The following is a 70,782-nucleotide window of genomic DNA, read 5'->3' on the forward strand; positions in this document are numbered from 1 at the left end:
TGAACAGTGAAACCATGTTTGCGGCAATTGATTTACTTATTTTAAATAGCTTGTTGGTACCAAAACATGTATGTTCATTCTATCATTGTACAAATCCTTTACCAACAATTGTAAAGATATTACAAAGTGTATGTTAACGTGTATATATATATATATATATTAAAGCGTTCACGGTTTGTTTCCATATGAGTTTGTTCTATAGTACTTTGTGTTTGAATTGATTTGTGTTCCCTTTCAGGCTAAAAGCTTCTTTCCTTATTCACTTTCCAAAAGACATCTCGGTGTCGACCCCCAGAAAATTCAAATTTCTGAGTTCTTAACCAATTGAAGTTATATGTTGTAAGACAGAAAATTAATTAAAATTAACCTTTACAAAGAATTTAAAATTAATCTCTTAATCAATCTCTTAATCATGCAAATTAATCTTTACAAAGAATTTAAAATTAATCTCTTAATCATGCAAATTAATCTTTATAAAAAAATTAAAATTAATCTCTTAATCATGCAAATTTAAGAGGGTTTAAAATTTAAAGAAAATTTTGAACATCAAATGCATTTAGTTAGTAATATGAAATTGGAGTCCACAACAATAGATTCAATAAAAGAAAGGGAAAAAAACCAATAAAGCTGTACTTTATGTTTTTAGTATTTTCAACATACATGATAGGTTGGGAAAGTTGTTGAAGATATGTATTTGTAATATATTTATAAACCATTTTTTTAAAAAATATATTTCATGCAATCTTGGATGCAAACTCACTCAATTCTCTAATTACAATTTTTTTTTTTTTTTTTGTTCTATAGCCAAGAACCAGCGCTCTTCATTAATACTTCTTTTCTCGCTCAAATAAGATTGTTTTGTTCTAATTCCATTTTTGCAACACACCCTCTAAACTCGCTCGTAATGTCGTCAAATGTGTCTCGTTATAAATATGGACTCATGCGTTAGAGCATGTAATTATATATGTTAAAAACAAATTTACGTCGCTATCGCTAATTCTAAATCGGCAATAAATAATTTGTATTTCTAAAAAATGACTTAGAATAAAATTAGTACAATTTGTTAACAAATTATTTTAAAATTGGATAACTGTCTTTCATAAGAAAATATGCAATAATAATTTCTTACTTATATTTACTATGTCATTTAAAAAAATTACTACAAGAAAAAATATATTCATAACTCTGTTTAAATTTTAAACTCATTTTAAAGAAAGTATTTAAAATAAAATGTAGTGAGAAATATTTTTTTCCATAGATAATCTAAATGCATCTTGTATAACTAACAGTATTTTTCATATCAAACTCTGAAATCTTTAATTAAATATAAATATTCATATGTATAATTAATTAATCCAATAAATTATGCTAAATAAATTCATAAACTTTTCGATTCGAATTAATCTATACCTACAATGATCTAATAATAAATTATTCAAGATAATTAACCCACAAAACTACCCTAGTTGTTTTGGGTTACAATTAGCCATTTAACTTTCCTTGGTTTTGCCATACAAGAGAAATTCCCTCTTGTTGCCATATGTTTTTAATCAATTAACTTTTATTTTATTTTTTAAAAAAATAGGCATCAATATTAACATTTTATTGTGATTTTAAATTTTGGTTATAATATTTAAATTATTAAATAAACATTCTATATTTATAACATGATAAACTTACATAAATGAACAAAACTGTAAACTATTTACGGCCTGTGTAACAAAACCCATAAGATTAATCCTTTTTTAAATATTCTAGGTTTACTCTTCCATCTTTCTATTCTTTCTCACGATTCGTCTTTCTCCTGTTATTTCGTCTTCCCCTGCGATTTCGTCTTTCTTCTTTTCTCTTTTTCTTTTTTGCAATTTATTTCCATCATCTTTCTTATTTTTCAATTCTTTATTTATGTTGTTTAATCTTTCCATCGTTTTTCTTCTTTTCCTTTTCGTTGCTTTTCGCTTCGATTTCTTTCCATCGTATTTCTATTTTGCTGCGATTTCTTTCCATCGTCTTTCTTCTTCTTCTTTTTTACGTGTTTACATTTGGTAACCAAATCTAAACGACTTTGTAGACTGTGTACAACAAAATAGCAAAATCTAAAAGATCGTGTATAAAGAATCTTGAAAAAAAAAATCATTTAGATTGAAGTAGCCAAATGGAAACGATCGTGTAAAAAAAAGATTGTGTATAAAGAATCTTGAAAAAAAATCATTTAGATTGGAGTAGCCAAATGTAAACGATCGTTTAAAAAAAGAAACGATCGTGTAAAAAACTAAAATAACGTGTATAAAAAATCTTGAAAAAAAAATCAGTTGGATTGGAGTAGACAAATGTAAACAATGTGTAAAAAAAGTAAACGATTATGTAAATAAATCTAAACGATCGTGTAACAAAATAAAACGATAAAATTGAAAAGATAAATTATAGTCATATCTAAACGATCGCGTATAAATTGTAGTCATATCTAAACGATTGTGTATAAATTGTAGTCATATCTAAACGATCGGGTTGTAGCTAAAACGATCGCCTATAAATTATAATCATATCTAAATAATCGTCTTGTAGTCATATCTAAATGATCGCTTATAATTTATAGTCATATCTAAATGATCGCATATATTGAACCATATCTAAATGATCGCGTATATATTGAACATATCTAAACGATCGCCTTGTAGTCATATCTAAACGATCGCGTATAAATTATAGTCATATCTAAACGATCGCGTATATATTGAACCATAGCTAAATGATCGCGTATGTATTGAATCATATCTAAACGATCGCGTATAAATCGCAAATATATTACACGCGGTTATTGACGACTAGTTGACGGGACATTTTTGGTATTTTATACAGTGGGCCTCTAAACTTTTCCATGGTTAGAATTGTTCTATAGAATGTAAACATTTTGTCGTTTTTTTATATTTATGAAAAAAGCCCATATAACGTTAACATTTGGTTACTTAGATTCTACGCTTTTCATAATTTTTTATGTCAAAATCAAACTAGTTAAACAAATATTAGTATGTTTTTGGAGAAGCATAGATCTGCAAACTCATAATTAAAAAAAAAAAAAAAAAAGTTTATGATATAATTGAAAAGATGGTTCACGTCTGATTGGTACGAATAAGAAAGGCAATAAAAAAATAAGTAAGAAAATAAATATGGTAGGAAAAGTTAGGCATGATACATGAAGATCCCAACAACAACAAGTATTATTATTATTATTATTATTATTATTATTATTATTATTGTAAAAGAGTATTAATATAGATTTAGAAATGTATGTCTTGGGGAGGAAGGAGAAGACATGAGGACACATATGGTATCATATCAACTCCACCTTGACCCCCAAGAAAATTGTAGTCAAATCAAATGTAGGCAACAGTCAATATTGAATTTAAAACCTTTCCCTTTTCAAACCCTATTATATATTGTATTCAATGAACTTCACTTTTCAAAACACCCTCTTCTAATATATTATATTTATAATATAACATAACTGTTATATAAAATGCTTTCTAGGCTACTTCTTTCTCTCTACATCCTCCAACAATACTATCACAATCTAACACTTACAGTTACAATTCTTCCACATCATACCTTATTTTAATATCTTTCACACAAAATATATATTATAACTTACTACCTATTTCATTAAATTCAAGCTTTATATTCAAATTTTGGATTTACTAAAATTGAGGTTTAAATACTTTAAATGTGTGTATAAATTAAAATTATGTTTGTATCCGAGAAATTGAGATCAAAATCGTATTTTTAACTTTCTTTCACATAATACAATAGTTAGAAAAAGAAATCTTTACGTATAATATATATAATGTAGTGGAAAAGAATATAATGCACAAATAAAAAATAGTGCAAAAAGTAAGAGATAGATACGTACTTAGAATTAGGTGGGCATGTCTTTCGATTAAAATATATATGTTAAGAGAAAAGTAAAATATTGTCACACCACACCTGTAATTAAGAGTTGCACCACAGTAAGTATTCATCTCTCTATAAATAAGCCGTCATAAAAACACCACTGAATTTTTTAAAAAAAGAGAACATTCAATGACGAAACCCAACACAGTGCCTCTATACGAGAAAATAGAAGTTAAAAGACCAATACAGAGATTACTTGATCTTACAATCTTCTTCCTCCTCCTTTCTCTTCTTCTCTATCGCTTCCTCACCCTCCGTTCTCATGCCTTCACTTACCTCCACACCATCGCCTTCCTCTGCGAGCTTTGGTTCACTTTCACTTGGCTTCTCGTTATCAACGTCACATGGAATCCCATCCATTACACTACCTATCCTCAACGCCTCCTCAAACGGTAACTTCATTTACTTACCATTTTCCACTCTTTCTTTCCTTTTTCTTCCTCTCTGTCTTTGATTTATGTTTCCATTTACAGAGTCGATGAGCTTCCTCCCGTTGATGTATTCGTTACGACGGCGGATCCTCTACTTGAGCCGCCGTTGGTCACTGTTAACACGGTGCTTTCTTTGTTAGCGGCTGATTATCCGGCTAATAGATTGGCTGTTTATGTTTCGGACGATGGATGTTCTCCAATTACTTTCTATTCCCTTATCGAAGCTCTAAAGTTCGCCAAAATTTGGGTTCCTTTTTGTAAAAAGTATGAAGCTGAAGTTGGGGCTCCGTTTAGGTATTTTTCTGGTGATTTGAGCTTTGATGGAACTGAGGAATTCCAGTGCGAGTGGAGCAGAATGAAGGTAACAAGAATTAGGAGATGTGGTTTTGATAATTCGGGGATTACAATAGAGATTTATGTGTTTATTGTCTGTGTGATAAGGATGAGTATGAGAAGCTAAGGCGGAACATTGAGGAAGCAGCTAAAAATGTTGTGTCCCCAGATCTTACGAGCGACTTGGCGGATTTCTCTAACATAGAATCAAATAATCATCCTCCTATAATTAAGGTACAACTTCTTAATCATTAATTATTCTATCCAACGATTGTATTTTACTGGTTTGTATTGATGTCATCTTGGCCGGAATTGAGTGATGAATACAACGTTTTTAACTCTTTTGACACGTTTGGACCCTGAATTCTGTGATTTCTTGGTGACAATCCTAGCTAGGACAGAGACCAAGTAAAAAGAAAAAGAAAAGAAAAGAAAAGAAAATTGGGGTCTTCATCGACTCTTGCTTCGGAAAATTCGGTCTGTCTTTGATTCTTAGATGTGTTTGAATAGTATTGTAAACGTTCACCTTTTTTTTTTTTTTGTTTCTTTCTTTGTTTATTCAATGAAATGAAGTCTGTTTTGATACTTTGCACAATTTTGAGGAAAAAAGTTTCTCTTTTGGAATCATTGATAGAGCGTTTTGGAGATATTTATTTAGTTTCCTTTTCAATTTCTTTCACTTTCTAAATAATCAAAATGGATGAACGAGATAACCATTTGCTTTACAAAGTTGGGGGAAAGAAGCGAGTTTGATAAATTGGATTTTTTCTTTTTTTGAAAATTAAGCTTGTATATATCCCTTTCACAAATAATTCTTTTGCTTCGATATCTACTTTTTACTAATGTTCTAAAAAAGCAAGGCAAGTTTGAAAAAAAAAACAAAAGAAATGTAGACCCTGTTTGATAACTATTTCGTTTCTTTTTTTATTTTTGTTTGTTTTGTTTTTGACAATCAAGTCTATTTCTTCTCCACATCTTACAATGATTTGTATTTTCTTAAATATAATGGTTGGATTCTCAGCAAATTCCAAAAACAAAAACAACTTTTCGGAAGCTTCTCTTTTTCGTTTTCAAGTTCTAGCTTGCTTTTTTAAACCATTGATAGAGTATAGATAACAAAGAAAGAAAGTTGGAGGTGGAAATAGTGTCTATAGGCTTAATTTTCAAAAACAAAATAAAAAAACAAAATCGTTACCAAATGGCTTTAAGAAAATGCAAATGATCGCAAGGAGTTGAGAGGAAATGGACTTAATTTTCAAAAACTAAATGCTTATCTAAACTTTTCACTTTTTGACCTTTCCCAATTTCCGTCTTGCCGGGATTGTCACTAAGAAAGCACAAAATTGATGGTTCAAGCATGTCAACAAAAAAAAAAAAAAAAAAAAAAAAAATTGAAGAAAAAATGAAAGGATAAAAAAGCTTTCTATTGGTCTTGGTATCAATCTATGCCGAGAAGGCACCAGGATGGCCTAGTAAAACATTTAGCGAAAAAGGTATGATTGTTGAAAAGTGAAAAACTATTTGTACCATTTCTAACAATTGTTTGATATTCAGATGTATAATACTGAAATAGTTAAGCAATTGTTGACAGAATATTAACTTTTGAACATTTACCATTTGCAGGTAATTTGGGAGAACAAGGAAGGCCTTCGGGATGGATTGCCTCATTTGGTCTATGTCTCGAGAGAGAAGAGACCTCAACATTCACATCATTACAAAGCTGGTGCAATGAATGTTTTGGTAATTTTCACATCATTTTTATCTTGAATCCTCCATATATTCCGTGATCTTTCTTAAAGAGTATTGTAATGTATGTCTGTGCAGGCCAGAGTGTCTGGATTGATGACCAATGCACCTTATATCTTGAATGTAGACTGTGACATGTATGTCAATAATCCTTCTGTTCTTTTACAAGGAATGTGTCTCTTCCTAGACCCAACTATTGATAAAGAGTATGCATTTGTTCAATTTCCCCAACGATTTTACAATGGACCCAAAGATGATCCATATGGGAACCAATGGATTGTCATGATGGAGGTGACTTATTTAAATGAATGAATCTTCTGTTCTTCATATTGAATATTCTTTTGACAGCTCACTTTTGGGAAACCAATATTTTGTTATCTGGTATTTACTTTTTTTTTTTGTTGGCAGTTCACTTTTCGTGGAATGGCGGGGATACAAGGGCCTGGTTATATGGGAACAGGATGTATCCATAGACGAAAAGTTTTATATGGTCAATCCCCAGATGGTGCAAATATTTTTGGTAATGAATAGAATCAATGCTTCTACACAAAGTACTTAATTCATTTTATGTTTGATTGCATGATTTATTTCCATTCATTTTTCAGGAAAACATTACGACGATGAATTGCATAAAACATTTGGAAATTCGAAAGAGTTTGTAAACTCAGCAGCTCATGCTCTGAGAAGCCTAACTGATTATCCAAACAGCCTATCCAATTCTATCATATCACTGAAGGAAGTTGCTACCTCTGACTATGAAATCAATTCATGTTGGGGTACCAAGGTTTGCTACTTCAATTCAAATACCCTTTTCCCCCTTAATTAACAACTTGAGTTGTAGTTCTGACAAAAATAATTAGATTAAATCGTTTGTTTGCCATTTTGAATACCCAAATTCTATGCTAAACAATTGTTAATCAGATAAACTTTTGATATTTAATTTAGCTCTAGTTCATGTAAGCATGACCATAGATATTCTTCCCAAAATTTACCTGGAATCTTTGTAGGTATGACATGTCTAAAATGTAAATGCAGCTTTGAACCTAATTATGTAATATCTATCTTGGTGGTTCAATAATTGTTGATTGGTTTCTTAGTTCGGTTGGCTATATGGATCCTTATTGGAGGATGTGTTGACTGGATCAGAGATCCATAAAATGGGATGGAAATCTGCTTACCTTACACCAACTCCACCAGCCTTCTTAGGATGTGCTCCCTCGGGTGGTCCAATTCCATTGAACCATCAAAAGAGAGCAATGACAGGACTACTAGAAATTTTCTTCAGCAAAAAATGCCCCGTTTTCAATTCTCTCTTTGGTAAGCTCCAATTCAGGCAACGTATGGTCTCCGTGTGGATATCTCTTTGGGGGATTCGTTCTATTCCGGAGATTTGTTATGCGACTCTTCCAGCGTTCTGTTTGATTGCCAACTCCCATTTCTTGCCCAAGGCAAGTAGAAAATTCAATCTCTTTCACAGAACTTACTAATTTTTCTTTGTAGGGACAGTTGCAAATATAAGATATTCCAAATATAACAGAACACAAAAATTCCAGCAAATTTAGTTAAATTTAGATCCAATTTTCAAATTATATTAATGATAGACCATATTGCTAATAAGAGTTTATGAACCTTAGAATCTATCATGGGTAGACTTTGCTATACTTGCAAATCTTTAATACTTTTGCCATACACTCTTAATTATTAGCTTTAGATGTGCTACCTGTTGGAATTACCCAATATAGGAGCTTGTAAGTTATTAAAAATACAGATTTCATTTAATAATCAATTGACAATGAGAGAGTATCTTCTAAACATTGCTACGTCTCTTCATCCACCAAATGGACATTTAAATTTTGAATGCAGGTACAAGAACCAGTAGGATGCATCCCTTTGTTGCTGTTTGTGTTTTACAATCTACAACAACTGTTACAATATTGGGAAACAGGCCAATCAGCAAGAGCGTGGTGGAATAATGAGAGAATGGCGAGGATAAACACAATCTGTGCTTCCTTGCTTGGGGCAGTGGCGGTGGTTCTCAAGCTACTAGGACTGTCAGAGACTGTGTTTGAAGTAACGAAAAAGGAGTCATCTTCTTCGAGTGACGACAAAGAGAGTAGTAGTGATAGAGATTTGGGCCGTTTCACATTTGATGAGTCCCCATTGTTTGTGCCAGGCACAACCATTTTGATTATTCAACTACTAGCACTTTCAATAGCTTTCTTAAGGATAAGGCAGCCAAATGTGGTAGAGTTTGGGGTGGGCGAGGTGACATGCAGTGTGTGGCTGATTTTGTGCTTTTGGTCATTCTTGAAGGGGATGTTTGCAAAGGGAAAATATGGGCTTCCGTGGTCCACCTTGTGTAAGTCAAGTGCTTTGGCATTCTTGTTTGTATGCTTCTGTATTATACCTACTAAGTGAGATAAATGAATGAGCTGACTAGTTACTGGAATTAGAAGTATATTCAAGCTAGAAGTGTTGTAGAGGTATTTTGAAATCATATGGAGGTATTATTTTGTATAATTTGGTTGATTGTATTGTGCTTTTCAACCTTTAAAAGTTTTCAATAGAGTAATTACAAAAATAGCAAAAAAAAAAAAAAAAAAAAAAAAAAATCCCTCATTTTCGTGTATTTTTGACCGATTTCTTCATTACCTTGCAATTTCTTCTCCACATCGTCTTTGGCTACTTCTTCTTTGTTGATCGACCGTTTCTGTTTGTTCTTTGATTGAATTGAGGTCGATCTTTCTCGATAAGCAGTGAGATGAAGAGTATTGAGATGTGGGTATTGGGTCAAAAGTGAGAGTGAAGATCAAGAAATGGAGAAGTGGGTATTGGGTTGAAATACTTGTCCATTATTGGGTCTGACGTGTGGTTATTGTGGCTACTTTCACTTGGCATTCGAAGGACTTTACAATATTTTCACTTGGGATTGTAAGGACTTTACAAAATTTTGCTCTTCTTCTAAATAGATTTACTTACCATTTTTAAATCCCCTATTTAATATGTCTTTCATTTTTAATTTTTTTTTAAAAAAAATCTAATTTCAGTATATATTAAATAATTTTTTGTTTTAATCAAATTATGATTGTAGTTTAGTGGTTGTGTCTCATTCTCATAACTTTCATGTTGTGGTTTTAAATTGAAACATGTATATTAAAAAAAGTAATATTTTATAATAGTTGATAAATTTTTATTTAATCTTTTTCACATATATAGTTTAGATTAGAACTTATTGTTGATAATAGAAGTAAATTAGAAGGTTTGTATGGTTGATTGGAATTTCAAATCAATGGAGGGGAGAGTTTAAGATTTTTTTGAGCAAAAAAGGATAGTTAATCAATTTTGTTTTTAAGATGGACCTCCACAAAATGAGTTGTTGAAATAAAACATCGACATATTGTAGAAATTAGCTCAACACTGCTCTTCTTTCGATCTCAACTATTCTCTCAAATCTATTGGGTGGATGTTTCTCTCATTGTTGTTTATCTAATAAATAGAATGGCTAGCAAATTTGGTGTTATAACCTTCTCGAAAATTGTATCTTAAAAGTCTTTGGTTTCAAGTGTTTTCGATACTTGAGAAATTACAATAGAGATAAATTACTGAAAAGTTGTGTTTTCATAGGTTTTAACGTTGTTCACAAAAGAATATAGGTGTCCTGATTCCTCAACCAATAAAATATACATATTTACATATTTATCGTGAAAATATTTATTTTTCCCTTTTAGAAATTAAAACTAATGGCATGAAATTGACAAAAAAAGGCAGGAAATGCAAAGAGTTCATTTAAAGAGTGTTTTATTATTCGAGTGAGAATAGTAGATTTCAGATTATAGACACATTTAGGGTCAAAGAATTTATATATGGGTCACTCTTTTAAATTCTATAACCAAAATCGTAAACAACATAAATACAAATACAACTTGGATTTAAAACCGAGACACATATATTTAGTCATTTGAAGCAATATATTACAAATTCAAGGCATTCCAACAACTATCTAACACTTTTAAATTAGAGAAAGAACACATAAAAGGGACAAAAGCTGTAGCAATCGTCAAACATCAATTACACAAATCATGTTCTACCAACAATTCTTGGAGGGAAAATGAAAGAAGTATAAATGTACTTGAGGCAAAATATGTTGGATGCAATCAACAAAACCAAGAGGAAGCAATTCGAAATGATTAAAAGAAAAACAAAATGGTTAGAGTACAAACATAGTGTTAAATTCAAGTTCATTATAAAAAGAAATGTTAATGAATATATAAGTGATAACAATTATTTGGATATTATCTATGATTTTAACTTTAATACAACTCAGAATAGATCAGCTAAGACAAAAAATAAAAGAGCGCAAATAAAAAGACAAACACCACTATAGATTAAGAGCACTACGTTCTACCAACTGAGCTAGACGAGCACTTATAATAAATTAAATAATTAATTTAAAATTCTAACCTAAACATATTAAAATAAAACGTGTTTTGATACCACAAAAATGACATTTAATTTTAAATGACTATTTTTAATACTTTTGATTAAATTAATTGAAAAAACCAAAAGTAATGTTAAACCTTATTCTTAACATTTTTTTTTTTCTTTTAGTGCCCTTCCAATCCGTTTTTTTTTTTTTTTCTCTTTAAGAAGGATATTGATCACTTCTTTTCACAATCATAAATTTGTTAACTTGAAATATTAAAACATGACAATTGGCAATTATTCTACCATAAATTTTATTTAGTAATTTCAAAGACAAAAAAGAAAAAGAATAAAAACTATTTTATTTTGTTTTGCTTGTGGTAGATATTTTTACCCATAAGGTAAACTTGAGATTATATAAATATTGAATTTATCTAAAATTATTAATAACTTCGGATCAACCAATGAACTGATATGATATCAGAACCAATGGTTCAAAAGATCATCTATTCAAACCATTTTCTTTCCATTTTAAACTATAAATATAATTTCAACTTGTTAAGTCTTTTAATATTCAATTTTCAACTGAGTTAAAGATCGATAAATGTTTTATTTGATTTTATTTCTTAAGTTGGAGAGTTGGTTACTAATATTAGTATATATGTTCTATTCTAAGAGCTCTCCTTAGACAAACAAATCTCGTGCCTGGAAAGTAACAAACGTTGTTTGGGCATGATGTTGTGAAATTAGGGATGTTGTGAATCAAGACTTTGTGCTCGATGTTAATTTTAGAGGTAACAATGTAAATAGAAAAATTGTAAATAACAAACTGAAAAATAGCAATCCTAGAGATCTTTTGATTTATAGCAAAACTACCTACCGCAGACTTTTTTGACTTATTGTTCTTTCCATATTAGATCCACAATATTTGACGGAATGTATAGCATTATTGACAACACAATTACACAATGTGATAAACTATCCGTTATATATCATGATCACATATTCAAATATTAATATTTGTTCATATAATCATATACTTTTCCACTAAAAAAACTTAACATTAAGATGGATTTGTTACAAAACCAAGAATAAGAACGATTTCCTAAATAGTGTCATTAAATCATAGTCATAGCTGTTTAACTAACCGAACTTTATAGTAACCAATAGAATTAAGATTTTCCAAACATGCATATGTCGAGTATGAATGATCTTATAAACAACAGATTTGGGACACACACAAAAAGGTAAAAAATTTGGTCATCTAGATATAGTATCATTCCCTTGGGTATAGGATAATCCATATATTCCAAATTTACAATGTATTTGAATTGCTCAAAAAATGAGATAGGATATTGGAAATAGAGATGATGTATTTTGCAAACAACATTCAAATTCGATAAATCTTAACTAAATCGATTATTTTGTTGCTAGACAAGATTGCAGCAACATCCCATATAATAATGACAAATATATATATATATAAATAAAAGATCTTCATTTTTGTTATATTTTAAATAATTTATTAACAATTTATTAAATAGTACATAATATATATTTTTTAATAACAATTTGAAATTAAATTTTTGATGCTCTCCTAAAATAATAGCAAATATAAATACAAGAATTGTCAGTTCTTTTTTATATATTTTAAACAATTTATAAATAATACGTAATATATATTTTAATAACAATTTGAATTTAAATTTTAGAATTATAATTATGTCTCAAATGACGTTTTTGCAATTATTTGAATATTCTTCTTTTAGGTTTTATTTTGAGAAAAAAAAAGAAGGTGATTGAGAGAGGGCAGTCGACACAAGAGACAAACATAGTGAGAGGGAGAAAGTTTTTCTTACAAATTAAACAAGAGAGGAGAAAAGTGCGGCTGACAGAGAGGAAGATGTCGGAGTTTCGACGTAAGCGACGACAGGCTTTTTTGAGCAGTGTTTGACAGCGTCCGACGTTGATCGTGCGTTTGCGGTGGGGTTCTAACGTTTCGACGTTTGTTGGAGTCGGATTTAGTCGACTTTCACGGGTTTAGCTGTGGGGAGGAGGATAGAAGGGTCGAGCGGCGTTTTCGACAAGTTTCACGGTGAGTTTCATCGTGGCTGTTTTGTTTTTCTGTTGCGATTCTTCTTTGGGTTTGCAGTGGGTTGTTCGACACATGAGTCTCTAGTCGGAGGAACCGACAAGAAGAAAATACATTGATTTGCGCCAAATGTATGAAGACTTTGAATAATTTGAAGGGGACGAAGGTGGAAGTTAGCTCCAATCGTTTCTGTCTGAACGTTTGAATGCTTAAACGCGTACGATTGAAAAAGATATGAAACAATTGCAGAGATTATGTGGAGTTTTGATGATGATAGGTATTAATTGTGTGTTGGGGGTTTGATTTTAATTATAGTGGATTTGTGGTTTCTTGAATAATTGTATTTATGATTCAATTTTTTAACTTAGTAGGGGCCTTTAAGACATTGTTCCAGAAATTTCTTTTTCATATTTTTCGATTTTGCTATTTTATCAAATTAAATAAAAATTTATCATTTAACCAAAGTAAATCTTCTATTTTCATATTTTTCTTGCCAGCCCTTAATTTTATTTGTAAAACTTGTAATTGGTTTACTCATTGTTATAATGCAAAATGGGATTCAGTAGATAGGGGAGTTGTTGGTCCACTTATTTTTATTTGATTTGGCTTTGTTTGGGCATCATGTCAATGTTTGTAATCGTGCTGGATTTTTGTTAAATTAATATATGAAAAGTTTAGAGAAAATACTTAATCCAACTATAATTTTATATAAATGTCTTCAATTCTCTATTAGTTTTAGTAATAAGATTTGACTAATTTTATATGAATCAATTTGTCCTTTTAATTAATATTAAATATTACATATTAATGAAATTTTATATATTTTTTACCATAAATATTTTTTTCTATATTTATTATTTATATTAAAACTTACATATTTATTCTATTAATTATTTAAGATATTTATTTTCATTATTTAATGTAGTTGTAGTCATTTATTAGTGATCCTAATGTAAATATGGTATATATTCAATATAATTATGATAATATTTTCAATCATCTTTCTCTCCCCCAATTTCTTATCCTTCCGATGAATTTAGAGAAAAATTTTCCAATCATCTTTCATTCCATCAAATTTTCATTCTTCCGGTGAAGTGTACACCAATTTCTCTCTCCTTCCATTCTTTCTTATTCAGTTCATCTTCTTCAAGTTTTTTGGTGAGTGCATATTTGTTTCTATCTTATTAATATTTTTCTGATGAAGTAAATTATAGTATGCCATGAAGTTTTCCGATGAAGTAAATTTGTTTCATCTTATTCATCTTATTCAATATATTTGTTTTTAGGTATTTCAATTGTTTTTGTTTTCTTACATTAGTAATCAGTGTTTTTGTTGAATTTGAGAGTAATGATTTCAAGATTATACTTATTATATTACATCCAATTTGTAATGTTTTTCATATATTCAAAGATAATTTTATAATTTTTTATAGTGTCTGAAATTGTTTTGGTTTAAATGGATCATTATATACCAGGATATATTATCGATAGATATATATATTTTATCTGGTTTGAACAACATTGCAGTATATTATAATGGTTTTTTTTAACAATTTAGAAAGCTATATTAGTTATAAAGTATCAGAAGTTTTAGTTTATGAATGCATGTCTTTTCAAGAGTTACACAATAGTCTTCTATCCAAGTTAGGTCGTTTTATAATTAGTTCGTTTATTGATATGGATGATGTGGACATATACCTCAGCTTAGGTCCTATAGAATGTCTTAAGAAAGACTTGCCCATTACCAATGATAACAATGTGGAGCAACAACACATTGCTCTCATTATTCATTCTGTTGTCTGGTTGGCTATTCCTTTGGATTTTAGAACTTCCAATTCATTGCCAACAGACATTCATGTAGATGAGGGCCACCTTTTTGAAAATATTGGTACGTCAAAGATTTCTTCCACTTTTGAAGTAAAAAACCATGACATGCTTTTAATGAGAGCTTTGTTGAAAGAAATCTTTCAAGTCATTGCCATTAGAGACAACTTTCAATATCGTACAATTAAATCAAACAAGCAAATTTTGATTTGCAGTGCATGCATATTTGAAGAATGTTTATAGTCAGTACGTGCTTCATGTTTTTTCCATGGTGACAGATTTTTATGGATTGTTATTAGGTTTGATGGTGAACATACATGTTCTGTAGATGTTTCTTTAACAGATCACATGCAAGCTACTTTTTTTTTATTATTAAGTACCTAATAAAGACTAAAATAAGTATAGCTGGCTCGGAGTTTAGCACTTCTAAAGATATAGTCCATTATATTTGTTGTGAGCATGGTTTGAACATTAGTTACCAAAAAGTTTGAAGCTGCATTGGATAAAGTTAGAGGATCTCCTGAGTGCTCATACAAAATGTTACCTGCATGAATTTGTGTACATGGTTGAATTTGAACCACCTAGGTATATTCGTAATATATACCCTTACATAAATAATATATACCAACTATGTCACGTATTATACATTATTTGTTAGTATCAATATATCCAATTTTCATGTCCATAGGTTCTATTATTGAATACAAGGTTATTGTGAAGGTAGATGCCTCTACTTCTTTATGGCCTTTTAGATAGAATTTGTATTTTATGTAATTTGTATTTCCTTTTTATTTATGATATTTGCAATACAAGTACACTTTTTGATGCAACCATTATTTGTTTAATTTTTCTTGTCGCGAGCTTGACTCCTCGCGTATAAGAACTTTAATTTTTTTTTTTTTTGTGTTTCAATGATTACTTCAGTGAAATAACGTTTCATTTGTTATTTAAAGGTTTAACTTGTTAAGGAAACTGACTTAGGAAACATTTCTATAGTTTATTAGGCGAGCAAGTTTTACCTCAAACCTCTTTTGTAAGTTTTTTCTACGATAAATCTTATCATTCATTTTTAGCAATGAGGACATTGCCACATTTTAAATTTGCGGGTGTGCTAAGTCCAAGCAAAGCTTTTAAAACTTTTTGAAAACCCTCTAAGGTGTTTACAATAAGGCGTTTTAACAAAAGTTAAAGCAAAGCCAAAAGGCGTTAAAATTTTCAAAAATTCTTTCATTCTTTTATTCAATTGAAATAACAACTTCAATGTTGTCGCCTCTCATAAAAAATAAGAAGCAAAGCTTCAAAGTAAAAGTTTGAGAGTTGAGAAATAAGAGGCGATAAGAGTTATAGTTGAGGAGAGGAACAGGCTCATATAGTGCCTATGATTTCCCATTCAACGCCAATTACCAAGTAAATAAGTAAATAAAAAGCATTATTTGCCAAAAGATTCAAAATTCTTCAGAAATTTTAGACATTTCTTGTGGGGAATAAACAAAGATATTTTGAGTATTAAGCTTGCCGCGTTTTGAACCTAGAATTATTTTCATAGTGAGAAGTACACGATGAGAATAGACTCTAAATAACGAATAAATTTAATTCACATTTTGAGAAGTTTAGAAGTGCAAAGAGGAAGATAAGTCTTCGAGGAGGAATTGTGCTTGCGAACAAGCATAATATGGAGTGATGCTTGAGAACAAGCATGATTTTAAATTTGAGGCTGTGGTAACTTGTAGAAACACACGTTATTATCATATTTTAGATAGAATAATGATACCAAAAAGCGTGGTAAAAGTGTCAAAACGCATAACTTCTGTTGTAAATTCATAAGAAATACATTGTACATAAGTCTCCATACTTGTTTTACCGAGTTTTTAGTGTCTTAACGTAGGAATAGGAACAAAAGAAGAAACTAATGAATCACAAAGGACCTCACATAAAAGCTACACAAGAAGAGCTCATCTAGCAAGTATAATCTCTAGGTGAGGATCTACGTCATCATGCGAGGAAGGTTCACAAGAAGACAAGAATGGTAGTTGGAGTTGATGTTGTTGGGGTTGATGCCCTAAATCTCGTGGTCTTGTAGTTTGTAATTGTATATATAATACAAACTTTTTATTTATCTAATAAAATAAAGTGTTTTATTTTATTTGATATTTAGTTGCATTAACTCACAAAACCAATAAACTAACATCCAAGGTTATCTTCTGTAACCTAAACATGTATGTAGAGACATACAAGTGGATCATGTTTAAGTGATAACCTAAATGGTCTGTAGTAAATGGATAAGGCTGGATACCTTATCCTGGTGACACTACGAATACGGTCTGCTTTGTAGTTGTTACAATTGTTCTAAAGTGCTACAAATGATTTGATCCTAATCATTTATGTCGAGACATTAGAGCGGGGGTATTCTATACAAAGAGTTTGTATAAGACCGGACCATGAAATGAATAGTCTCTCTTATTAACACCGTTACTAGTTGAGACTACATTTCACCAGGATGACTATAGGTGACTTGACCTGAATCTTGAGTGAGTTGTGAACTCCTGCCTATGTAGGCGATCCTTTGATTTGTATGGGTGAGAGTGGCCTATGTAGCCGACTCAATATGCCTACCATTTTGGGGATTCGTCTGAATGGGGAGCTGGGAACGCAGCTACACAAGAAGGAATTCACTCCTTCTCTATAGATGGAGTAAGTAGAGAATTTGCTCTCTTAAGGGTTGATTTCAGGGCTTGAACAATGTGGCGCCACACCCTCTCTTGGCCTGAGAGGAGTTCAGTTATAGTAGGACTATAATTATTGTTCATTAGAGGAATCAATGGTACTTAAGGAGTTAGATGTAACTACAGGGGCAAAACGGTAATTTTTGGCCTAGCTGTACTTACGAGCAATTTGTGAAGGGTCATTGCACTGTTGATTGGTTATATCTAATGGACACAAAAATATATCTACAGTTAGAAGAGTGCAACTATTAGTCTTTAGTGGAATGACTAATAGTTAATGAATAGAGATTAAATTTAATTAAAGAGTTTAATTAATTAATCTCATTTCATTAGAGCTTCAATCTGTAGGTCCATAAGGTCCCCTTGTTAGCTCAATAAGGATAAATGAGAATCAAATTTATTTTGGTTTAATTTGAATTGTTCAAATTGATTAAAGGGAATAAATTGTATATGATACAATTAATATAATTTATTTGATACATTATAATGTAAAGTTTTTTATGAGAGAAGTTAATATTTGAATATGATTCAAATAATAATAATAATATGAATGAGATTCATAAATAAACTATAGGTTAAAATTGAATTCGATTCATATTAGAACTATAGATTATATGAGAGATCTAAATCATTGGTTATATTATATATGATATAATATAAAGTTTATATTATATGAGATATAATATATTTGTAATTAAATTTATATTAATTTTATGTTATATGAGATATAATATATATTAATTAAATTTATATTGATTTTATTTAATTTAATTAATATATATATATATATATATATTAATATATTTAAATAGAATAGAATAACTCCCTTGGGAGTTATTCTACGTGGGAAGGATGGGGAAGTTATTTGATAACTTCCCCCTCCATTGTTGAGATTTGTTTTAAAAGAAAATAAAAAGAAAGGTTTTTTTTGAACAGCGAAAACAATCTTACGATCTCTCTGTATCCCAACAAAAGAAAATTCTCTCAAAAGCTTCTTCCCTCACCAAAATTACAGAAGCCCACAACTCTCTGTGATTCTTTACTTGGAGAATAACGAGGAAGATTTTGTGGTGCCAAGCTTGGAAGAAGAATTGAATTGGTTCTACAAAGGTCAGTTTATTTTCACTTTTTCCATGAAAAGCATGTTTATTATTTTTCTTTGAATTTATTGGTTTCATAAATTGAATTTCACTCGCACGGGCGTTCATAAGCTTTCGCTTTAGGAATTCCATTCCTTCAGATGTGACCTGACAAAGCTACAATTGGCGCTGATATGTTCAAAAGAATAGAAGTTTCCTGCTGAAAGTTGCTTATAAAAGGACTTCATCCCTACCATGTAAAGTGTTTGACTTGAATGAGCAAACCCTAGAGAGGGTTGGAAAGGAGTAACCTTTCTGCCGTCTGTAAAAGTTATTCTTCTTCTACTCCAATCAGTTTGTAGGTGAAAGCTTAAAACAGAGTAGAGAAGAGCCCATCTTTCTTTCCCCTTAACTTGTAAAGTCATTCCCTATACTTTCTATTTGTATATTTCTGTGTAATGTATATGTTCATATTGTACCGTGGCCTAAGGCCTAAATTCTTCAATACATTGCATGTTTATACTTTATCATCCATTATTTCTTTATTGTTTATCTATTAATATGTTATCTGTAGTTTGGTCTTATGATAAGTTCTTAATACGAAGCTTAGCTTATAAAGGTTATCGTGTTAGTTGAGCTATAGTCATCACTTGGCCAATGTATATTGACAACTACTTGAGAGAGTAAGTAGCAAGGACATGACTAACACGTGCAAGGAGGAGTTTGGAGACAAACTTCACCTTGACGAGATAACTTCCATAATTTGTGTCTTGAAAGGCGAACAAGTGTGGGTATTTGGCGCCGAGAGGTTGTCACTATTAAAAGATAAGTACTATAAGTCCTGTAAGTAAACCCTTATAGATAGATCTTATTTAACCAAGCTTTATCATTTGCAATCTGAGAGGCGAGCAAGTATGGCGTTTAAGGCACTAAGAGGTGCTCGCCTTAATTATAAGCTAGTTAACTGGTCTCTATTACATCAAGGTTGTCGCATGGCTTAATCGCCTAATAACATGAAGACTTTCCTTCACTCTTTCTTGCACAAGTTAGTTCGCACTTCCCTCTCGCTTCCATATTGTTTAATCACCTAGGAAACATATTGTTTCGCTTATACTTGGACAAACCTATTGTTTTCCTAAACCTACTGTTTCTTGCACAAGTTAGCTTACATTCCATCTCACCTCCATCCTTATTCTCCCTTTACAGCTTCTGTAGTGTAGATAGTAGATATAATTTAAGCTTACACTTTGTCATACCGTATAGATAGTAATGTATACCGCCTGAATAAAGAGTAAGCCTTAGAGCTAAGTTTTGATATCAATTTCCTGTGTTCACCCTAGATTACCTAAAAAACATATTGTTTCGCTTATACTTGGACAAGCAGTAGAAAAATTTATACCCAGCGAGGACTTAGTAGCTATGCGAGAACACGAGACATAAAGAGCATTTAGCATGCAATGACTATGCTTCATCGCATAGAATAAGATATAGACATACATAACACAACACAACTCTAAGTCTAAAACACAAATACAAATACAAATACAAATATAAGATATTCAAGCATTGAGCTATAGTTGGGGCGGGGTGTGACATAAATACAGTGGTTTGGGGAGTGCGTAATACATCACTAGAAATTATGAGAAAGCACCTTAACTCTGCTCACATACATGCTCGTCAAAATCCCTCTCGGCTAAGAAACATAACACATGTTACAAAGAGATGAAATTGTACTGCACAAACCTGCATTTTCAAAAAACATTTATCAAATAAGCCACAAAATTTAGACAATAGTTCGAAATTACAAACACTTCATTGGGGGGTGGGGTGAGGAGTCTTCCAATAAGAAACTTTACGGCGTTACACAATAATTGATAAATCTACTTTTTCTTTTTTGTTTTAGTAGTGTCTTCACTTCACAATTATCTTCCTCAGGTTCTGACTTACATGGTCATAAAAAACATCAAGATTTAATTCTTCAATGTTAATTGCATTGCATGAAAAATATCAAAATGGAGAACTTTTCGAGGACTTTCACTTACTATTTAGAGCCTCATTATTAATTAATATTCTAAGAAAGTGCAAATTAGAAATATCTCGACCGCTTTCATAACCTTTTATTGGTTGGCGAGGAAGTAGAGCGAAGAACTGGTATTTCTCCGATTGAATAGTGAGAGCTTTAAGGCTAACCTAACTGGATTCTAAAGGTAACTCCAACTTCTCAACTGCATTCTCTAAACCTGAAATCTCTCTCTAGGCATTTTCTTATTGCCCAACCTCTTTGGTTAAAAAATGTCAAATCTTCTTTTTCTTTCAATAAGGCAGCAACTTTTCCACTTTCTTTAAGCCATTTTTCAATCCGCTCCTTAACAGGATGTGAATAGAATATAAAAGACAACTCATCGTTGAAGCTAGTATTAGAGTTTCAAAGCAAACAAACAAATAAAGCTTCTAGTCCAAATTTCTGAAATAAAGTAATTTCAAATGGACAAAAAAGAAAAGGAGAGACGGCAAGAACTCAATGAAAGAAACACACATCAAAATCCCAACAAATGGAGATAACCCATATAATCATCTTCTGTAAGATGCCTCACAATCCACAAATTGAAGATGAAAGGAATGCCTCTTGACAAGAATTGGGTAGCTGAAACATAATCCAACAGAAAAACAGATCGTTAAAAGCACAAACTAAAGCGCTATTGAAAATGAACTACAAGATTCAACCATTGATCAACCCCTCGAGTCAATCGAGAGAACCCATGAATACCTCGTTCACTCAATAAGTTGGATGGACGTTGGTCGTGCATGGCGATAGAGCTTGAGCAAAAGACAGTCGGTGTGGGTATCGCAAAGGAGACGACTGGTGTGTGGGTATCGCAAAGGCGACGGTCGATTATCGTAGTGCAAAAGAAAAATAGAGGTTTGGGAGGTAAATTTGGCGACAATTGTTTTTTAATTATTCCATGTTTTTTTTTCTTTTTATTTTTCAATAGCCCTAACTAAAATAGATTATCCTCTTAGGCTATTAAAAGGCCCATTTCTCATAGTGGTTTTTCTTCGTAAATCACTATTTATGTTCCATGTGGTCCTGTTTGGTTATAAACTTCATTTCCTGGAAACATCGCAACCAGAGAAGGGTAGTCATGGGGCAGTCATCACATGTCTCTTCAAAATATGAGCAGTAATACTCTTCCTTTCTAACGAGTTCATCCTACACGTTATATACCATTAGTATATCAAAGAAGTTCATATAATACACAGTATATATGATTCTCAAGTATAAATGAAGCATATAACATCCTATATATTTCATAAATATTTATCATTCAACTAGATATACTCACCTCTGCATCATTGATTATTAAAATAGGTTTATCTTTGTTCGACTTTCTTGACCTAGAACTTCAACCAAAGTACTCTTTCGCTTCTACGAACCATATCTACAATCAAGAATACATGAATATAATCAAAATAATATAATGTTCAAAGCTCGTATAGCACTAACATGACACTAATGAAATAAAAAATATACCAGGACACATATGTGAAATATTGCACGTTGATTTCACAGCAAAAGTTAGTTCTCTAGTTCATTCAATGCATATTTTTTTTTTCTTCAAAAATTAAAAAAAAAAAAGTTTGAAATAAATGTCGATTATAGTTTCATATAAAATATTCTCTAATATACATAATATACCCAAACAAGTTTAGTGAACAACAATCATACATTTCTTATCGAAATAGTATTCCACTGCCTAAATATGAAATTTCAACTCGTCCTCTTGGGTCGAAACCCTATTTTCTGCATACACTAATTGAAGTTTGGGAAAATTTTCAAAATCAGTTTCAGAATAAATGTTATGTAATATATATAATATACCCTAACAAGTATTTCATATAACGATCAAACATGACTTACCGAAACTGTATTCGACGACTGAAGCTTTTCCTTTCTAAGCGTCCTCTTTTGGGAAAACCCTAGATTTCTTACACATAAAATGAAACACAGTTGCCGATCGATTTGGGAAGAACTTCAGAAGTTGCTTCAAAAGGAAAACTTTTTCAGTCAAATTTGAAAGTGGAATAGATATCCCCTTTTCTTTATGCACGTCAGTTGAGTTTCCTTATTTTATTTTATTTTTTTTATTTTACTAATATTAATATTAAATATGGCTAGTTTTGAGATTTGGACTTTAACATTTGTGTAATTTTGTAGTCTATTAGAACTTTTGTGAAAAATATTGCAATGTTGGGTCCAACTTGTAAATAGACACCTATCTTTAGACTATATTAATTAAAAGCCCTTGATATATTTGAACTTTTCTCACAAAAAATAAGGCAAGGTAAAAAATTTTAGGGAAAACCGTGGAAATAACAAATTTATGGATAGAAAAAAGAAAAATAGCAAACTGTTAAATTATTTTGATTTATGGCAAAACTAACTGCCATAATAATTTTTTCATTTTTTTTTGGCTCGAATTTATCCATCCACGGATGACAATTGTCCATATACAAATACAATGTATTTGTTGAGGTCAAAAAATCAAACAAAATATCACATATCATGAATTCAACGTATTTGTAAACACACTCATTTGTGATAATTCTTAACTAAATCAAAAAATATTATATTGGTCCAACAATCTCTAAATATATGTCGTTAGTTTCAATTTGCTATTTCCGTCAAAATTAACCGTCAAAATAGCAAAATATTGGATTGCAAATAGAATAATAGCAAATCCAAAAAATAATTTGATTTATGGCAAAACCGCCCGCTGGATATTGTTTTTCAATTTTTTTGCCTGAGTATACCCCTTACAAAGGGCAATTCCTCGCATACAAATACGAATACAGTGTATTTGTAAACACATTCAGTTTTGGTAAATCTTAACTAAATCAAAAAATATTCTCTTGCTGCAGAAGATTTCACCAACATCCCCTAAATATATGACTTTAGTTTCAACATCCCCTGATTATTAGGATTTAAATCAATTAATTCACAAATTTTTATATTTCATATTATTTATCAAAAAATTATTAAATAATACATATTACAAAATTTTAATAACAATTTGAATATACAATTTATATCATCCCCTAAAATCGTCAATTTGAATTCAAATTTTACCTCGTATCCCAAAAATAACACAAATATAAATTCAACTATTTCGCATTTTTTATTCTTCAAACTATTTATCAAAAAATAGTCATAAATAATAAATAATACATATTTGATATTTATTAATATTTTAAGTTTAGAAATATATATCTCACCCTAAAATAGTTAGTTTTAATCTCAATTTTTAATCTTATTTTTAATTTTAAATAGTTAGTTTGAATTAAATTTGAGTTAGATTATCATCCCTAAAATAATGCTAAAATAACAAACTTCATTTACAACATTTTCATCCCCAAATTTTGGGAATTTAATAATAATTTTATAAATAATACATAATACACAATTGTTATTTTGAATTCAAATTTTATATATTATTCCTAAAATGATGCAAATATATCTACACGATTTTGGGGTTTGTTATAGTTTAAACAATTTATTAATAATATTGATAATTATTACAATTTCTTAAATAATATGCCTCAATGTCGTTTTTGCAATTAATTGAATCTTCTTATTTATGTCTTTTAAATTAAATTATAGAAAAAAAAAAGAAATATAAAAAATAGGAAGAGGGGGCAGCCGCAAGTTGAAAAACACAGTAGAGAGAGTTTTTCTAGCAAAAAAGATTGATAGAGAAGAGTGTGGTGTGACGGTTTCCAACGTTCCAACAAGAAGAGAGACATTGGTCAATAGAGAGGAAAACGTTAGAGGTTCGTGGGTTGCGAGGCGAACAGAAGATGACGGTTTTGCACTATTTACGATAGCTCCGGCATTTGTTTCAATAGCTTCGCAATGTGTTTAATGGCTGGTCTAACCATGGTTTTGGAGCCGTCAGAGGTTGGTTTAGCCATCATAGGAAGACGTTGGAGTTTCAACGTCAGCGGCAACGAGCTCTTTTTAGCAGCATTTGACGACGTCCAACGTTGGTCGAGTTTGTGATGGGTTCTAACGTTTCAACGTCTATTGGATTCGGGTTTAGTCAACTTTCACGGGTTTAGCTGCAAGCAAGATGAAAATCCCAAGGTCCCCGGTCAGAGGAGCCGACAAGAAGAAAATCCAAGTATGAAAACTTTAAAAGGTTTGAAGGAGACGAACTGGATGGAAGCTCCCAATAATTTCTGCAACTGATGGAATTTTGATTTTGATGTGTTAATGATGTGTTGAGAGTTTGATTTTAATTATAGGGTAATTGTAGTTTCTTGAATAATTGTATTTAGGATTCAATTTTTTCAGTTAGGTGGGGGCATTTAAGACATTGTTCCAGCAATTAATTTTTCATATTTTCTGATTTTGCTATTTTATCAATTTAAATAAGAAAATTTCATTTACTCAAAGTAAACATTTTATTTTGCTATTCTTCTTGTCCGCCCAACTTTTTAAATATTTTTTTAAAAAAAAAATTTAATTCGGCTGAGAATCAATTTTTTTTTTTTTTACTTCAAAAAAATAAAATTATGAGAAAAATGAACTTAATATATTAAAATAAAAAAAGAAATGAAATGTGGGCTGAAACATGTAGATTAAAATAATGTTAATTTTAAAGTAAAAATAGTGAAATTTAGTTGAACAGAAATAGATAGTTGAAAAACATATTCCCACTAAAACTAGAGGTAGAATATTTTCACTGCATATTGCATTAAAAAGTAAGAATTGAAGCCTAAGTTGTAAAAATAATTATTAAAAAAAAAAGAAAAGAAAAGAAAATACAGAGATATTTTACATTGAAAGCAAAATCAAACACTTCTCTTGGAAAGCAAGCAATAAGAAAGAATATTAATAACATGGGATGGGATGGGATGGCCCCCAACAAAATGAAAAGGTGAGAACTTCTGTGGAATTCAATATTATACATATTTGAATTTGCTGTTTCTTTCTTGGGTATCAAATCAAAGCACACATGTTCTTGGAATTTTCAAATCAACAGTCTCCTTTTCTTATTTGTTTCCCCTCAAAATCTGAGGGTTATTTTAAGAAATATGGTTTTTTTTGAAATTATTGACAAAAATAGGGTGAGGTGAAAAGAAATTGCAAAAATAGGGTGATGGGGCAAAATAGAATTTTTTTTTTAAATAATGTAGTTTATAAAACTATTATAAAAAATAGGGCCAATCGAAAAGAAATGTCAAAAATAGGGTAGTGAAGTCGTGTACCCGGTACACGACTTCACCAAAATCGTGGGTCGCGTACACGATTTGAGTCGGCGTCGTGAACGGAGGCCACGACAAATGACTGGAGTCGTGAACGCGGTACACGACTTCTGACTGGAGTCGTATACGACGTACACGTTTTCCTGACACGTGGCAGTCGACAGTCAGGTTGACTGCCAGTTTGTCGGCTAGCGGGAAATACTTATGTATTGTTTTTAGTTTGTTATATATTAAATATTTATTATTATGTTGTTTTTATGTTGTTATAATAATAATAATAGTAATATATTAATAATAATAATAACAACAATAATTAGAATAATAATAATAATAATAATAATAATAATAATAATAATAATTACAGTAGTTGTAGTAATAATAATAATATATACTAATAATAATAATACTTTTCAATAATAATAATAATATAAATAATAATAATAATAATAATAATAATAATAATAATAATAATAATAATAATAATAATAATGTATAATAATAATCATAATAATAATATATATAATTATAATAATAATTATTATTATTATTACGGTAATAGTAATAATAATATATAATAATAATAATAATAATAAATATATAATAAAAATAATAAAAATAAATAATAATAATAATATATAATAATAATAATAATGATAATGATAATGATAATAATGATAATGATAATAATAATAATAATAATAATAATAATAATAATAATAATAATAATAATAATAATTATACCGGTCGATTCCATCCAATCCAACACCCAGATTATTGGCCTGAGTTGTCATTCACCGAAGTTCGCCCAAATGCAGACTTACTTAAAGGACCCGGTCGACCGAGAACAACAAGGATCCATAATGAAATGGATTGGAAAGAGTCTGGTCAATCACTCAGATGCACTATCTGTAAAGTCGAAGGACACAACAGACGTACCTGTCCTCAACGTGCATCTTCTTCTTCAAGACACTAATTTTAGGATGTATTATAGGATTTTATGATGTAATTGTTTGATGATGCAATTGTTTGATGTAAATGCTTCTATGTAATTTCAGAAAGCTTTAATGAACTACTTCTGTATTTTTATATATACATTTGGGTATACTTTCATAATAAATGTAAATTAGGGTTTAATGTATACTTTTGTTTTACTGCAATTACATAATGGTCTTGCTTTTCTTCTTCGTGTAATTAATGACATTATTTTTTATATTATTTGCAGAATGGATCCTGGTTCAGTTGATGATAGCCATCTATATCTACAGGCGACCCATAGATCACAGAGCATATAGGATACCTCCTCCACCGTCGTGTTGAGTTGTCGGAGGAGAGAGGCAGCGTCTCAGCGCACCATCCCCTTCGACCAGCGTATTGCACCCTACTTAGAGGCTGCTGGATTCCTCGGGGTTTCCCAGGTTGGGTTCATGCAGTTAGATTGGCATTTAATTACTGCATTGGTCGAGCGTTGGAGACCAGAGACCCACACATTTCATATGCCATGTGGGGAGTGCACGATCACCCTGCAGGATGTTGCAGTACAGTTGGGGTTGCCAGTGGATGGGGAGCCTCTAACAGGATCATTAAGGTATAATTGGATGCTTATCTGCAATGATTACTTGGGAGTCGTACCGCCTGACATGAAAGGTCAGCGACTGAGTCTTCCGTGGTTGGCAGAACAGTTCGAAGAATTGCCACCAGATGCTGATATTGTGAGCGTTCAGAGATATGCTCGTGCCTACATCATGCAGTTGATTGGGGGCTTTCTTTTCGCTGATAAGTCAAACACCTTGGTCCACTGTATGTTTCTTCAATTCTTATTTGATTTTGACCAGGACAGTACGTATGCGTGGGGCGCTGCGACTCTCGCATGGTTATATAGGGAACTCTGTCGAGCGAGTAATGCACAGTCCTTAGAGATCGCTGGCCCATTGATGTTGCTACAAGTATGGGCATACGACAGATTCTCCATTATAGCTCCACAGAGAACGTTGCAGCATTCAGATGGTCGACCTTTGAGTTTCAGGTACTATTTAATATATATGTTATTTTTTTAATAGAATTTGCACTATCTATAATTTATTAATTGTTTATTTCACAAATTAGATGGAGCGGTGTTCAAGCTGCATCTGAACAGTCAGGGAACATGTTGCTCATATATCGATGGACATTTGATCGGCTGAGTCGGTCTCAGGTTAAATATTAACCAAATGTTCTATAATTTTATTTTTTGTTGACTACTGACGTTTGTTTTTTGAATAGATTAATTGGACACCATACACGCCCGACATTATGGCATCGCTTCCTGTTAGATGTCAGAGTGGTCAAGCGGTTTGGACTTACGTGGGTCCATTGATTTGTTTCCATCTGGTCGAGAAACATCAACCAGATCGCGTATTGCGACAGTTTAATATGTTGCAAACGCCACCAGCGATTAGCTACACAGATCAGAGGTTGCATCAAATAGATTTAAGGGGTAAACATGATCAAGATTGGCGTCGGATTCATGCGGAACATATCGGAGTGTGGAATTCGCGATATGATTTTCGGGTTGAAGCACCTACTACAAGCGAACCGACGGTATCAGAGAACTATTTTGTTTGGTATAGGTCGATTACCAGAAGCTTTATCACCCAAGAGGGAGCTTTCTATCATTGCATGGTAAGGATTTAATATGCTTTGTTTTATACATTTAATCAAAATAAAACAATAATTTGGTTTGTATTACTTGCAATCTTTCAGTATGATTTTGTTGACGAAGTACAAACTTTCTCCGTGGAATACGATATAGAAGCTTTAGGGCAAATATGTGATAGAACCACAGAGCGCGTAGATCACATATTGTGAATAACATATTGTGAACCACAGATCGTAGATTAGAGCTTGTATATAAGCTTCTATATCACATGTTTTAACCTGAGACCGACTCAGCCGATCAAATGTCCATCGATATATGAGCAACATGTTCTCTGACTGTTCAGATGCAGCTTAAACACCGCTCCATCTAATTTGTGAAATAAACAATTAATAAATTATAGATAGTGCAAATTCTATTAAAAAAACAACATATATATTAAATAGTACCTGAAACTCAAAGGTCGACCATCTGAATGCTGCAACCTGAAAATCTAGATTTTTCTTCAAACAATTTTGATAAATAGTCTTTTACATTTAGTCGTTTAGATTTGAAATACGATCGTTTATTGTTTAAATTTAAGTAGCGAAATTTAAACGATTTTTTCAAGGTTATTTGGTACAAAATCGTTTAAATTTGATTTGGTACAAAATCGTTTAAATTTGAATAGCCAAATGTAAACGTTCTTTTTTTCAAGATTTGTTTGTACAAAATCGTTTAGTGGCTAACCAAACTGTTTTGCACCCAATATTCAAAGGATTTTTTTCATGATTTTATATTTGGCACTTGAAAAAAGAATAAAATATAGATGTTTTATATTTGATAAAATATTACGGAACAAGAAAAAAAGAGGATGAAAAAGAAAAGAAAAAAATTGCATAAGAAAGAAAATGGAAAACGAAGGACAAACCTGAAATATTTAAAAAATAACCAGTTTCATATATTTTTTTATTTTATTAAAACCCTCTCTCTCACTATATATATATATATATATATATATATATATATATATATATATATATATATATATATATATATATATATATATATATATATAAAAGTTGATGTTTATTTTATAGTAACAATAATTCCTTTAAACTACTAATCTACTTTTTAATGGCGGACTACTCAAACTCCTATAACCTACTTTTGAATGGTGGTGGACCTATATATCTTAACTATATATTAGGTGTACAAATTTATTCTTCTTTTCTTTTCTTTTTTTCTTGTAATGTGGTATATAACAAATTAAAATACAATACACATACTAATATAATTTGATTTAAATAACAATATTTTTCTTAAAAAAAAAAAATGTTTTATTATTATTTTTAAAGATTTATAGAGCATTATAAATAGAGGAGAGAAAGAAAACCATGGGATTCAAGGCAATACACGATTTTGGGCTTTGTTGTTTTCTTTCATTGTTTCTTTCCAAATGGAAGTGCCCAAATCTAACACTCTTCCTTTGTACAAAAGAGTTAGAATTGAAAATGGTTTGAAAAGATTTATTGACATTACCATTTTCTTTCTTCTCATTTCATTGTTGGGATATCGTCTTTCCCTATTGAGCAGCCATGGATTCAGCTGCCTCTTTGCCCTTGCCTTTCTCTCCGAGCTTTGGTTCACTTTCAGTTGGCTTCTCACTCTCAATCTCAATTGGACACCTTCTCATTACCAAACTTATCCACAACGCCTTCTCAAACGGTAAGTAAGGACTTATAATTTCCAGCTGATGAAATTCATTCAATTTCTGAAAATAGTTTCATTTTATATATTTAATTAAATGTTGGTTAATAATATATGATTATGGAAAAACAAAAACAGAGTGGAGGAGGAGGTTCCTCCGGTGGACATATTCGTGACAACGGCGGACCCGGTGCTAGAACCGCCGATAATAACGATAAACACGGTGCTATCGGTGTTAGCGATGGAATATCCGGCGAGTAAAGTAGCTTGTTACGTGTCCGACGACGCATGTTCACCACTCACATTTTATTCCCTTTGTGAAGCTCTTAATTTTGCAAAAATTTGGTTACCATTTTGCAATAAATATAAGGTCCAAGTTAGAGCTCCTTTTAGATATTTCTCTACCCATTTCTCTTCTAATGAATCAACCCAGTTTCACCATGACTGGACCAAAATCAAGGTAACTAACTATTATATCATTTTATTTCTTTTCTTTGTTAATATATATATATATATATATGTGTGTGTGACGTTTGTGTGCAATAATATATACATATTATTATATTAAGGATGGGTACGAAGAGCTACGACAAAAGATTGAGGAAGCTGCCAAAACTATAACATGTGGTGGTGAGCTTACGGGCGAGTTAGCGGATTTCTCTAACGCTAAGCCAAATAATCATTCTCCTATCATCAAGGTAATGTTTATATTACCATTCTTTTAAAAGAAAATTCCAAATAATCCAACTTGTGTGACTTGGGGAATTGGGCTGGATTTGTTTTTAAGAAATGGTTGTTTTTAATTTGAAAAAACTTACAACCCAAGTAGAAAACAAAAATAAGAGAAAGAAGAGATTCACAAAATAATTTATTTTAAATGTGTGAGTTTATATTATATATAGAATTGCCTAAACCTCTTCTGAGAAAACTATGGTATATGTGTCATTAAATTGTCATCATTTGAAATATTTGTATAGATAAACATGTTATATGTTAGAACAAAAATTAATCTTACTGTAGGCATGTTGAGTTTTATAATAATGTATCAATTGTAACACCGTATGTATATAGATATGAAAAATGAAGGATATTACAATTTGAATTTGGTAATTCATTGGCAGGTGATATGGGAGAATAAGGAAGGGGTTAGGGATGAATTGCCTACTTTAATTTATGTATCTAGAGGGAAAAACCCCCAAATTCCACACCATTACAAAGCTGGTGCCATGAATGTTTTGGTAATAATGTTTTTCTCAACTTCTTCTTATATATCCTAAATCCTTTCTATGATGTCCATGCTTACTCTCAAATTAATTAATGATTATTATTATTTAATTTTCTGTGTAGACCAGGGTTTCTGGAGTAATGACGAATGCTCCTTATATGTTGAATCTAGATTGTGATATGTTCGTTAATAATCCCGATATTCTTTTACAAGCAATGTGTCTCTTCCTAGATCCAACTATCGATAAAGAGTATGCATTTATTCAATTTCCTCAAATCTTTTACAATGGACTCAAAGACGATCCCTTTGGAAACCAATGGATCGTCATCATGCAGGTGAATCTTTTGTTCTTTATATAAACAAATGTTTTTAAATATTTTTTTTTCTAATTTGTATTTTAAGATTTAAGCTAGTTTTTTTAAAAAAATATTTTAACGGGTCACAATTAAGTTTATCTACTTTTAAAATATGTTTTTTATTTTTGTTGACAGATCCTGATTTACGGACAGACAGGAATTCAAGGGCCTATGTATATGGGAACAGGATGTATCCATAGACGAAAAGTCTTATATGGTCGATCACCAACGGAAGCTAACATGAATGGTAATCAAAACTTTATTACCATGAAAGAAATGTTTGGTTTTACAATTATCTTGTTTTCTTCTTATAATGTTCTAATCTGCTTCTTAAAAATATTTGCAAAAATCGGGAAATAGTTTTTAAAATTTAACTTTAATATTTTATAAGGAAGACAGAATAATTTTACCGAATAAGGATTAGAAACAAATATAAATTTGAAAAACAAAATAGTTACGAAAGTAAAAGCTGCAATTCAGTTTGCTTTGGATCAAAATTAAAATAAAGAAATATATATAGTGTAGTATTTATTGTTGTGTTTACACAATTCATTTCAAAACTTTTTGCAGAGAAATATGATGAAGAAAAGTTATATAAGAGATTTGGAAATTCAAAAGAGTTTGTAAGATCAGCCATTCGAAGTTTAAGAAGCTTTGCAGATCATTCCAATTGCCTATCCAACTCAATCAAATCAACCTATGAAGTTGCTACTGCTAATTATGAACACAATAACGCTTGGGGATCTGAGGTTTGATTTTAAATAATACTTTTTGTTTTTATTGCTTTTGGTAAGGATGAATTATCCAATCGAAGTGATAAATACGGTCCACGTTTCTCGAGATAAAGATGATTTCTAAAAGTGATTTTAAAATTTTTTAAGGTTATTTCTGTCCTATCAAAATTCACTCGCAAGCATTTTTTATACGTATTTTGAAGTGTATTTGACAACAACAATTCGTTGCATCACACTGCTGTGTTAGAAATATCCCTCCTATAGGGAAATAATTGGAGTCCCAACACAATATTTAAAATGAAAATTCTATGAGGACTCTGACTATTCATGATAGGTGAAACATCCCTAACCTGATAATGCATTTAGAGTAGTGTTGGGATGGCTTTATGACATAACCGACAGGTTCGTTTTCAATTGTTTTTTAGGATTGGGTCATTTTGCTTTTGTCTCTGGTATCGAGTCATCCATGAAAATCCCAACCTTTATATTATCCTACCTCTAAATCTTTGTGACCTACCTCATAGGATGCTACACAAATCTAGTTGAAAAACTCGAAGCAAAGGAACAATGACCTATGAGATTTTTAGGGATTCTTTCCCGTTTCTCTCAAATTTGTCTCCTAAATTTCAAGTATTTAAAAAAAAAATATTTGCATCATGGGTATTACAATCTAACTATGGCTCAATAGAAAATTTTTCTAATAAGAGTATAATAGCGAAAACAACTTTTATATACTATTTTCGCTCATTACTTGTCACAATAGTAACAATTAAGAATAGCATGGAGTTCACGAAATAAATGAATATACCATATAATGATGTATGAAATGACAAATAAAACTAGTAGTTACTATAGTAGTACTAAAATGTTTTCTAGCTCAATTGGTTAAGTATTATATACTCGACTACAAAGTCAAATGTTTGAATAATTATACGTAGTTAAGCTAACTCAAAATTGGCGATGAAACCTTTAGGTGGGTTGGAAATATGGATCTATAGTGGAGGATGTGCTGACTGGGATGGAGATCCATAAAATGGGATGGAAATCTGCATACATAACACCAACTCCACCAGCATTCCTTGGATGTGCTCCCTCAGGAGGCCCAGTTCCGTTAAACCATCACAAGAGAGCAATAACAGGACTACTTGAAATTCTAATCAGCAAAAACTCCCCCATTCTCACTGCTCTCTCTGATAAGCTCCAGTTTAGGCAACGTCTCGTGTATATGTGGGCGTATCTGATGGGCTTTGGTGCTATTTGGGAGATATGTTACGCCACTCTACCAGCATTTTGTCTAATTTCCAACTCTCATTTTTTGCCCAAGGTAAGATAGAATACAATCCCTACCTACATAATCTAAATAATCACAGATATTCAACTTCTTAAACAGCTAAGCTAAGGGCTTCTAAATGCAGGTACAAGAACCAGTAATATGCGTACCTCTTCTCCTTTTCGTCCTTCTCAAGCTTCGAATGTTGTTAGACTACTTCGAGACGGGCCAATCTGTAAAAGCCTGGTGGAATAACCTGAGAATGGAGAAGATTCAGAAAATGTCCAGTTCCTTGCTTGGAATTGTGGCTGTCATCCTCAAGATTTTTGGAATATCAGAGACTGTGTTTGAAATAACAAAAAAGGAGTCATCTTCTTCTAGCGATGACATAAAGAGTGGTGATGGAGATTTGGGTCGGTTCACATTTGATGAGTCCCCAATGTTTGTGCCAGTCACAACCGTTTTGATGATTCAACTGACAGCACTTTCGATTGGCTTCTTGCAAACGCAGCCAAGCATTCGAGAATTTGGAGTGGCGGAGGTGATGTGCTGTCTGTGGACGATTTTGTCCTTCTGGTCATTTTTGAAGGGGATGTTTGCAAAGGGTAACTATGGGCTTCCATGGCCAACCTTGTTCAAATCCAGTGTTTTGGCATTATTGTTTGTGTACTTGTGTCAAGAGACAACAAAGTGAAATAAATAACATTCAGTCAGTTACTTAGGTTTTGTATTCAAGCTAGGATAGTTTTATGCTTACAATCATCTTTGTGGAGGGGTCGATACACTTTTATGACGAATATTGAAATCCCCTATATACTATTTGAAGAGTCACCTGCGAACCCTCTATTTGTGTAACAGTTTCAGCTTTGGTCAGTCAGTAATATCGTCATCTAGTACCTCAATTTTTGGTGCAATAGTGTGTAAGTTTCAAAACAGTATGTCAGTCATTCGAAAGTGCAGTATGTTAGTTATGTATGCAATGGATTTCAACGGCATATGGCCATTTTATAAAATCAGAGAATGCAATCCGTAATAACTAAACTAACACTAAGCTGCTTCAGATATAAAAGGAAAGAGGGAAAGAAAAATGCAAGAAAAGATCAGTGGCAAAATGCTTCTTTAGAAGAACTAAAGATGCATCACTTTGGGGGGATTGAAAGATTGCTTTCGAGCATAAAAGATAGATCGTGCATCTTCTCCATTATCATCTGTGCATCATCTGTACTTGAACCCCCTGATGCAGCCTGATGCTGCGCAGCATCGGAATTTTCTCTACTTTTTCCATTCTCTTCACCCATCCTACAACATGAAAAATGTAAATGTAAGGAAAAATATCTGTTGGTTTCCATAAAGCATAAGAATAACATATAAATAAAGTTTGAGAACGAAGTGATGGTTGATGAAGAGTCTAAACTAAAACAGCCTTGAAGACCAGTCAATATTAGTGGGCATCAAAGGAAGAACGAAAAAAGGGAACCTCCAAGCCATGGGTTTCAACTGAACCAATGTTGTATTTTTGGAATCTAACTGATTGCTTTACAAAATTATTTGATTAGTCTGTACATACCTGGTTAAATCAGAAGCATCCGGCCATATTGCTTTTTCTACGGATGTACCATTTGGATTGGGGAATGCTTCTGCAAATGAAATTGGTTGAGAAGAGTCTCTAAAATCACTATCCTTTGTGGTGGTTGTGCTGAAGAAATCTACTTCTGATATCTCATCCACCTTTGGCACGTCTTTCACAATGTCTTTCCTAGAATTATCAGAAGGGCCTTGCACACCAGTTGAACTAGTAAAATTATCCCAAGCATCAGCTGAATCGTCATCTTTAAAAACACTTTTATCATCAGGTTTCTTTTGGCTTCCTCCTTGCCACTGATCATCTTGAAACCAATCAACGGTTGCTGATGAAGAATAATTAGCAGTTTCAGTAGCTCTGCCATCAATCAAAATTCCAGTTTGCTCAACCTGATCTGGCATGTGAACCGTTTTGTGATTAGAACTACTCCATAAATCATCTTGTTGTTGAAACCAGTCATTGGTCGTTGATGAGGAAGGATCTTTAGTATCTTCTGTTTCTCCACTTCTGGACTTGTTTTGGTCCCCAAACGTCATTTCGGAAGAAGATACATTGACCCCAGAAACAACAAACGGATCAATTGATTTAGAATTATCAAGCGAAGTTGCAGAACTAGCAGTCTGAAAGCTTGCCTCCCAACCAGAAAAGGAATCATCACTCTCATGTTTAGTAGTCCTTGTTGCCGACTCGGAAGATGGAAACTTATCAAACAAACTGAGATCAGCATTATCCTCCACGGTTTGTTTACTGGGTGGTGGTAGCACATCAGATGCTTTTGAAGTAGTGTCATTTTTTTCCTCAGTGAAGTAGTAGCCAAGATCAACTCCAGCCAAATTCAAAGTACTTTTACTTGGAGCCGGAGTCTCGTCTATGATCCCATTCTTGTCAGATTCAGGCCATCTAATCTCTAAATCTAAAAGATCCGTCAGGGGAAATTGCTCTGGTGATTTTCCCCGGTTTGATTCCTTCAAATCAATCGGTCCCACCATCTCCTGGAAAGAATACAAAATACATTTCAAAGGATTAAAGTAATCCCAGGCGTGCAACAACATCAATCGATTATCTAATCCTATGGACCCAAATGCAGAAAATACTTTCCGGGCTCTCAACTGCCACAAGGAATATGAATCCAATAAGCCGAATTTCAAAAACTACCCATTTCAGATACATTTTTTAATTCACAGACAAGCTCCCCGAATGCCACAGCCATGAACATTAGAATTAAGATTACAAGTCCCAGTTAAAAATTGTAAAAGATTTTCTCCGCAACTAGAAACAAAAACTCCATCGACCCTTTAGGCTATAAGAACCAATACTGTATTCTAGAATCAGCAACAAAATCTTCACAATAATCTGCCTAAGTGAGACAAACAAGTAGCTCATTTCAAACACACGCGCCTACGTTAGACCAACGTAGGAAACCGGAAAGTGATGTTTAACGTTTCCCCATACCTACACAAATCTTAGCAAAAAAATAAAAGAAAAATAAAACCTAAGAAAATAGAAGAGCCTACCGATCCATCCAAGTCCAAGGATTGGAGAAGCCAACGACAAGCAATGGTATTCTTGAAATTAATGGGGTTGGGAGGGACATCAGAGTACTGTTCCCTGCCGCAGAAAACGCAAATAAAGGACTTCAAGTCCCGAAGCAATCTTCCTTTACAGTGTTTGCAGCGGAGATAAGGGGGAGAGGGATCAAGCTCGGCAATTGTTTGATTGAAAGATGGAAGATTTGGAAGTGAAGGATGGTGAGGGTCGTAGGAGGAGATTTTGGCCTCATTTCGAAGAGAGATCTGAAGTTGTTTGATCAGATCGCGAGGGATTTCGTACGCCATTGATTTATGAGCAGTATCTGAAGGTTGTGTGAGTTATCCTTCTTTGTGGATTTCGGAAATGAGAATCGACTTTCTCCAACACGGGGAGGGAAGGGAAGGGAAGGGAACACAGCTTTTTCCGGTATAGCTTGAAGGTTCAAAACGGTGCGTTTCCTCGAAGCAGGAACTTAGTAATTTCAAGCATCCACTTCTCAATTTTATCAAAACTCTCTTTTCTTTTCTTTTCTTTTCTTTTCTTTTCTTTTTTATAGATCAAAACTAAATTTTGTGTTTTAATAATTTTATTTTGCAGCATGACTGAATCCTTGAATAACATTTGTCTAACATGATAATCAAAGTAATAAGCCTTTCTTAAAAGTGAAAACTCAATAGTTTCGGGCACCAATTTTTAATATCTTTCTCTTAATAATTTTTACTAGTGTTAGTAATTTTATTTTATTTTTTATTTTGTATTATTGGGTTAGATGTATGTTTTAGAAGTTTCAAAATCACTATAAACAACTGCAACTATAGTCAATTTATTTTACTATATTATATTTTTGTTTTGTCTCCTTTTATCCTTCAATTTTAAGTAAAACGAACCCTTTTAAGAGATGTTTGAGAAAGAAATATTTATAGAAATGTTAGTATTATGATAATCTGAATATTATAATAGTCCTAGTATTATGATAATACGTATTTCATAGAAAGATTATAATAAGTAGTATCATAATAGTACGTATATATAAACTATTATGATAATAGGTGTTTTTGAGAATGGAGAATATTAGGTTGGTAATGTTACTATAGGCATAGAACAAAAATAAACCAAAGGGAAATCAAACATAGTATTTAATCCAAAGTTCAATTTTTGTTCCACTTCCGCTCTATTAAGTATAAACCCATCTTCCCCAACGAGTTGGTTCCCATTTTCCATTTCTCGACTACACGAAGGTCTTCAAAATGGCAGCGAAGCCGGTGGGTTCGTTCTCTCCGGGCTTGACGAAGGTGGGATTGTGTTTTATGGCTGTTTGTATTGCAGCTTACATTCTGGGTCCGCCTCTGTACTGGCATTTCACGGAGGGCTTGGCCGCTTTCTCTTCTTCTTCTCTCTCAACTTGCCCACCTTGCTTTTGTGACTGTTCTTCTCTCACTGACTTTGCCTTCACTGAAGGTTAGTTTTGTTTGTTTCTCAAATTACATACTGATATAATAATGCCAATGCTTCCTTCAGATTTAAACGATCAAATTCGTTTAGATCCTATTTGTTTCCGCTTGATTGGGTCCAAATTCTTAGATCTCATGAGTTATCCATTTTTCCTGAAGTTTAGACGGCTGCGTCTTTTCTTTTTACTGATAATTCTTTAGTTGTTTGATTCTGTTTCTCCTTGATCATTGAGGATAATGATATTGGAGGATAAGGAATTTAGTCCCAAATACCATAAACAAACATTGTATGCTGTATGTATTGTGCTACCATTGACGGAACCCATTTGGCTTAAGCCAATTGGAGTGTAGTTTAGCCGCTAAAGCATCTTACTTCCTCTAAAATGGTTTTAACCTGGAATCCCCACCCTGCATGATCATAGATGGAGCAATGTCTTTTTTTTTTTTTTTTTTACCAAAATAACGATTTTCATTGGAAAAAATTGAAAGAATTACACGGGCATAAAGCCCACAAAAAAGAGGGACTCCCAACTCCAACTATGTGAAATCAAAGCCTAAAGGAAAACATAAAAACGAACAAGCTCCCTGTGATATCTCTCACTCCCCTAAACATCCTACCATTCCACTCGCTCCACAGAACCCATAAGACTGAACACACCCCAAGAAGCCAACGTAACCAGCTCTCTCCAGTCTTCCCAAAATACAGATTGAGAAGGAGTCCTTGATCATAGCCTTGACAGTTCTGTGGCGAATAGTCTTCATACCAAACGTATGGAAAAAGGTATCTCAAACTCCACTTGCAATGAGGATTGAGGAGGAATCCCAAACTCCATCATACCAATGAATGGTGCAATAAGTCTTTGCCTTCACCGTTATTCTCATTCTGTTCCATGTGACTTATCTACTTTTATCCATTAATGACTTTTAACATTTTATACTTGTATGTGCCATCATTTGTTCATCATTGAACTTGAACATCATCATGTTGCCGTTACTCATGTATATTAAAATTGCAAAGAATGTTAAAGATTAAGGTATTGTTTGGGACTTTGAATTGGTTATTATAATGTGTAGGCATATGATAGTCTGTGGATTTGAATAGTTTGTGTTTGAGGAGTAGTTTAGTCCAACCTAGATAGTTTGTGTTTGGGGTGCATACTATTCTAGTATGGCTTCAGGGAGGTTGTATTTCGGTGCAAATTATTTTTTCTGAGTTTAGGGTTTATGTATCTGGGTTGTTTGATTTCTTTAAGATTGAATTCTTTATGGTGGTGTAGGGAATCTCTGTTCGACTTCTTTGTACTAAAATAAGTTATTATATTAGATTCGGTGGGGGATGTCTTCTTTTATTCTCTAGCTCATCCAATACACTTTGACATGTTTGAATTGACTAGAAAAAAATGTTTTCCAAAAAGTCATTTTCATTTAAACGTTTTTTATAGAAATTGTCTAAAATAAAAATAATCGTCAAACCGGTCCCCAGAGTGATCGTTAGAGGTAGTGTATATGTAGACAACGAAGCTCATCGGAGTTGGCCGTGGAGGTAGTCATTGGAGGTGGGTGTCATCGAAATTGGGCACTATAAGTGGTTTACATAGGAGTTGGTCATGCGGAGTGATTGCTAGAGTTGATCGCCATAGGTGGAGTAATTGGAAACGTTGGATATAGAGAGAGATGGTTACTTTAGTCACTAGGTTGTAAATAGTGCTACTGTAGCAAAACAAGGGGTTAAAATAACCTTTACCCCCTTTTTATTAACACATTGCAAACGTTGGGTGGTCTACTCAATCCATTCCTAGTTGAAATCCCAAATACCCCTGAAGTGTTAGTCTAGTTGGATATGAAGTCACTATGGAAGAGAATTATCGTATCTGGGTGAAAATAAAATAGAAACTGGAAATAGAAGAAATCATTGCAAAGAATGTTCTGTATAGATCGGAATCCACACCTAACTATGAATGATTGAAGGTCTTGCTTGAGAAGACGGTGTTGGTGATATATAATTAAATTTGCCAAGCTCCTGCATTGTCGTTTTCTCTCCAATTAAAATTGATTTCCACTTGGACCTTTCAAATATTTCAAGCCCACAAGTGAGGGGGAGTGTTAGTGATATATAATTAAATTTGCCTTCAACCACTAGCTTAAGCTTTTGGGTGAATTGGTGATTTAATAGACGGAACATTCAGATTTCCACAATTTACCTTCACTTTTTATTCAATGTTGCGTAAGTTATCACGTCACTTTCTGTGTGTGGATTGCCATTAATACTAACATTACTTCAACTCATAAACTTGTAGTACAGGATGGAGTAGCATTTCTATTTGCTTCATGTTGTCTTCCTTTAGCTTTGTTCTGCTTTTTCTTTCGGGCAGTATTCTCCCTTCCAAGTGATACTTATTGTTTTCCTGTATTCATAATGCACAAGCTTGTGTGCCTTCTAAATGTTATTACTTGTTAAAGATTGATTTATTTTAGTTTCCTGTCCAAAGGGTTATCTTTTAAACTGATTCTTAATTGATTTGTTTCCTTTGTAGAGCTCAAAAATACCACTTTTAGAGGTGAGTCTCGTTTACAATTTACTTGGATTATGGCTAAAAATGGTTACAATTGCATATTACAGAATTTAGAAAACCTCATCCTCCTGCAAGAATTTGATCATCACACTTATTTTTTATCAAAGATTTTAAAAAAAAAAAATCACAAGAATTGTGCTAAAAAAGAGCAAAACTACTTGCTACCATTAGCATGTTCCAGCTTGCTTGGATTGAAATCAATCTAAAAATTTTACCTTCTTAGTTATCCATTTTATTTCTTTTTTCGGATTTCTAGATCAAATCAAATCTCATCATCATAAATGTGGAAATTTGTTAAGCCTGAGTTGATTGTGTATTAACAATAAATGTAACTAATGAATTGATATGATTGTCACTAGAAAGGTAGCATCATTGGTTTCTATTTGGTTTTTTATGTAGATGTTATATTTCTCAACCATAGAATCTGTTTTCTCTATGTTATTTTTTTCAGATTGTGTGAAACATGACTCTGGCATGAATGAGGAAACAGAAAAGAATTTTGCAGAGTTATTGTCTGAGGAACTGAAACTGAGGGAAGCTGAAGCTTTGGAGAATCATCGGCGAGCCGACATATCTCTGCTAGAAGCAAAGAAGATGACATCTCAATATCAGAAAGAAGCAGACAAGTGCAATTCTGGCATGGAAACATGTGAAGCAGCAAGGGAAAGGGCTGAAGCTACATTAGCTTCACAAAAGAGGCTAACAACATTATGGGAAACTAGGGCTCGTCAAAGAGGATGGAGAGACGACATTGTTACATCCCGTGGTACTGTTCAAACCTCATAAAAGATTCAATGCTTATTGAACGAGTTGCTTTGACAGCAGCTTGGAATTCGTTGAGCCTGAAGCTTTTCCTTTATATATTCCACTCGCATTTCTTCAAACTTCCTCCTCCTGTATATGAAAAAGATACAAACCAACTCCAGATGTCACTCTCCCTTCCCGCCAAGATATCATGACCCAAAACCTTTGGCAAGGTTAAGCAACAAGCAAATTGGTCTGTTTCAAATTTTGGTACAACAATTAGTTAGATTACTCGTGTAACTTTTCGTCACTAGAATGTTTAAGAGATTGTTGTTGTCCATCAATATTGTACAAGAGATCAAAGAAATTTCATGACAAATTTGAGCATTTATGTTAATAGCCTTTTGTTGAGCCTTTCTATATCATTAGGCTTCAACAGATAAAAAAGGAATAAAAAGCATAAACAAGAAGTAAAGTAGGAAATGCATACAGTGACAACCGTTGTAGTATATTCTGGTTAAATTGCACTATTAATGACAACCGTTGGAGCAAATGGAAGAAAGCCAAGTACGTACAGTAATAAATTACATGTAGAAAACTAAGGGGTACACAGCTTCACAAGTATTTTACGTTAATTTTGACAACCAAAGTGAATAGTGAGATCGTTCAAGTGGTCAGAGCCTTGTATACTTAATCCATGCTCGTTGGCTAAATGTAATAGGCATATAAAACATAAATGGGGCGAGATATCATTGATGGTTTGAGCAGCTCTGCAATCATCTGGAAAGGTGGCAAGGATTTGCTTGAAAGATACTATTTCGTCTTCTCCCTTTCGAAAACAAAAGATTTGAATTAGAATTTCTCTACTCAAGAACAAAATATCCAAATTAGAATTTCTCTACTCAAGAACAAAATATCTAAATTAGAATTTCTCTGCTTATCAGATTCTTATGTCTTTGAGTCAGCGAGTTTGCGTAATAACAATGACAAAATATGAACCACAAATACAACTATACCCAAGTTGAAATTCTACAACTCATTTCTACCTTAACTAGTCCCTAAGACTTGAGGGAATATAAGCTCAAAGATGATAGATCCAATTATCAGTGCTGCACATTGAGATACGTATATGGCATGGAAAATGTCCTCAATTTATTTGGACAAACTTTTATTCACATATACCAAAATCAAGTTAGTTAAGTGTATTAATTAGATAAAGCAAAACTTTTGTACAAAGTGATTGAGAGTGTCAAGATACCTCAGCGTCTGTTTGAGATTCTTGCAAATGAGACCAGAGTGTTTCCTTCAAAGCCTGGACATCAACTTGCTTAGACTTTTTGTCGTATTGAACTTCAACTTTGTTAACCTGTACCGTTTGAAAGGAATAAACGGTCATGGAAATATCTTTGCATTTTTAATTCTTGCTAAATCAGTACAAAACCAGCACATCCAGCAAAGCAACTCCATCAAAAGATGAATTTTGTTTCGCCAGCATCAGATTTCCATTCACAGCCACAAGTGTCAAAATGAAAATTTTAGTAAAATTAATTGAACCTGGCGAGGCTGAGTAACAAGAACATCGGGGTCCTCCACATCACTTTGACCATCACCTTCATCAAATTGGCCTCCAAAGTCATTATCATCTTCCCAGGATGGCAATGTTCCATAATCATCGTTGTGCTGCATTGGTTCATCTAAAAATGTGGAATGCCAAAATGTCCGTTAGCACATCATACTTACACACTAATGATCATCTCCTGTCTAGGAAAATCATGTCACTTAATATCACAGAAAGAGTACCTGAATGTTGTCTTCCCTTTCTCCTAAGGCACTGCAGCCAAAATAATTAATCCATAAGAATTTGAGGAAAAGTGAAACCCGGGAAGCTCCCATATGAACAAATAATGAGATGACTATATTTACCTTTACATTAGGCAAAAGAAATAACTTCACGAGATCTTCAGGCTGGTAGTGGCAATCTTCAGGAAGCTTAGTATTGCAAGGTGCCCTATTCTTAGGCAACAACAATGATTTGGGGTTTCTTGGAGGCACAAAGAGATCTGTAACTTCTTTTTCCAAATTCTTCGTGAAATCAATATCATTTTCTGCTTGTTTCTTACTTCTTGCTCTCTTGGTTGTCGTTTCTAATCCATTTTCTGTAGGACTATCTCTAGAACCTATAATAAGATTCCAGATCATATAGCATACGAGTAGAAGCTCAAGAGGAAGCTAGGTTGCAAAAGAAAAATGACTTAAACCTACCACCCTTAGCAATACCTTTAGTTTTACGATACTTCCAGTGCTCGGGGCCTGCCCAAGCATTCTGTCTTACAGTAAAACCCAAACATGAAATCAAATACTCATCAACGTTCCCCAATCTTTCCTCAACATCAGGGTCATAGTAGGTAGTTGACACACTTTCCTGTGAAACTTCAAAATTTTAGCCACAACTCCACTTTTGTTTCAAATATCTAATCCAAGGCTACACATGTTTAACGTGAATGTCAATTAATTTTGAGTATGAATAATGGAAAAAATTACCTCGTTGTAAGTTGAAAAACCTGCATCTCCATCACCAGGTCCATCATCAACCATGCTTGTTTGGTCATCGTTGTCATAATTTTCAGTGCCAAAGTTTTCAAAATCGTCACCATGAAATCTATCATCTACATCGTAATCCATATGCACTTGCTCCGCTGCTTTTGGACCTGAACTACAATAATCTGATGGTCGTATGTTATCTTCATCAAATAGATTGACTATATTCCTCAGAGTTGGAGATATTTCATCCTTCACACGCATATTCAATACCATCTCCTGGATGCAATCTATAGAAGTAGGAAGAAAATGCTGCACGGTCTAAGCTTCTTCATTTTGAACAATGTGACAAGGTAACATTAAAAAAATGAAATATACTAGACATTATTGATAACAATCACAAACCTTTGGCAAAAGAGATGTCAATCATATCTGAGCTACCCTGCCTATTCTCGAAAGACATACATTTCCCAGGCACTTCATCTGAATCAAAAAGCACCCTACAAGCACCATATACTCCAAGATTATTCATTAACAGACCCTTGGCTCCACCCTCATCAAATTGAGCAGATGTTTGATGATAAAGAGGATCCACCGCAAATGCCACTGGTATCACACACAAAACAAAATTAAAACTTCATCCTCATCAATCTTAAGTAGAAAAAACGTATGAGATGTGTGATCACCATCAAATTTCTTTACATTTAGAGCCTCAAAAGATGACTCCAGCGTCGACAAAGGAGACAACTGCCAAATATAGACATGTGTTAACATACTAATCTACACAAGAAATTTAGTTTACTAGTCAGGACAGGCTTCAACCTTTTTATCCTGCTCTTTTCTAGAACGAACTTCCTCCTGCTCATTTTCTGGATTTCCCTCCTGGGTGATGGTTTCTGAAAGTACAGCCAGATGTCAGAATGACAAGCAGTTGATACAGAAAATGAAACTATGTAAAGGTGTGCAGCAAACTAGAAGCCTAAAAGAAGTAAAAAAGAAAATGAAGAAAGTATTGTGAAGAAATTAAGCACAACCAATTCAACATGAAAGCCAAATTGCAAAGAACCATCATAAGATACTAACATCTGTAATAACTGTTGTCTAATGCAAGTTTAGTAATCGTTGATGGTTGACATCCTTGAGTTCGTATTACATAAATCATATTCAAATAATAATCATATTTGAAATTGGATAGTTATTTGAAAACGAACTTTTGTATCTAGCATCTAGCTTCCTATTCTCAATTGCTGAATAAACATTGAGACCCTGTAGGGTCATAAACTATAGAAGGAGCAAAAGATTAAGATTTACAAGCTCACCTTGTTCATTTTCTTGGCCTGCCCTGTTCATCCCTCCAAGCACTTTATATGCCTCAGAATGAGTGGCATCCACCCTTAGTGAGTAGATCTTAACTCCAGCTTCAAGAGTACAACTTGCCTAAAGACAAAAAATCACACAAACATCTTTTATCAAATTTTTAAGACCATAAACCTGATAACTGATGATTAACACTCATTTTGTTTCAAGAATAATGGATAATTTCTATTAGTTTCCAGAAAACAGAACGATGTGTACCAAAGTTCATAATATGCACGCTGCACAGGTACGAAACAGACAATCATTCATCAACTATGGTCAGCAAATTTCAAGTAAAAAGGGTAACATAGTTTTCCAAATCATATTAACATCGTCCAAGCTACCAGTTTCAAAATTTCAATAAAGCCGCACTGGCGCCTGGCCACCAAATTACAAAGTCGATACATATGAATGAACAATGCAACCAAATTTTTTGGTTTTACACCAATCTATGTCCCTAGAACACTCGACTAGACGAATTAGGTTAACAGTGCTGTCAAAAGGAATTATTATGAAAACCTTCTACTCAAGGAACTTCCAGATATTGCTGTCTAAATTCAGAACCACACACACAAATTGCTACTCTCCAGGTTGACCCCCCTAACTTAACAACTCAGAGCTAATTGATACCATCGTCACGAAAAGTAATGGAACTCTCTCATTTCTCAGAAAAATTCAAAAGCAAATTCATTAAAAAATAAATAAATAAATAAAACAACGGCAGCATTCTCCAGACTATGAGTCAAAGAAACACAACCAACCTTCTGAAAATTCGTCTCTGTGTCCTCTTCTTCAACCTTAATAATCTCAGCAAGATGGTCGATTAAATTCAGTTCCCATGTATTTTTTTGATTAATTTTCTGCAGGAAACAAAAAGTCACAGTAAATAAGTACGAGTCCAGATAAAGAAATGTAATATTGATAAAGATAGTCACATTTTCACTAGCGAGTTTGATGCAATTTTGAAATAACTCGAGGATCTGGCGCTTGTCGAGAAATATATTGGGATCTTCGCGAGGTAGGAGATTGGTAGCGATGGACTTGCGGCGATTAGCAGCAGCGCGAGCGGCCCGTGCTTGAGCACGCTCAAGTTGGTCATCGTTGGAGCCAAGGAAGAAAGGGCTAGTGGGAGATTGTAACACAGAGGGCACGGGACGCCTCTGCTTCTGCGGAATTGATGGATTAGGGCTTAGAGTTTCCGCCATTAGAGGAATGAAAGAGAGGTGAGTGTTACAGAAAAGAATTGTAGAAAGATTGAAGTGGGCAAGATCTTTGAGGAGGAAGAAGAAGAAGAAGAAGAAGAAGAACTAGAACGAAAAACACGATTTTCCCTCCATTTCTATGTTTGAATTTTGGCAGAGCAACGGGACACTCTGCTCAAACTTAGAGTAGAGATACCCATTTTTCTAAAAATAAAAAAAGCTATTCGTTTTTTTTTTTAAAATAGTTTTTCACGACTTTTATTTATTCGTTTTATTTCTTTCTTTCTTTGCTAACTATATATTTGGTTTTTTCAACAAAATTTAATATTAGTTTCATGTTTGAAATTTAATTATATTCAAAAATATATTCAATTGTTTTTCATTTAAAAGATTTTTCTTATATTTTTTTTAACCTTGGTGGATTGAAATGTCATTTTAAAATTAGAATGGATTCAAAGTGATTTTGTTATTGGTTAGTGGGTTTTTTTTTTTTTTTTTCTTTTACAAGTTTGTTGAATTTCGAAATAAATTACCAATTTAAGGTTGTCATATTATAGTTTCCAATTAACCCATCAAATATAAAAACCTATATTAATAAATTATTGTTATAGAAGGAACATTCAACCTTCTAAACTATACAATTGACTGAAACATACCTAAAAAATGCTAGTAAATTCTATAACTTTTTTATTATTATTTCTTTTCGATCACCCTTCAAACTTAAAGATTTTAAATGTATTCATGTCAAATATTTGTTGTTCCGAACAGGACGGATTTATTAAGGGATCAGCGGGGACACGTGCCCCCTCACATTATAGATTTTTGTATTTTAATATTAAAAAATGCTTTACTTTTCAAAAATCTGGTTCTGGTGGAGTGGTTATGCTCTTATTTTGTAATAAATAAGTCTGGAAGCGAACCGCAATCATTTCTATAAATTAATTTTTATTCCAAATATCAATATCTTTGTTTTCCAAATATCAAATTTGTTCCTAAATTGCACATAATATATTTTATTTCAAACATCATTAATTTTCTTTCCCCGATATCTTTCCAATTCTCAATAATTTTCTTTCTCCAAATGTCAATATTAATAAGGGGAAAAAACTTAACTAAGATAAAACCATAACTTATTTTCTACGTCGTCATTTGTTATCTAACAACTCTTTAGAAAAAAAATACAACAAAGTCGATGATCTAAACTTTCACTCTCTCAACAATATTCCATGAAAAAGATATTATTCTTTCTTTTTTTGATGAATTTTTAAATTCACATTTACAAAGAAAAGATCATGATATTGTAAATACAATAAATTTAGTCAACGTTTGTAAAGGTAGACTGCAGTCAATGAGAGAATTTGGTTGGGATTCATTATTGGAAAGAGTTTCTTATTTTTGCAATAGTCATGATATTGAAGTTCTTAAAATGGATGCTATGTTTTTAGTTCGAGGACGAAAAAGTCAAAAATCTCAACCAATTACAAATTTAAATCATTATCATGTTGAAGTCTTCTATATTGTCATTGATATGCAACTTCAAGAGTTGAATAATCGTTTTACTGAATCAAGTACTAAATTGCTTCTCTACATGGCTAGTTGGAATCTGAGTAATTCATTTGCTGCTTTTGATAGACAAAAACTTAGTTGACTTGCTTAGTTTTGTCCAAGAGACTTTTCAACTATTGAACTCTCTATGCTTGAGGATCAACTTCAAAATTACATTATTAATATGCGTTTAGAGTTTGTTGAACTAAAAAACATTGGTGATCATCTGGCAGTAAAAATGGTCGTTACAAAAAGAGATAAGGTCTACCCATTAGTTTATCGGTTGCTCACATTGGCGTTGATTTTACCGGTTCCAACAGCTATTGTAGAGAGAACATTTTCTGCTATGAATATTGTGAAGACTCGACTATGCAGTCGAATGGAAGATCAATGAATTAATGATTGTCTTATAGCTTATATTGAGAAAATTTTATTGGATAAGTTAGAAATAAACTTATCATGGATCGATTTCAAAACATAAAAACTCGTAGAGGACAATTGTAATACGTATTAAATTAATTAATATTTGAAGCTATTAATATTTTTTTTACACTTTTTAGTGTGTTTATTATATAGTGTCCCCTATACTAAATTTTTTGGATACACCACTGGTCCCAAACCAAGTAATTAATTGCAAATCTTTTTTTAATTTCAAATAACAACATTTAAAATCATTTATTTAACTTTTAGGATGCTCATTTCTACATTTAGTTTTTAAAATAGATTTTGTTTTTGCAGAAAACAAATAATTTTGTAATTTTAAAAAAAATTGTATTGGGTTACAAATTTGGAAGAAGAGAAAAAAATAATATGTAGTTAGTAAATTTAGTCCATTAAGAATAAAATAATTTAAGATAATTAATAATGAAATATGTTTTGGAGACATTTTCAAAAATAGCTTTTGGGTTTGAGAAAACCTTTTGAGAAAAATAGTCACAAGGAATCCAAGACAAAATAAATAGTAAGTCATAACACATGAAGTTCAATGCAGCGAACTGTTAATAAAAATCGCGTAACCATCACAACTCAAATAATTACTCAACGAGTCACTAATTGTACCACAATCACCGATGTAAAGTCATTCATAGACTTGAGAATCTCCCCTCGTTGACCCAGGAATCGTTCTCGCTAATATCATGCGAGTTACTTGGGATATTCAACAGTGTCTCAATACATTTACATTCTTAGACTTGGGAGTTACACTCTACCAGCATCTCTTCTCAGCACCATACCCACAACGAGCACTATAACACCATATGCTGGAATCAGTTTTCAACAAGCCCATTCTGAGACTTAGAAATCTTCTCGCGCCTGGATTTAAGATTCACACTCAACTAGCGTCAGGCAAGTTACCTAGGATTTATGTCAACGCCTCGTTGCATTCCACCTTTCTCAATCTAGGATTTTCATTCAACCAGCGTCTCATCGTAACTTGCCCAAACCTAGGATTCTCGCCTTGCCTAGATCTAGAATTCCACTCAACCAGTGTCATGTGATTTTCCTAGCATTTCCACTAGCGTCTTGTGATAGATTTCATCTTCTCTCGATAAATAACCATCTTCAGCTCTTAGTTTACTTTCCTTACACATTATTTCCGCAGACAGTATCATATTATGCATTAATGAAAGAATACTTTTAGATGATTGTCAGCATATTACCTTTTCCACGTATCTGATTCATAGGGACAATATTAACTATTCATGCAAGTCACTCGTAAGGCTTTTCCTCACATTGATGGAAGATTCACAAATATTCTACTTGTGATAGATACAAATAACAAACATTGTTACTAAGATACTTGTAAACAAACACATAAAAGAATCAGCAATAAATGATAGTTTGGTACTTGTGTTGAATCTTGGTTTGTCACTCACAAATATATTTTAGCCTCAACCCCTTCCTTTTCTGCTGTTTGATTCCATTTCTTGCCTAGCGGTTTCCTCATCTATCGTCCACCTCTCTAAACTTTCCTTGTCACTTTCATAAGAAATTCTAACTCTTCCTAAAACTCTCCCTTTTCATATTTGGCCTTTGACCCCTTTCATAGTGACCTCCCACATCCAAGAGTCGTTTCAACACTTTACATGTGTCTTCTTACCGGCTCGCGTTGTGCCATGTAGTCAATCCAAACTCGACATGTGGGTTATCTGTCAGCAACAATTGGACTTTTTCCTCAAGACACACACCTTATCTCTTTGGGAAGACAAACTCTTAAATTGCTTGACACTTCTATCTTCTCAAGAAGCAGCAAACATTTACTCCCTCTTAGCGAGTGGTCAAGTCATCTTGACAAGACACTTCCCCACCTCCTTCCTTAGGTGTAGACACTTCTTTTCGTATTACTATGCTAAACGTCTAACTCTTGGCGTTCAACACATGCTTCTTCCTCGATAGCTTATTATTCTTATCACGTTGCTCACCTTCTCGTAATGGAACTTAGACTTAAGCACTTATTCCCGCGTCGCCTTCTTTCCTTTTGCATATTTCCTTACCGGATGTCCTATACTCCTCTCCACCCGAACTTCCTTCTTCTGGTCAGGGCCTCACATGCATATTCGTTTCGTGGAATATATTCTACGATCAAGAATTTGTTCGCTTAGTATCCTTGTCACAGGATCTTTATCGTGTTGGCAATATGTGATCAGGGTCTCACATAAAGAACGAAATGTAATTTCAAGGGTAAAACAATATTTTGACTCAGTTGGAATTATGAACAACTTGTTAAGGATCGACTTACTAATCATGGTTATATCGAGTAGACACAAATATATCTACAGTGAGGAAGAGTACAACGGTGGGCTATAGTGGACAGTTCTGTTAGTTAACAAATGTTGGTTGGCTAGGTTTAAAGAGTTTAGCTGATTAATCTTAGACCGTTGGAGCTCATGATCTGTAGATTCATTAAGTCCCCCTACTATTTCATATCAGAATTAACCTTAGAACAATGTGATCGAAAAAATTTGAACAATTTGGATTTAGTTAGAGAGAGAAATTATCTTTAAATAAGATTTAAATACAGGAAGTTTGAATAGGAATTTGAATTTGGTCGATCGAATTGATAAGGGTTAGTGGCGGAAAATAATAATTTAATATTTGATATCAAACCAAATAGTTTAATTATTATTTATTATTGTAGTTATTGTTTTATTTAATTAAAATAGTTTTCATAATTTAATTAAATAAAGATTGGAAAAATACGACTTTAGAAGCCAAAGTCCAATGGTCAACTAATTTAGTGGAACTGACCTCCAAAGTGAAATGTGAATAAGCTACTTGCTTAGAGAGGTGTCATTTGCTAATCTTACCGCAAATCCTAAAAAGGGAAGTAACGATTAAACTGATGACTTAGGTTAACAATTGGAGTAACAACAAAAGTAACAGATCGTAAAAACAATAGTCATAACACGAAAAATTGGTAACCTAGTTAGATGACACAACATCTACATCTGAGGAGACCTTATTGACCCATACAATAAGATCATATATTGCCATGTGAAATGATATAAGAGTACACAATAATGGCCTACTGTACTAGCATCGTCACATAATATTATCATGCTATACATAGTGAAGCTTGATATACTGATTCATAATTTAGAGATAAGATCACTAAGATTGCCACATGTAAACCAGAAGATAGTTCCCCTTGAATCCAAAATCACTATGCATTAATACTATCAAGTACCCACTAGACCATCTATGACTTCCCTTAAGCAACACTTCTTTTCACTCAACAACAATTGTAGAGGATTGATGTGATCATGTGAGATGAACTCACTGTAATCTCCAATCTAGAATCGTCTGAGAATTATCTTCTATTTCTCAGTATTTTTTGCAATGATCTCACATTTTGCGTACAACCTGAGGCAGGATTACATTCTATTTCTTGGTATCTTTTGCAATGATCTCACATATTTTTGCGTACAACCCAAGGGCCAACCTGCACCAAATAAAATCAAAACGAATAGGCTAACAATCCATCGAAAAAAGTGCCTAATCCAAACAACTCAAACCGATAATAGGTGAAACGCAGCGACCATATCCAATTAAAAATAATTAATTAAGTAAAAGGGAAGTGGGACCACAAATCTTAACAAATCCCACCTGCATGCAAGTGATATATATATGTGTGTCAAAAATTGGAACCAAATCTGATTTGCATGAAAGAGAATGGTTATTTATACATCAAACTTAATCAGATTAAGGGATATATTGATGGGTTGGATATTTTGTTGAAATTCTCCTCTCTCATATACTCACAAATTGATCACCAAGTAGATCCTACAACCTAGTTCTAAATTTAGAGAATAGTTGAAAAAAATCCTATCCTTATCATAGTCTTTGCTTAGTTCGTGATCTGAAACATCAAAAGAGTTTGAGCTTCAAAGGTATAAATTTATAAAATTATGTTTTTGTGGACATTCTCATAGAAAGTTAATCTTTAAAATTTATGCATTTAGGATGATATTCTATTTCTTTCGCAGAGTGTTAGGTTAGTATACTTTTACAACAATTTCCCTTTCAAAAATGAAAACTACAACTAATTTAAAACTTTTAAATTAAAATAAGTGGATGATTTTACGGCCCAAAGAGTAGATGATTTAATTCACTTAAAAAAAAGGGTCTGTTAATGATTTATATTGATAATTTTAAAAACTAAACTAAAAATAATTTTAATAATTAAAAGAGGCATTTTATAAATAGTAAAATAAATTAAAATATTTACGACTTATACCAGAATTTTAGATTCTATCAATGAAAGAAACGAATAATAGACTTTTATCACTGTCTATTAATGCCACTAATAAAAACATATCAATGTTTATTATCGATAGAATTTGAAAATTTTGTTATATGTTATAGATATTTTATCAAATTTTATTATCTTTGACAATTCCACAAAAAAAAAAATCGCCAAAAATAGAATATTTAACAAAATATTTATACTTCATGAAAAACCCCTCAAAATACTAATAAGCGGATGGTTTTACCTTATAGATGATTTATTGAATGTTTTTTTTTCTCTAACAAAGAAAAAGGTTGTGATTTGTTTTGTTTTGTTTGTTTAGAAGGAAGGGGTGTGAGTATTTTAAAACCTTAGTTGTTAGATTTTAATTAGGGTTGTCAATATGTAACTAAATAAAAGTGTAATTATCAAATATTTTCCCATGGACAAAATTGTCAAGACAAAATGTTTTTAAAATATTGTGATCTTATAATATATTAGATTATAGATATAGGTAGGGGTCTATTCAAAAATATAACAAATCGTCCAAAATATTTACAGTGTATAAAATAATTCTAAAAACGGAGAAAACACATGCCTATAAAATATTAAAAGTGCCCCCTCTTAATCACGCGCATAATATATTTGATTAATTAATTGAGTTACACGGTCGTTTTAGATTTGGTTACACGATTATTATCCTAATTTAAACAATGTAAAAAAAGAGCAGTAAAAGAAAAAGTTACACGCAACTAATAAAAAGAGAAAAAGAAGAAAAAAGATTCTCAGATATTTAAAAAATGGGTAAAGGCTCTCTTACACGGGGCGACTATAAAAAATTTAGCTCAAATTCGTACTCATAATTGAGCATTCAACACATGTATATATTCTCTTCAGCATATATCAATAAAAAAGAAAAAAAACCAACCCCTTTAAATACAGTGGTTATAAAATGTCCTAAATTCTTCTACTACCATATTCTTCATCCTTTTCTTCCATTTTTCTCACCCATGTTTTTCATGATCAACTCGATTTTCCAATGAATCTTTTTTCAGGATTCGCAGCCCGGCCCCTGGACTGAACTTTCTTGCAAACAGAAAACACGACGTATACGTTGACTCAACACGGCACCACTCTGTTCGGTGTTCGGATTCAAAGTCGATGTGATTGATTTCCTAAGAGATGAAGATAATAGGGTAACAACCATAATAGTTTAAGATATTTTTAATTTATCAATCAACTTTTTTTTTCTTTTGTTTTTGCACACTACTGCATATCAACAATGTCAACACACTAACCTTTATTTCTTTGATTGTCTGAGGAGTTGCATCTGGATAATAAAAAGTAACTGGATGCCAAGATCTTTTGTCCTCTTTTGGGATAGAACTGTTCCAATTCGAGTATGTCAACGTTCGTCGTTCTAGTTCCTTCTCGAGACCCCTTATCTAATATTCAACATTGAAACCTCAAAATAAGATTAGTAGTTAATAAGAAGATCAATCCTGATATTAGTAAAGTGATTATTAAGGAGACGGGAGCATGCAGATTTTTTGAATGTTCTCATTGTGGTTGAATACAATTTTCAAGTGCAAGTGAGAAGTAAAAGGCAAAAGAAGACCACAAAAGGAACTTACCGAAAGTAAAGTCTGGACATAATGCTCATCTGGTATGCAGTTGGGATGATACTTCTCCTAATTTACAATACCATTTTTTGTCAACCTTCTGTTTCTAAATCAACGACATTACAATTTACTCTGAACCAAAATGACTTACAGTTGTTTTCCTTCTAGTATCGTGGTCCGCTGGCGGCCATCGCTGCAAAAGGGAGAAAAGATAAATCTCATCATCATGAGATGATATTACAAATACTGCTTCATTATTGCGGTAACTACTTGGTTTTTTTTTTTTTTTTTTTTTTTTGTTTTAAAACTATGAAAAAACAGTTTCTTAAAACTTATTTTTGGTTTAGGTTAATTTTTAAAAATTTAAAAACCAAAAACAAAATAGCTAAAAAAAAAAGAGCTTAAATTGAATTAATTACTTGATAACTTTATTCCGCACCTTACAAAATTTCTTAAAGAGAGGGAATATGATTTCATCATTCACTACAACTTCAGCATGTCTCCTCACCAAAGTAATCCACTGGAACAAAAATTCATCAATACTTAAAGACAAATATGTTATTTTACAAGTAAACAAAGAGGCTAAACCTGAGAACCCTTTCGCCATTTTTCCTGAGATATCACCGGCAACATCTCGGGATTATATCGACCTTCGTTAACATTCAAAAAACTACGCTACACAGAGAAGACAGCCTGCTTAAAATCAACATCATTTCAATGCTAATACTAAAGTAGGAAAAGACTTGTAAAATCATCAAAAGTTCTCATGTATCAGATTTATGACAAACGATTTTCATTACCCACATCTCCATTGCGTACCTGTCGACAAAGCTTTTAGTAGAAGACATAAGATAATTGTAAGTATGGCTGAAGTTATGCAGAGGAATGCAGCTGCATGCATTTACCATTCAAAAAAGTGGAAAATAAGTTAGATTCTTGGACTAATATTTAACAAATTTGAACACCGAAAAACAAGAAGATCGAAACTAACCTATCGGAAAGAAGGACGAATCTCTGATTTGCTGGATCGTCAAGAGCTGCACCGAATAACAGGCGTTCGGCTTCTATCATGGTGGATTCTCCCCACAGTACCTAAACAATTTGATAGCCATAGATTGAGCCAAGACAATTGAGAGAGAAAAAAATGAAAACCGTAGAGGAATACCTGAATGCTGTTGTTTAATTGTCTGTTATAAAAGATAGAAGATTTGGTGGTTGATTTGTCATACACAAAGCCTGGCTGTGAGTGAATGTAAATAGAAAATTTGGCTTCATCTCCATTCTGTAAATTTCATCAAACAATAAAACAAATTATGTAGGCATAATATTGAAATTGTTTTGGTCACATTCTGTTCTATGCATGTCATCTAGTCTGATATGTGTCCGACAAGTGTTAAGAGTCTCTTTCGGATAGATGAGCTAGCCACCTAACTGAAGTCTCTTGTGCTTCTTGTTTTAACCATATTAGAATCACTATCGAACATAGCCTAAGAGCTTCGTCTATGAGAAGAAACGACAATCAAATACATACAAAGTAGAAACAAGGCAATAAAAAAGGGAAATGTAGGAAAAAACCTCAAAGAAGTTGGCCCAAAGAAAATCAAGAGGAAGTTTTCTACGAGTAAGGAACAAAAATGCAATCTTAGGAGGTGATTGGAAGCCATGGCTATGACCCAAACCATTGTTTTTGAATTGGTAGGCGAAGTTGGAGGATTGAATTAGCTTAAACTCATCAGAATGAAATAACAATAAGGCCAATGTCAACAGAATGGCACAAAGAAGCACCACCACCTTCAACGGCGGCCATACCGTCATCGTCGAACCTTTCTTCTTTGTCATTTTTGTTCTTGTTCACCTTTTTGTCTGTGATGATTGAATCAGTACCTAATATGCTTTTCCATGGTTTGGTGCTTTAAATTGCATTATTGTAGTTTTTGTTATAATAATAAAATCATCCTTAAGTTACAAAATGATACTAATTAATGGTTTTGTTTCTTAATAGGTCTCATTTAATAGTCTTTCTTTCTTAACTCTTCCTTCACTTTAAAAATCAAATCAAAACGACCAAACATAAATTTAACGAACTTACTCGCTCTCTTAATTCTCTATTAAACTATTTTAAATTGGGTAGAAAAACAAACCATTAATCTTTACGTTTCACACAAAATCCATTAATCTTTACGTTTCACACAAAATTAAAGTAATATATATATATATATATATATATATATATACTGAAAAGAATTTAATCGGTTGAATTCCATGCTTGAATGCAATAAATTTCAGTTCTTTTGGGTTCCCCTGTGTGCAACTTTCTAAAATCTTCTTTAGGAAACACAAAAGATCGAATAACCTGTTTCTTTTGTTTTTTTTTTTTTCTTTTATACTGCCAAAGTTAGGGATTGAAAGATAAAAAAACCATGCATGGAGAGGAATGCGTCTTGTCTTGCCTTTTGAACTACTATAAATAAAGTGTTTTTCTTTTGTTAAGTTTCAAATTATCTCATTCTTCTTTTTCCTAAAAAAGAATCCTTTTCTCTTTGCTAATATGCTTTTGGATGGGTCATGGGTTAGAGGATCAAAATACTTCAAATTGAATAATGATAGTTTTATTATATTTTTTTCTGGTTGAAGAAAATTGAATGATAGTTTCTGCTATATTAGTTAATGATGCTTAATTAAAGTTACAATATATGTTAATCAATCAACAGTGCTAATTTAATTTTCAAATTGCAACCCTTAATGGTGAAAGTGGTTACTTATGCCAAGTTTATTGCAATGGTTTGAAGTTTTCACTTGGCAGTTTAGTCCAAATAGTGTTTAAAAAGATATCTCTATTATCTCGGCCTTTAAATTCTTTCTAACTCAGAAAAATATTAGTCAGAAACACTCACATTTTAATGTTTGAAAAGTATAAAAGTGGCAAGATGTCCAAATCTGTGATTACGAAATCAACAATTAAGCAATACGAAGAACGTAAAGGTCGACACATAGATATACGTGATTCACTAGCAATGTATTAGTTACGAGATACAGAGAGCATAAATAGTATTAGCAAAAATATTTCATAATACATTATGATGCTATTAGGTTAGAAAGTTTATATATTACACTTCTTTAAAGCTTAATAAGACTCCATATTAGATCGTTCATATTGTCACACGATGAATTCATGACATTTCAACAAATCTCCATCCTGATTTGAATTCTCTTTCAAATAATAGATGTTCCAAAGTACCAAATGAACCCATTCCAAAAGGGATGCATACTACTACTCCCTCATGCCTTAAGAGTCCCATAAAGGACTACTAGCAATTCAAAATATTTAGCAAGTCGTCCAAACATTCATATCGATATATAGTATATATGAAAAGAAATAAGTTTTGTAAAAACATAAAAACCAATCGAGAATCCATATTTAATCCTTGGATGTGTATTTATATTGTACATTTAAACTATCTACACTCTTTTTAGATGCTATTCATTATCTAATTATTGTTGGTTTTTTCCATTTTTGAAAAAGGATTATTGTCTCTTTTATATAGTACAGTTGAGATATGGACATAGTTTAAAGCTTAATTTTGATAGATATATGATTTCTATCTAATTAGAGTTTGATTTCTGGATTACCTATTTTGAGTATATTTAATTTAAGTTTTTAAATCTTTGCAACATTTTGTAGTTATGGTTAAACTTCCAATAGTTGTTTTCTACCGTAGTCAAATGGAATGATCAACAAATATTATGTACGTTACCAAACTATTGGTGTGTTTTGGTGGAAGAAGTGATGACTTTTGAGTCTTTTGTTAAGTTGATACAAAGTGAACTTCAACTTAATTTACCTATTGAACTTTCAGTTTTATTGAATTTGGGTAATACGGGGATTCAACATACTGTTAAGTTTCTCTTGAAGATAAAGATATATCTTGGCTTTTTATTGTGGTTAAGAATGATCAATTTACAAAATATCCTCTAGTTGTCCATGTTGTGAATATACACTTTTAGAGGTTTCAGTTGCTTTTTCTTCTTATTCTACACGTGAATCTGATTTTGAGGGTGAACTAGAAGTTTTTAAAGATTTTCATATTGATAATATGTCTTATGGATTGTCTTTGAAGGAGAAAGACTTGTTTGGTAGCAAGGAAAATTTGTTGAAATCATTACAGTTTATAGCTTGCAAGGAATAATTTTAAATTTAGAACTACAAGGTCAAATTCAAAACCTATTGAGTTGGAACGTACTCAAGACGGTTGTCAATGGTTTGTTAGGGCATCACGTTATAAACGCATCGAATTGTGAATGATTCGAAAGTATATTAGTGAGCATAATTATTCTACGATGGTTCATATTCTTCTCACAACCATTATCTTCACAATTGTTTACAATGGACGGTACTAGTAAACTTTTTCCTCTTGCTTTTGGTGTAGTAGATTCCGAAAATGATGCCTCGTGCACGTAGTTTTTTTTAGAAGTTAAAGGTTTATTTTATAGGTCGAAAAGGATTAGTGCTTGTTTCTAATAGGCATATAAGCTTTGCAAAATCTTTTTAAAATGTGTTTCCATCAGCTGATTATTGTTTTTGTATTGAACATCTTTTAAACAATTTGAAGCTTTCGTTCAAAAATTCTATGATAGACAAACATTTTCGCTAGTGTACAAAATCTTATACAATAGATGGTTTTGAATTGAATATGGGATGGATGGAGTCAATATACCCATTTATTAGAGAATATCTTAGGAATGTTGGGTTTGAGAGATGGGCACATGCATACTCTAAGCAAAGAAGATATCAAATGATGACAACAAATATTTTTGAATCTTTGAATTCATTGTTGAAAATTGATAGAAAATTACATATTGCATCACTGTTAGATGTCATTCAACAGTTACTCCAAGAGTGGTTTTTATGAAAGAAGTAAATCGTCATCCTCTTTAAAGAGTATTCTAACCAAATGGGCTGAAAGAGAGACGAGAAAGCCTAATTGAGATATCATGAAGCACCACTATAAATAATTATTTTTCTTTTTCCTTTTTGGTTGATTGATACCAGATGTTTGCTTAATTGCTATTAGACTTCTATCTAATTTGTATTTGATCTCTGTCTGTTTACTATCTTATATATTATTATAATTTGTTGTTATATTATGTTAAATAGTATTTAACTTTATGTTGAATTAATTATTTTCTTGTTTTAATTTTAGGTTTTTCCTATTAGTGAGGTTAAGCACCAAGTACTTGACGAAGGTAAAATCTTTTTTGGTAAAGTTGAATTATAAAAGTTGCACTTGTCATGTTTGGGATTGGGAAGAAATTCCCTGCAGTCATGCATTTGTTATTATTTGTACTCTTGATTTAATCCTTATTCTTTTATATCAAATTATTTTTTTCTAGCAAATTGGCATTAACTTATAATAGTGCAGTTGTTGGTAACCATAATGAATGGAGTATTGTAGCAATGAATGACACTATATTGCCTCCAATTGTTAAACATCCAGCAAAAAGACCTCGAAAGCAAAGGATCCATTCAATTGATGAATTGGGAAAACGCAACGGCAAGCACAAGAAGTGTACATATTGCAGGGTATTGGTCATAATAGAAGAACATGTACAAACCAGCCTATATATTTGAATGATCATATTATGTGCATCATGTACAAATCAAGACAAACTTTATTATTTAAGTTGACGAGTGTTACTTTAATAGGTTAATTACTAAACATTGTATTTCTTTTTTCATTGCTTTAGACAAATTTCTTTGTTAGTATATCAATTATGAACCTATTATGCACATTCTTTATATATGCAAGTCAACTACTCTATCATAAAATCAAAGTCCACATTCTTTTTTGTGGTGTCATTTAAATAGCAATATAACAATTTAAAAGACAATCATATGTAAACCATACGATAATAATACATCATCTACATAACAATCATACGACAATCAGTAAGTAATCATTTAACTATCTAAGCATATGTTATGTTAAAATCATTGAACTACATGACATTCAAAACTTTATAAACAATATAGTAATCAAAAGGTAATCCATTAGCAATGTCACTATCTTGAAAGCAATAATTTCTGAATAATACCACAATCATGTTATCACTTCATGGAAATCATACAACAATCAGAAAGTAATTGATAACTTGTAGAAATACAAGTTATTATAGCCTCTTTAATAGAATAACGAGATCGAAATGTAGAAGAAGTATATCAAAACACCATGATTATGTTGAAAAAGCATAAATTTTGAAATACACTTTACATAAGCATTATGCCTATTTACCACATTTCAGTGTCTTAACACAAGAATAAAAGCAAAAGAAGAGACTAGTGAATCGCAGAGGATATCACGCAAGAGCTATGCGAGAAGAACCCGTCTAGCGAAAATAAATGCTAGGTGAGAAGCTTCATCATTATGTGAGGACGATTCACTAGAAGACAAGAATGGTAGTTGGGGATGATGTGACTAGGCAATGGCGGCCTTTGATGCTGACATGATTAGAAGAATAAAAATTCTCCGCCAGAAGTCGCCTATATAAAGGATCTCATTACCATCAAGAAAGGAGATCTGAATAGACCCAAAGAGACCCATACAGGCTAGAGTAACCGATTGAAGTCATGCTAATCTCCGGCAAAAGTCTAGAGAGTGGTGGAAAAGAGTAACCTTTCCACCGTCTGTAAAAGGTCTTCTTCTTCTCTGACCAAGCTGTGAGTGAGAGCTTAGAGTTTGAAGGAAAGGAAGTCCATCTCCCACTTTCCCTAACTTGTAAATAGTTTTCATTCTTTTTTCTTCCTATTTTTGCATTCTTTGTAATATATGTTGTTCATATTGTACAATTGCTAAAGGCCTACATTCTTTACTATGTATTACATGTTTGTACCCTTTCAATCCATACATCTCTCTACTATTCATTTGTCAATGTGTTATTTGTAGTTTAGTCTTGTGATAAGTTCTTGATAATTAGTTGCTTTCCTTATAATATTTATCGCGTTAGCGGAGCTATTTTCATCACCTGACTAGTGTTTATCGCCAACTACCCGAGAGGGCAAGTAGCAAAGATATGGTTAATGCACATTAGGAGGAGTTTGCAGATAAAGTCCACCTTGACGAGATAACTCCGTCATTTGTACCTTGAGAGGAGGACAAGTATGGGCAATAGGCGCCGAGAGGTTGTTGTCCTTCATCGTGAAGCTCTATATGTTTTATAAGTAAATTCTTCTAGATATGTCTCGTATAACTAGGTTGAGTCCTTTGTTCCCAGACGGGTGGACAAGTGTGGCGTATAAAGACTGAGAGGAGCTCGCCTTAATCATAAACTAGTTATGAAAGTCATTAATCGCATCAAGCCTTTCATGGTCTAATCGCCTAGTCATTCATAGACATTCTTGCCCCCCCTTCTCATACAAGTTAGCCCACATCTCTATTTCCCAACATCTAGTTCCCCTTTTAATGAATCTCTAGAGTACATGAGTAGTTTTAGTTCAGTTCACATTCATTTATTCATTATTCATTATTCTTTTATACTACCTAATCGATGAGTAAATCTTAGAACTAATCTTTAATATCAGTTCTCTGTGTTTGACTCTAGATCATCCGAATAAATCTATTGTTTCGCTTATACTTGGGCAAGTAATAGTAAAACCTGCACACAACAAAAACCTAGTTCACAAAATCAACGTAACACAAGAATCAGTCCCAAGTCGTAATTAGTCAATAATCACTTTAACAATGTTGGATAACAAAAAATTTACAACCTTTCAATGCTGATAACAAAACAAGTACTTTTGTTCACTATCAAAGTATGTGCTAATATCAAAAAATCTTTCAACTGTCTAATATTATATGACAAAATATTGTTGAAGACATTATCAATATAAAAAAAAACAAACACAAAAACTATAATCACTATCGGTCTATGAAGTTCACAGAGGTTTTTTTTTTTTTTTTTTTCAATTTTATTGTGATAAATCCAAATTAAATGAAGGGATGAAAAGTAATGGTTCTTGTATTTTTGTGTATTCCTTGAAGATTTATGTATTTATGTTTCTTTGCAATTTCCAAACCAACTGCCTTGGATGTTAGATTTTACTTTTTTCCTTGGTCGTTCACGTTCTACTTCATGCTTATCTTCTTGTAAAGACTTTCTTATCTCCTTATGTTCTCAACCACCTCAAACAAATATAAAATGAATTAGAATTTAGTATAAAATAGTAATCCGAAGGTAATCACATGGTAATAAAAAAAGGGTAGAAAATGGTATTGTAGAAATAATCAAATAGTAATCACATGGTAATTAGAAAGTAATGTTACCGGTTTCTTTTCTTTGTCATGTTTTTTCTTTGTCTTTTTATCCTCGTTTTTTTTTTTTTTTTTTTTGCCAGTAATCAGATGTACCTTTCTAAGTTGTTATCAAAACAAGTTTGTTAATTCAAGTGTATTAATTTGGCATCTTATCGAAATAGAATGTTGTTACTTTTTTTATTCTTTATCAAAATAGACTATTGTATCTTCTCATTTCCTTTTTGTCGAAGTTCTTCAACAAGCTATTATATACGCATTAAGGAGATTAGATAAAAAAATATTGCAAACTATGTAAAAAAAAATAGGGGCTCTTGCAAAAATAGCAAAACAATTTATGAAAATAGAGCTCATGTCGCTACATTTTCTAAATTGCAAAAATAGCAAATTTAAAAGTGGATAACCCTCTGATAGCGCTCCAATAACTTTTTGATAACTGTCTGATAGCCATCATATTTGTCATATTCACAGTATGCAAAAAAGAGGTGCTATGAGCCGTTTTTTCTAAAATTTTTGTCATCTTATCCAATTTCTCAAAAAAAAAATTAATCTAATAGAAATCAAATGCAATCAGATCGAAATAAGATGGACATCATATGGTAATCACTTAGATTAAAATCAGAACTAAGTACTAAAATCACGTTGCTAATTTTGAGTATTTCATCAATTGTACATCTCCTGATCTTCTCCTTCAACTTCTTTATCTTTTTCTTCTTCTTCGTTCAAAAAGTTCAAGGAGCTAAAACAAGTAATCAGGTATAAATAAGTTGGAGATTAGATGGTAATCACCTAGATTAAAAATAAAAGCTAATTACAACAATTATCTTGTGTACATCATCAATTGAACATCCATCATGTCTTTTTCTTCATCTCCTTCTTACGTAAATAAGATGGATATCAGATGGTAATCACCTAGATTAAAAACATAAAATAATTACTACAATTACCCTGTGTACTTTATCAATTGAACATTCATCATGTTCTTTTCTTTCATCTTTTTCTTCTTCTTCTTAAGAAAGCCAAGAAAATTAATCATTATTAAAAGATAGTAATAAGTTAATTTGAATAGAAGTCAATAAGCAATCATATGATAAAAGATATAGTTACTTCTTTATCATCCAAGTGTTGAACATTCATATATTTCATCATCAATGTTTCAAAGACTTTTGGTCAGAGAATTATTTGGATAAACAAAATTTTGTAATTGCTTCACTTGTCTAACATCCATTTTAAGAGAATCTTCTTTCCTTTAACCAACCATTTCATTTTTATTGAAGTTGTCTTAGATCATCGTTCAAGTTTATTGCCCTTTTATAGGTCTATCTTTCCTCAATTGCATCTAATGGTTGATTAACATAACATTAGAAATAATTTCAATGCAATTCAAAGGCAGATGGATTTAAAGACACAACTGAAAACTTAACAAAATATGTAAAATTTAATGAGTTGGTGATATCAAAGTGCAAAATATAGTAAATAATAAAGTAATCACTATATTTGGTAAACTTACATCACTAGCTTTGAAGATTCGATCTTGAAGGTAGTTCAATCAAGCATTTTTGTTGGTTTCCATCTTAAAATTCTAGAGTAATCTTCACTAGTCTTGATTACAACCCCAATACCTTGATCTGAAAGCTTAAGTATGATTTCATATACCCAAACTAACAAGCTTTATGGGAAACCTTGTAATGTGCAGTTTGCACCTTTCGATTGTGTTGTTAGATTGAAGACTAACCTATCCCACAGAAAACTATTCAACGTTTCATCATCTTTGAACATCTCATCTTCTTTCAAGTCCAAAACATTGTGGATCTATTTGCAGTGAAGAAAACATTATAACATGTATAAGTTTGCAATTTTCACAACTATCTCTCATCATCCCATGAAGGTATTGTCACGAAAGCTTCTTTACTATTCCTCTTGATTGTACTCAGATTCTTGAAGATTCCATCTCTCAACAAGTGTGGTTTACGCAACTCATTGGTCAGCTCTAAGGATTTTGGAAATGGAGTACAATGAAGCCTCATGATTAAACTAAATTCTCGCATTTTAAATTTAACTTTAAACCCTTCAAGATAAAACTCTAATTGTTCGTCCATGCTATCTTTTACACTTAATCGTTCTATAAGATAAACTAGCAATTGCCCTTAAACATTCTCCATCTCAAAATTAAAAAAAAGAAATCCAAATGGGCCATTTTTTTAAACATATATATTTGGTTTGATGTTAAATAATTCTTAACTAATGTTTCAATTATATATATTTTTAGTAAGAAAGAATTTTTACTGCATGTGATGGTATGTTCTGTTTAGAGATGTCCACATGGTGGGGCAGGACCGAGGATGCCAACCTCGTCCTCATCCCCACCCCCTATCACATTCTCCATCTCAACAATTTTCACCTGAGGAATGGGGTGGGGATTCCTCACAGAGATGGGGAAATATTTCCTGTTTGTTTTAAGCTTAATCTCATTTTCCAATCCACGTTTACTTGAAATGTATCAACTTTGTTTTATTTTCAATAGAATATTATCAATTTTCTTATTTAAAACAATTAAAATGTCAAATTCTTATTGTTGATAAGAATAAAAATTCAACTATTAGAAGATACATTAAGAAATTCATCCATAAAATTCAAAAAATGTATACAAAAAATCAAAGATCAATCCATAAGTATTCTAACAAAACCTTCAATTACATCATATTTTTTAAGATACAATAATATATTTTTTTAAGAAAATTTTACAAATCATAAGCCAAGACTCAACACAATATATACATATACTTTTTTAAAAAAGTTCACAACATAAAAATGGAATTAGTGGAAAAAAAAATAGAGAAATGGAATAGAGAAAAGAAGAAAAAGAAGAATAGAGAAAAGGAAGAAGAAAAATAGACAAAGGAAGAACAGAGAAAGAAGAAGAAAATAAGAGAAAGGAAGAAAGAAAGGAAGAAGAAGAATGAGAGATCTAAATGTCGCGCGATACCTTATTAGTACTAAAATAGGTTTTTTTTTTGTGGACCTCTCAACACATCTAGTCACCTTCTCGCCATGCGGACCACTCAACGTGCATGGTTGCCTTGACTCTCATGTGCACGTAACAGCTAACTCATAATAGAGATAAAGCTAATGGTTTATTCGCATACGAGCATCATAAAAAAGCATATTTTATCTTGCAAATATATATATTTTTTCAAACATTCATGTTTTTCACATAAATCATAAACAAGTGTGTCACGTGCATTACACTATACATAACATGACTGTGAAAGAAAAGCTCTAGAAAACTCTGCTTCTTCTTTGAAAGGGTCACTCACAAAGTCAACGTGTTTCCTCTTAACTGCTTACCACCTAACTTACTCTTCTTCTCGCCTGATATTCTCTTGGAAAATCTTTTACCACTTAGAAACTTCCTTATAACTTCTTTTTGAACTCAGAAGGTCTATTTTAACTAATCTTAAGTTGGACTGGTTTAACACTTAATCGACTCCTCCTTGCCTAGTTTGTCACCTAATAATTAGTTAAGTGTTTGTTGTCGTCTTCCCTTCTCACATTATCTTGTCTAGCATGTCACTTAGCTTTATTACGCATACCACCCTTGCTCACGTCTCATTGCTAGAACGCATACTTTTTCAAAGTCATTTTTTATTAACATACATAGAACTTTATCATTTTTCATTTTTGTTCTCATACTTGTTGCTGTCAAAGTCATTTCAATTTTAAAAAGCTTTTCAAAGATAAAGATAATGGTACATTCAAGGGTATATATACCCAGTACACCACTCTTCTAGCTGAGTGTATATTTAAAAATATATAAAAAAATAAAAATCGAAATAATTGACTTTGGCATGATTTGTACACAAATTATAGTTTGGTAAACTTTATATAATTACCCAAAATTTAAGTTTGGCAAAAGAAAAAGTTTCCAAAAATAATTTATTAGGAATAAACTAGGAAAAAACCCACATTTTACATTATTATTTAAAAAGTATAATTATATACGGTAATTATATATGGTAAATTGTTTTATTTATTGATAATGTTGAAGTTGTGGGCCTACTTTAACCTAGTTGTGTACGACATCCGCGATTTTACTAACCTAATTTTGAGGATAGTTTTTGCCTTAAATCTATTTTTGAAATTATTTTTTTAAAAAATATTATTTAAAAAAAATTTGCACATTTCACACACCCATCAACTGGCGGGAAACGAAAATGAATAATAATGAATAAATGCAACACACGCTGAACAAATTATCCACGCAGTTTTAAGTTTTGAACCTAACGAAAAAGAAAAAGAAAATCTGCAAAGAAAAAAAGCAAGCTGCACAAAAATAATGATAAGAAGAAGAGTACAAAAGCCATCAGAAATCGAACATGTCGAAGAAACAACCACTGAAACAACGTGCAACCTTCTAGAAAACTTGTAAAAGAAGATGAAAAATAATGTGAAATCAAGAGTCTCTTTTGATGTACTAAATAATGTCACATTATTATTAGTCAATTTTGACGTCCACAGCATGAAAAACTAAATTGAAAAATATTAAAACATAAATAACTAAATTGAAAATAATTGACACAAATATTGGAATAGATTTTATGCATTAAATCATATTGGACAAACTAAACAAGACCCTGTTATATATATTTTGACAGAATATAATATTAATCCTGGGTAATTTAAAAACATTACTATTTCACTCGAATTAAAACTAGGTGTATCTATTCATATATATATGCAAATCTAGACAACAAATTCAATGTGAATGGGATGATCGAGAGGCTTTTATCACCAAAGAATATATCATTTCTGCATTCATCTGAGTGTTGATTACACAACACCTTAGCAGCACCACCCGTTCTTTCACTACACTTTTTCTAAGGTTCGAGTGCTTCCAACCAACGGTATGTCGAATTCAATCCTGATGTACAAATTCCACGCTTTAATTTTGATTTCTTATCAAAAAAGCCACTACACATCCCAACACAGCACCTGCAATAACCTGTTACAATACCAGAGAGTGAAGCTGAATTTACAAAATTCTTTCTGTTTTGATGAAGTACACTTGGTTCTACTTTAATGAAAGAAAGAGGAACAATGCATTACGGTGTCAATTAAGACCACTGACTATCTAAGTAAGCAAGTATAATTATGAAGATAATGTACAATATTACTACTTCAGCAATTCAACATAAGACATCTAAGACCCTTGATAACCCTTTTGTTTTCACTTACACATAGTTTTCTTGTTGTATTACCTACGTTTCAAACATATTTTCAAAAACCAAGCTAACATTTGAAAACTAAGGACTGGATTTGACAACTATTTCATTCTTTTGCTTTCTGTTTTTTGAATTAGGTTTGTTTTCTCCCAATTTCTTGTGTTTCCAGCTCTATCCCAGAAACATTTGAATTTTTAATTAAATTCTGCCCACGAAAACAAACATTTAAAAACATCTTTTATTTTAATTTCAGGCTTGATTTTTGTAAGCATGGGTATAAAGTAAAACAAAGAAACTTTGCTGTTGAATTAGTGTTAAGCTTTCAAAAACCAAATAGCTATCAGAGGAGGCCTTAAAAAAAGTAGTTTTTGAAAACTTGATGTTGTTTTTGAAATTTTGACAGGATTTCAAATGTGTTTTTTCAGGAATGTTGAAACTTGCTAAAGAAAAACTGAGTAGAAACAAGCACAGTTTTCAAAAAAAATAAAAGGTAGTTATCAAAAGAATTGTAGATAATAAGAAAAAAGCTAACAAGATATATTGATATTAAGTTAATCAACAGTCCAGTTGGATGATATTAAGTTGATCAACAGTCAGCCGACAGCAGAATTACAATACACAGCTTGGATAAACAGAATGCAAATGATCATTGTAGATGATAATGTTCAAACAATTAGAATACTAGCCATAACAAACATGCATTTTGTAGTACATATTCAAAGTTCTTGACTAGTTCAATCACATTGGTATTTTGTATCTGGTGGAATAGTTGATTTAGTGTCGGTCTGATAGAACCCGAATACGTTGAAAGATAAAAGAACATAAATACAAGATAAACCAAGTGTTCAAGGTACTTAGGCCCTCCCAATCTTGAGACAACTCTAGAGATTTTGATCACCTTTTTTGGGATTGTCATTTTGTGAGGGTGTGTGGTGCTCATTTCTTCAAGAATTTGGTGTTAGCTTTGCCAGTTTGAGGAGCATTAGAGCAACGATTGAGGAGTTCCTTCTCCATCCGCCTTTCAGTGATAAGGGTGGCTTTTTATGGCGTGCCAGGGTGAGCGCTATGATTTGGGATATTTGGGGAGAGAGGAATGATAGGGTGTTTAGGGATAGAGAGAGGGGGCATAGTGGGATTTGGTCTTTGGCTAGATTTCATGTGTCTCTTTGGGCTTCAGTTTCGAAGAACTTTTATAACTATTCTAAAGGCAACATTCTACTTAGTTGGTCCCCATACCTTTGAAAGGGTGGTTTTGTTGGCTGGTTTACGGTATGCCTATGTATTCTTTCATTCTTTTGTTTTCATCAAAATCTTGAGACAACTCTCAAGCTCTAATTCTTCTCTTCTCTACTTCCCTTCCCATCTATTTACAACCAACTTCCTTAACAAACTACTTAGCTAATTACTAAAATACCCTTAACATTCCTTTAAGGCCATACCTTTCATGGTCTTCCATCACAGCAAAAGAGTCTAGTTCTTTTCTCCAGAATATTGACGATTCACAGAACACCGATTAGCAAGGCTAAGCTTTTAATATCATATGTCATCCACATCCACACATAAATATGAGGACCACTTTCATAAATAGCATTTAAGCCGAAAATAATAAAATAATTGCATATATAACAAAAGAATTAGTAAAAGACTAAAATAACCCACATGCTGCCACCATTTTGGGCGTTTCTTCCCGAATTTCTCAAATTAAAAGCTATCAGTAATAGCAACTATCGGTGGTAGCAGCTATCACTAATAGCTACTATTAGCTGCTATCACCGTAGTCGCTATTAGTGATAACTTTCTATTTTCCACTATTACGAGTGTTACTTCTCGATCTTCTCAAACTGAAAGTTGCCATTGAAGCAGATATCGATAATAACAATTGATAGTTGCTATAAGTTGCTAAAAGTTGCTATCATTGATATTGGCTCAATGATAGCTTCTATCAATGATAGCCACTGAAGGGCAGACCTGGCATTTAAAAAAAATTACCAGTCAACTGGTCAACATTTGCTATTTTTGCAAATATTTTATCCTTGTTTATATTTGTAGTTTATTTCCTAAATTGCGTCATTTGCTATAATTTTCCTAAATATGAGGCTAATGCAAAGAAACTACAACTGAAGCTAGAGATCCACAAAAGGACTGACCTGAAGTGGAGTGTGGCCAAGTGAATCTCGCAATGGTCTAATACTGGACAAAGGATGTTCAGGAGGAAACTCGCAAACTATTTGGTTCAGCAACTGCAACGATCATTAAATGATAAAATTTTAAAGGAGAAAAGATGAACATGGGAATTTTATTTGTAAAATGGACATAATAATCAAATTCAAGGTGCTACAGATGGAAGTGGAAGTAATAAATGAAAGAAAGAACACGGAGTCTATATGTGCTTTCTAAAGAACTTACCTCGGCTTGACGACCAGCATGAAGTCTGACACCAGTAGCATCATACATTACCTTCAAGAAATTGAAAATATATGAAGGCCAGTTACCTTAAAACAATAAGAAAAGTTCAAAACCCCAAAGTTGAATGTGCCATTTCATTTATACAAATATTAAAACAAGAAAATTTAATTAGAAACTAAAACATTCAAAAAGCAGTCTAAACCACCTTG

General features: G+C 32.3%; 7 protein-coding genes and 2 long non-coding RNA genes across 13 annotated transcripts in view; 3 read left to right on the top strand and 6 right to left on the bottom strand.

The window, feature by feature from the left end:
- Positions 1–4,036: 4,036 nt before the first annotated feature.
- LOC103495986 (cellulose synthase-like protein H1) lies at positions 4,037–8,978 on the top strand. Its single transcript, XM_008457692.3, has 9 exons — positions 4,037–4,340; positions 4,422–4,740; positions 4,821–4,946; positions 6,336–6,452; positions 6,537–6,749; positions 6,867–6,978; positions 7,064–7,242; positions 7,556–7,906; positions 8,322–8,978. The coding sequence occupies exons 1-9, from the start codon at positions 4,078–4,080 to the stop codon at positions 8,874–8,876; spliced, it is 2,235 nt and encodes a 744-aa protein (XP_008455914.2). The 5' UTR covers positions 4,037–4,077; the 3' UTR covers positions 8,877–8,978.
- LOC127151684 (uncharacterized) lies at positions 8,212–9,532 on the bottom strand. The gene is made up of 2 exons (XR_007824765.1): positions 9,111–9,532; positions 8,212–8,865 (listed from the first exon to the last, which is right to left on the bottom strand). It is a non-coding gene; the product is annotated as an uncharacterized LOC127151684 (long non-coding RNA).
- Positions 9,533–20,044: 10,512 nt separating this feature from the next.
- On the bottom strand, positions 20,045–22,709 carry LOC127151671 (uncharacterized). 2 transcript variants are annotated; one of them, XR_007824738.1, is made up of 5 exons: positions 22,518–22,709; positions 21,943–22,038; positions 21,366–21,809; positions 21,135–21,242; positions 20,045–20,341 (listed from the first exon to the last, which is right to left on the bottom strand). It is a non-coding gene; the product is annotated as an uncharacterized LOC127151671 (long non-coding RNA). The 2 variants fall into 2 exon arrangements; XR_007824739.1 differs by having other exon boundaries at positions 20,045–21,242.
- Positions 22,710–29,880: 7,171 nt separating this feature from the next.
- On the top strand, positions 29,881–34,783 carry LOC103495985 (cellulose synthase-like protein H1). Its single transcript, XM_008457691.3, has 9 exons — positions 29,881–30,203; positions 30,324–30,645; positions 30,755–30,883; positions 31,307–31,423; positions 31,533–31,745; positions 31,902–32,013; positions 32,337–32,515; positions 33,474–33,824; positions 33,916–34,783. The coding sequence occupies exons 1-9, from the start codon at positions 29,935–29,937 to the stop codon at positions 34,462–34,464; spliced, it is 2,241 nt and encodes a 746-aa protein (XP_008455913.2). The 5' UTR covers positions 29,881–29,934; the 3' UTR covers positions 34,465–34,783.
- On the bottom strand, positions 34,751–37,187 carry LOC103495983 (uncharacterized). Its single transcript, XM_008457690.3, has 3 exons — positions 36,867–37,187; positions 35,338–36,344; positions 34,751–35,069 (listed from the first exon to the last, which is right to left on the bottom strand). Exons 1-3 carry the CDS (start codon positions 37,185–37,187, stop codon positions 34,910–34,912), a joined length of 1,488 nt encoding a protein of 495 aa, XP_008455912.2. The 3' UTR covers positions 34,751–34,909.
- A 271-nt stretch (positions 37,188–37,458) lies between these two features.
- On the top strand, positions 37,459–42,047 carry LOC103495987 (uncharacterized). Of its 2 annotated transcripts, XM_008457695.3 has the most exons (3): positions 37,459–38,340; positions 40,868–40,891; positions 41,358–42,047. In XM_008457695.3, exons 1-3 carry the CDS (start codon positions 38,130–38,132, stop codon positions 41,690–41,692), a joined length of 570 nt encoding a protein of 189 aa, XP_008455917.1. In that variant the 5' UTR covers positions 37,459–38,129; the 3' UTR covers positions 41,693–42,047. The 2 variants fall into 2 exon arrangements, with proteins under 2 accessions (XP_008455917.1, XP_008455918.1); XM_008457696.3 differs by lacking the exon at positions 40,868–40,891.
- A 90-nt stretch (positions 42,048–42,137) lies between these two features.
- Positions 42,138–46,955, bottom strand: LOC103495989 (condensin complex subunit 2). The gene is made up of 13 exons (XM_008457697.3): positions 46,480–46,955; positions 46,306–46,404; positions 45,508–45,625; positions 45,011–45,084; positions 44,875–44,935; positions 44,594–44,794; positions 44,192–44,478; positions 43,928–44,072; positions 43,574–43,827; positions 43,451–43,481; positions 43,205–43,344; positions 42,909–43,016; positions 42,138–42,479 (listed from the first exon to the last, which is right to left on the bottom strand). Exons 1-13 carry the CDS (start codon positions 46,747–46,749, stop codon positions 42,282–42,284), a joined length of 1,986 nt encoding a protein of 661 aa, XP_008455919.2. The 5' UTR covers positions 46,750–46,955; the 3' UTR covers positions 42,138–42,281.
- Positions 46,956–53,972: 7,017 nt separating this feature from the next.
- LOC103496040 (glycosyltransferase BC10-like) lies at positions 53,973–56,454 on the bottom strand. The gene is made up of 10 exons (XM_008457754.2): positions 56,215–56,454; positions 55,805–55,921; positions 55,631–55,731; positions 55,459–55,530; positions 55,228–55,309; positions 55,079–55,159; positions 54,791–54,832; positions 54,652–54,708; positions 54,316–54,462; positions 53,973–54,192 (listed from the first exon to the last, which is right to left on the bottom strand). Exons 1-10 carry the CDS (start codon positions 56,452–56,454, stop codon positions 54,022–54,024), a joined length of 1,110 nt encoding a protein of 369 aa, XP_008455976.1. The 3' UTR covers positions 53,973–54,021.
- Positions 56,455–67,529: 11,075 nt separating this feature from the next.
- LOC103495990 (uncharacterized) overlaps positions 67,530–70,782 on the bottom strand; it is a 7,445-nt gene continuing 4,192 nt past the window's right edge. The window contains exons 3-6 of one of the 3 annotated variants that reach the window (XR_007815533.1): positions 70,574–70,624; positions 70,315–70,407; positions 69,827–70,135; positions 67,701–67,947 (exon numbers count right to left, since the gene is read on the bottom strand). Coding sequence is in view for 1 of the 3 variants with exons in the window: in XM_008457698.3 (XP_008455920.1) it covers positions 67,888–67,947; positions 70,315–70,407; positions 70,574–70,624 (204 nt within the window). In the remaining 2 variants the exon portion in view is untranslated. Of the gene's footprint in view, positions 67,948–69,606; positions 70,136–70,314; positions 70,408–70,573; positions 70,625–70,782 lie in introns of all 3 variants that reach the window. The other 2 variants (XR_007815532.1, XM_008457698.3) reach the window with 2 other exon arrangements.

Source organism: Cucumis melo, chromosome 11 (assembly GCF_025177605.1).
Source record: "Cucumis melo cultivar AY chromosome 11, USDA_Cmelo_AY_1.0, whole genome shotgun sequence".
Taxonomy (NCBI): domain Eukaryota; kingdom Viridiplantae; phylum Streptophyta; class Magnoliopsida; order Cucurbitales; family Cucurbitaceae; genus Cucumis; species Cucumis melo.

Bases quoted from the DNA above. Each gene is read 5' to 3' on its own strand.
- LOC103495985 (XM_008457691.3), top strand. From the start codon at position 29,935: ATGGAAGTGCCCAAATCTAACACTCTTCCTTTGTACAAAAGAGTTAGA. The intron at 30,884-31,306 runs GTAATGTTTATA...ATTCATTGGCAG, and splicing joins ATCATTCTCCTATCATCAAG to GTGATATGGGAGAATAAGGA. The intron at 32,516-33,473 runs GTTTGATTTTAA...TGAAACCTTTAG, and splicing joins ATAACGCTTGGGGATCTGAG to GTGGGTTGGAAATATGGATC.
- LOC103495986 (XM_008457692.3), top strand. From the start codon at position 4,078: ATGACGAAACCCAACACAGTGCCTCTATACGAGAAAATAGAAGTTAAA. The intron at 4,341-4,421 runs GTAACTTCATTT...TTCCATTTACAG, and splicing joins CCTCAACGCCTCCTCAAACG to AGTCGATGAGCTTCCTCCCG. The intron at 6,750-6,866 runs GTGACTTATTTA...TTTTGTTGGCAG, and splicing joins AATGGATTGTCATGATGGAG to TTCACTTTTCGTGGAATGGC.
- LOC103495987 (XM_008457695.3), top strand. From the start codon at position 38,130: ATGGCAGCGAAGCCGGTGGGTTCGTTCTCTCCGGGCTTGACGAAGGTG. The intron at 38,341-40,867 runs GTTAGTTTTGTT...TTTCCTTTGTAG, and splicing joins TGACTTTGCCTTCACTGAAG to AGCTCAAAAATACCACTTTT. The intron at 40,892-41,357 runs GTGAGTCTCGTT...TATTTTTTTCAG, and splicing joins CAAAAATACCACTTTTAGAG to ATTGTGTGAAACATGACTCT.
- LOC103496040 (XM_008457754.2), bottom strand. From the start codon at position 56,454: ATGACGGTATGGCCGCCGTTGAAGGTGGTGGTGCTTCTTTGTGCCATT. The intron at 55,922-56,214 runs GTTTTTTCCTAC...TGAAATTTACAG, and splicing joins TTTGGGCCAACTTCTTTGAG to AATGGAGATGAAGCCAAATT. The intron at 55,531-55,630 runs GTTAGTTTCGAT...AAATGCATGCAG, and splicing joins TTCGTCCTTCTTTCCGATAG to CTGCATTCCTCTGCATAACT.
- LOC103495983 (XM_008457690.3), bottom strand. From the start codon at position 37,187: ATGGCGTACGAAATCCCTCGCGATCTGATCAAACAACTTCAGATCTCT. The intron at 36,345-36,866 runs GTAGGCTCTTCT...TATTCTTTCCAG, and splicing joins CCTTGGACTTGGATGGATCG to GAGATGGTGGGACCGATTGA. The intron at 35,070-35,337 runs GTATGTACAGAC...TTCATGTTGTAG, and splicing joins GATGCTTCTGATTTAACCAG to GATGGGTGAAGAGAATGGAA.
- LOC103495989 (XM_008457697.3), bottom strand. From the start codon at position 46,749: ATGGCGGAAACTCTAAGCCCTAATCCATCAATTCCGCAGAAGCAGAGG. The intron at 45,085-45,507 runs GTGAGCTTGTAA...CTGTACTTTCAG, and splicing joins AGGCCAAGAAAATGAACAAG to AAACCATCACCCAGGAGGGA. The intron at 43,345-43,450 runs GTACTCTTTCTG...CCACATTTTTAG, and splicing joins AAAGGGAAGACAACATTCAG to ATGAACCAATGCAGCACAAC.